The following is a 53,069-nucleotide window of genomic DNA, read 5'->3' as shown; positions in this document are numbered from 1 at the left end:
TATAAGAAAGGCCAAAAAAGAAGGGGTTGTAAGTGTATTTGTAAGGTAGTATAGTTGAAAGGTTGGTTAATTGTTATCTAAATTGGGGACCAAGAGGCTAGTTTTTGTAGGTAGAATTAGATGATTCCCTTAAAACTTGGGGTAGTAGTTCTTTTTTTTTTTTTTTCTAGAAAGTGAAAATTTCTTGAAAAAAATTATAGGAGGAATGATTTAAATTTATAGTATGAGATTTTTTGGTTTACCTACGTTTGTTTGTTTTGATGTGAAGTGGTACGGTTATACTTGTGGTTTCTAGAATATCTTAAAGTTGATGAAAGCTAGAATGCTACCAATATAAATTACTACTTCGTACTTTCGTAGTAATTATTGTGAGTAGTAGACAATTGATTTGCTATTTAAAAAACAATTATGATTTATTCAGATTGGAGTATACAACAGTAGTAGTCCTTTAGACGGTATATAAGCATTAAATGCATTTCAATAGTATACGTCTGAAATTTGATGACAACACGTATATATCAGTCGGTATTAATAATATGGAGTATTAATCTTTTCTTTATTCTACTCCGTATTTTCTTATATATCGTAGTAAGGGATGAATTATTTTCTTATATATCATGAAGACATGAATATATGCAGTGATTTGAGTATTAGTCTTTTCTTTATTTCTATTTTCTTATAAAAATTCTATGGTACTCATCCTTAAAATGACTAGTTGACTACCATTATATTAATTTTTTATTGGCTGATATTTAATTTATTTCCATGTTAAAATTAATTGTAAATGTATTTTCTTATTTTTAAAATCAACCATAGAATCATTGATTACTCTTTTTTAATTAAAGCAATGGATGTCAATTAATATTTTATTTTTAATAAAACAAGTTATTTATCAAGATGATGAAATTAGTAAAAGACACAAGTAGAGTGTGACCTCCTTTATGCTGGGAAAAGGGAAGGTTAGATGGGGTAATATTACCAAACTTTTGGTCCCTCTTTGTTTTGTGGAGAAGGTGTGGAGTGATTTAAGCAGCTGAGGACATATGAAGGACGGACTATGTAAGAATAAAGTGAACGTGTGATACAATTTTATTATTTTAATTTAAAGTGATACACTTTAAAGGTTTAGACAATAACAAGTGTATAAACGTTTATCCTTGTTTGCGGATTAGTAGACATTTTGCGTTAATGTGGCATACAAAAATTGTTCTTCTTGCTTTCAGTTATATATGAAAATGGAATTTAAACTGATATGTTCTTTTACATTCTTTATTGGTGACAAAGTTGACTTATGACAATACTTAAATAAATAGCTTGTTATTCAACTTCGTGTATCACAAGAGCAAAGCTGAAAAAAGGAGAAAAGAGCGGGAGGAGAAACAAATGTGAACTTATGGATAAAAAAATTGATTAACATAAAAAATACTTTGAGATTTTTGACACAATTTATCACCAGGCCATTACTAAGTGTTTTTTTTCTTTTGAAGGTTTAGGAAATTTGGATTTAATAGAGTTTGTTTTCTTAATTTATGAGAAACCATCGAATTAATAAAATCCATGTAAAATTGTGTACTTATGTGTATGTACGTATATTCTTGTTTGTAACTTTGCTTCCCATGTTAGAATTTTTTTGACAATAAATTTTTAAGGCCAACTCTTTTCTTTTCTTTCTTTTTTTTTTTAATTGTAAAATTATTTTTAATGTTTCATGATAATTTATTTAAATTCGTGTAGATTATCTATCCCTTTAATTTTGTAGTTGTTGTAATTGAAGCCTATGAAGGATTTGGAGTTATGTGACAAGATTGACAACATTCAATATTTATAACTCTCCTAATTTTATTTATTTGTTTGTTTAGTTTTAAAGAAAGAAACTTCCACTTACAAAAATCCAAAGAGTCTTGCTTTTTAGAAGGGAACATCTTGGAAAGTTAAGTGGGGGATATCATTCAATTTTCACAAATTTATTCTGGGTCTCAGATCAGAATTAAAAAGCTTGAATCTACAAGTATTTTATTAGATTATCCCAAAAGTTTTTAAGAAAATTTTGTAAGAGATTCTTCAACATCTGTTAAGTGTACTGTTGACTTTCATAGCTCCATATTGGACCGTATGTACCAAACTACCAACTAAGAAAAAAAATATTATATAATTGATTATAAGTATTTTTCTAAGATTACATTTTATATGCTTAGAAGGAAGGCACGAAATATTATACAACTTTAGTTACATTTCCAACTTAGAGCTTCCGATTCACTTATGGTCTTACAAAACTAATTACCATATTATTTATCACAAATTTTTATATTTACCGTGGCTAGTCATACGGTGTGACCAACCATCATCATATGAGTTACTTAGTTAGTGTAATAATCAGTGGCGGATCTTGGCCGAAAATATTATAGGGGCCAGGATTTAAATATTTTATTTCTTGTTCAAAACTATCACTAAATATAGGCTATTTAAGTTTATTATATAATTAAATATAATAATTTATGGGGGGCCTGGTCCCGAATGGCCCCGGTGGAAGGTCCCCCTCTAGTAATAATAATTACTTGATCATTGTTGAAGGGGTTACCTAGTCAGTATTTTAGAGGTTATTCGATCAGTATTACAGAAGTTACTTAATCAATGTTATAAATGTTACTTTATTCTCTTATAAGTGGTCATACAGTGTGACCACGCAACCTGAGCATATATAAAGTGTAGTTCGGAATATGTCTTTTTTGTTGATTATTGAGCAGTTGAGCTTAGATAAAAATCATCTTTATATTATCGAATGTACGAAAATGAGGAGATCGTGCACTCTAGATCCATCTTTTGATAAGAACATTTTCCATGTATGTGGATTAAGCATCTTTTTTGTTTCGGTTGCTTTCAAACCTAGTCATCGAAATTATACTTTATTTTATTCTAGATTTTAAATACTAGAATACCAAACCTTAACTCCTACCTCTTGAAACCTTGAAATTATGGTTCCTCTTGAAGTAACAAGAGTAGAACTTTCTTGTTAGGCTAGCTACTAATAAAGTATATAATTATAGAAGATAATAATAATAATGTACAATCAAAAAGAAATTAATACTTAGTGGGAAACTAGGTGAATTAAACCTACCTTAGTTATCTCATTTTGATTGATTAATTAGTGACTTTTTTTCCATATCATTAGAGATTAGTACTACGAGTAAGGACAAATATAAAATATCATCATTAGAAAGTTTAAAATTATAATTGATTACATAAATATCTTCCAAGAACCTTTTTACTTTAGTTATCATTGTTGAGACTTTAGATCTTTCTTAGCAAATTGAACTACGCCAGCAGTATACTTTTTTTTTTTCCCCTTTTAAAGAGAATTTTTATTAATGCATAATTTGGTTGGATTTTCTATTGATTTCATAGTACTTGTACATTTTGATAAATGAAGTTGTACCGTACCATTTCTTTTTTTAGAGGTCAAATTTAGAAACTTTGACTTTATAATCAGGTGTAATAAGATATTATTTGTGAGAGATAAAAGAATTAGTTTACTGTAATTATGTAAATTACACTAATGTACAATAAAAGATAATATACTACGTAGAAATTATTATGTTAGAGAACGTAAAAAAGCAGATGGTGTAATTATTTTGAAACAAAGGAAATAAAAAGCTAGCATTAGAGTGAACATGAAATGTTTACTAATCAATAAATTGAGACGAAAAGAGTATATATATGATAATCTGTAGGGCTAAACAAAGAATTGAATTTGTTTTCATAGCTGATCATCTAGGCTTTCAACGTCGTAGTTGGTCTTATCTTTTGCCAAACAAATATGGAGAATCAATTATGTTAGATACACCACTTCTACCAAAACATTTAAATACTAAATTGAGTAAAGCATTATCATGTGTTTATTTTAAATAATCGTACTCATAATTTTAAACCAATGCAGTCTAAAAGCTATAAATCAATGCGGTTTAAAAGTTATACGGAGTACTTTCTCCATTATTCTCTATGCACACTTTTTAATTAGGATTGTCCATTTCTATATACATTCTAGCTAACTTTTGGGTAAAGTTTACAGACAATTAGACAAATAAACAAAAACTATACACACATCAAGTAGCTCTAATCAAGTAGGATAAGTTTATGTTCAATCATTATTACAAGCTGTTTAATTTCAATTTGATGTAAATCTTGTACATAATTAAAGTAACCGTACTCCAAATATTATTGGCTTGGAGTGACTAGTGAGCTCACAAGTACAATACGTTATACGTTGTATCCTGTACTTACTCGAAACGAAATGAAAGCCTTTTATTTAATTGTAAGGTGTAAGAATTGTGTTATGTAATTATCACAAGTACAATACGTCGTATCTTGTATGTACACATGTACTAAAAGATAATATAATAATCGAGGGATAGAAAGCGTCGCTTACAAAATAAGTGAAGAAATCATGGAGAAGAGTACCAAAAACAGGAATCATGAGGCCAATCATAACATATAATTGCATAGAAATACTGAAGATGAACAATAATGTTGAGAAGATTTACGAAGGTCCATGTGACATAGGCAAACTAGTTATTACTAAGTTACAAAAATGTTTAGTCAGTGATAAAAGGGAGAATTCATTGGAATGGGTCCGACCTTTATTAACCCCTACTACTATAAGTCATGTGATCGAGCCATGAGACCGTGACTCATCGGACCCACGTCCTATAAGGGTTTATTCCGGCATTGCTCCCTTTCATGTGTGCCTTCATTAGTTCATTTGTTGAAAGACTACTACGGAGTACTTCTAATAGGTGGTGGGCTGGTGGCTGATGGTGTATGTTGTACGTGTTAATCAACTGTTGACACGTGTTCAATATGTATCGGACATTTCAAATGATGTGTACTATAGTAGTGTTTTCAATTAGCCGTGTAATAAAGATATTTTGAGATTTTATGTACGTGGCTTTGAATCTTTGATGATTGACGGTCAACTACCATTATTTGGTATCATATTGGGAGGAATTATAATAAGGGTATATTCGCCATTCACTTTTATCGCACTAGGGGAAAAAAAATTCATAACACGCGTTGGTATTTCATTATAATTCAGATGATATCATCATGATACCAACAACCTTATTTCAGTGATATCGATCAAGGAATACAAAAGTGTTTTGTTGGTATTGATATACTCTTTCCGTTTTAAATACTTATTCCATTTTTCTATGCGCAGAGCTTTAGGAAATATTGGAGAAAGTAATAAAATATGGAGGTAGTGAGATAGGTGGAAGGATATAAAATTGTAAAAAACAAAAGTAGCTGAGAGAATTAGAGGAGAAATAATATGAAATTAATAAAATATGATTTATGGTGAGTCCACTAAATGAGAACAATGAATAGGTGTTATACTTTGATCGGCACATGATTTTAGACAATTTAATTGACTTGTAAAATAAGAGATAATTGAGATAGTTGAAGTATTAAAAAATTGTATTACCTTAGTTTTATATTATTTGCAACTTTTGCCGAAAAAGAATGTTACATATTATTTGCAACAAATGTTTTCTTTTTATTTTAGATTTTCATTTCTCTCTATCTCTCTTTTTATCACATGCATCCATGTTTTGTCTGGGAGTTCGTGTGTCCTCCAAAGTTGAAAATAATATGAATTGGAGTTAGTAAAAGGAAGATAGTTGGTTAATAGTTTAGGAAAAATTGAAACTAATAATGAATCGACAGTAACAATTTTAAGCGTAAGGGCATGTTCTCATACGATTATTTTCAGTTCAGTTCAGCTCTAATAAGTTCAGTTCAGCTCCTAATTTCCTTCTCTTATAAAATATTCATTTCTGTTTTATTCAGTTCAGCTCTAATAAGTTCATATTACACCTACAAGCTTCAATGTTTGAGTCCTTATCCTTAAATATAGGATACACCTAATCAAAGCATCTATTGCACTTGATGTAGAGTGGCAATTAGAGTGTATGTGAGATAGTTATGAAATCATTCAATTGGTGTGGCATTACTCATGTTACTCTTGCTTCCTTTTTAACCATGACAAAAAAAAATTGTGTAACTAGTAACTAAAGTGCAATTCATCATGATGGATCTTTGACATCTTTATAACATTATGCTATGTTTCCAAATTGCCTCAAAATGCAATGCAGAGAACTTTAGCTATGGAGTATAATTCATTGGAAATTTATCAGAAAGTAACTTTTAATTTTATGCTACTCATTTTATGAGAAAGGATCTTTTAAACAAAGTGGTAAAATATGACTGACCTTTTATGTGTTTTTGGTTGTGGGATGGGACCTTATGTTAGATGTCGATATTGTTTTTTATCACCTAAACCCCCCCCCCCCCCCCCCCCCCCCCAAAAAAAAGGCTGGTAGGTGGGTAACTGGCAGGTTCGTGGATGATTGGGCGGGTATGACAATCATCCACCACCTACCACTACTCGCAATGGGTATGCGTATGACTTTTGTACCATGCCCGCCTACTTAGCGGTCAAAGTTGGACTCATACCCGTATTTTTATAGCCACATGACAGTAATAATTTAATTGAATCAATTTCCAACCTTTTTTCTTACCGGAATCAATTTTCAACCTGATCTAATATATATCATATAACTAATATATAAAGCTAAACTTTACACTTGACATTTCAACTTTTACCAATATTTCATAGGTATAAATTGAATTATAATTTTATTGAGAATTGACCCCAAGACCTCCTAGAATCGGGAGGGAAGCTCTAACCACTTGAGCTATCCCTCACTCTCATAAAATACCAATATAATTATTAGTCATTTACATGCCTACTACATAGTTTAAATAGTTACAAAAGCATATCAATTCCTAACTAATTTCGTATTAAAGATATATTTTGAAATTTGACATATAGATTAAAAATTTATTCAAAATTTAAAAAACAACCCGGGCATCGCACGGGGCAAAAAACTAGTCATATATAATAACTATATAAAGTTAAACTTTTAGCCAGGTCACGATGTTGCGACACTTGATGTTTCAACTTTTCGCCAAGTGCCGTGTCACGTTGGATAGATTTAAATAGTGTTCATAAGATTTTTTTTTTTAAAAAAGTTAATTTAGAATTCTATTTGGATAGCATTTTAGGATAAAATTTTAAGTTTATAATTTTATTTTTGATAAAATACCAATATTTTAGAGATACAAATTGAATTATATTATAATGTTATTCAAAAAAAATATTAGATTATAATTCTAAAAAATTATCATATAAATTTATTTTTTATGTCATAATATTTTTTTGGGAGCGAAGGAATTAGTTTAAAGCGTAAAACATTTATTTATAATATATACTAATCGGTTTTAAATAATATACTTCACAATTAATAGAATTTTATTACTACATAGACCTGTCAATTAGGGTCGGGTCGTGAGTCATCTCGGATTGGGTCACTATATGTTACGAGTAAAAAAATGTTCAACCCTTGCCCAAAGTTTTGGGTTCGGGTCAACCCAACGGGTTTTGAACATTTATCTTATTTAATTTATTACTTATTTATTTTTTTTGTACTGTATTAAATCAAACATTTCCACCAACATTAGTATTAATCATAACATGTATACTAGATAGCAAATCGTCACAAAAGCACATCAATAAACGTATCAATAGTATTTTTTTTAAAATTTGACAAATAGATTCCCGAGTTTTTAGAGAGCCAAGTCAGATTTAGTTTTTTCAGCGAGCCATGTAGGATTAAATACGAGATTATTAATTTATTTTAGAATTAAATAATTTTAATTACAAGTAGGCAAAATTGGCGAATCATATTTTTAACTTTAAATTAATTAAATATACAATTTTATCTTTTGATATTAGAAATTTTATCTAAATATATAACAAATTCTAGTACATAAATATATAAAAAATAATAATAATAAAAAATTCTAACAAACCGTGCATCGCACGGGTTTCATCTAGTGAATACTAAATATGTTCTAAAATGTATTTATCCATAAAACATTGTAATTATGCTTTTGCTATTCTGTTACCAAATAGAGCTATATCCTAAAGACCTAAACCTACTTTTTTTTAACCCAAAGAATAATTTCCTAACGGAGTCGACTACTCGACTATCAAGTCAATTTTAATGTATATATATACTCCGTATTTTTAAAGAGAGTCAAATTTGGTGGCTAATACGAAGTATGTTGGGTTAATAAAACCTTAAATCATGTTAGGTCTAAACCAAGAAAATGGACCTTCACTCCATGAGCTCGAGTGCCTCTGTTGCCGATTTCCGGTTGTATCGAAGTCGTGCCGAGGAAGTTTCCGACACCGCCAGCGTCAGTGGCGCCGGTGGTACGATGTATTTTCCTCCAAGTATTGAGTTTTACGAGGATTCTGTCCCCTCTGATAGTGGGTTTGTTTCGAAATGGCGGCTTAAGGATCGAGTAAGATTTCTATTTATATTCCTAGATCATCTTTCTTTTGGTTGTTGTTGTTTCAATTTATTTCAAGAGAGCCACAAGGACAATGATGTAGACGGGGTTTGATCCCATTTTGGGTGTGGAGAGAGGCGTAAGGACAATGATGTAGACGGGGTTTGATTCCAACTGTTGGGTTGCTTTGCTTTATTTGATTTTTTGGGTGCGGAAAGAGGCGTAAGGACAATGATGTAGACGGGGTTTGATACTTTGATCTCAGTGTTGAGTAGCTTTGTTTTAGTTGTAATTGCTGCTTTCATCTTGTGTGAATAGAATTATATGTGAATTGGGTAGTTGTATAATGTATGAATATATGTGAATGTTGATTTTGTTTTGATAATCGGGTAGAATTTGGGTATATTTCTTTGAGATTTTAGAAATCTGTTGTTGGATAACGAGTTCTTGAGCTTCAATTTTTCCGAATTAGTGGATTACATGATATACTCTTAGAGTCTTAGTTGTGTGTGATACTTTTAGGAAGTCCATATGTCATATTTGTGGATGATGAACCTTGCTCGTGTTGAGATTATCATCAATTAATCAAATTTGTGAAGAGTGAACCTTGCTTGTGTTGAGATTATCTTCAGTTAATCAAATTTGTCAAGAGTGAACATTACTCGTGCAGTTTCATCGAGAATGCAATGTGGTATGACTACTATGTACAATGGAGTGCATTAGATTCAGAAACTGGGAGAATCTAAAATAATATTGAAAACCACAGATTGTTGAATCTTTTAGACTCATTAAGTACTTAAATGTTTAATGTCTATAATTTGCTGTTAAGAAGACAACTATAGAAATTGATTTTTAAGCCTACAAAGAGCTTGGAAATACTCCAAAGTATTAATCATCTGGAAATTGGAAAATTCTCTGAGCTCTCCTGGAAATGCATTTTGGTATTGTTTGTTGGTAAGATAATGTGTCCAGTAGTTCATTCTTCCCTGGTCACTTGGTTAGTAGTTTCTTATGATGCTTGGTTCCATGTATCGGAATGGAAAGAGTTGCCTTTTTTGGTCAATTCGACATAGACTTGAGAGATTGGGTGAAGATTGGAGAAGAGGTGATTTGCTAGTGCTTTAGCCATTGGGAGATGTCTTCTGGAAAAGAGGCAGGATAAGGATGGCTGACCTTAACTGCTGGCTCAGGAATTTATGGACAAGGGCTTGGCTTGTTCTTATCATTCATAATGGCTTAGGTTTTATGTCAATCTTGAAGTATCAGCATAGAAATTTATGCTCATAATATGGTTTCTGACTTTCTGCTCATTTAGTTTTTAGAAATTCATCACTTTGAAATTGATCCTAGTTGCCAATCATCGGGTTGGCTGTTGAATATTTACTCAAACATTACCTTTTTATTTTATTATATTTTCATGTTTTAGGTCACAGAAATTTCTCAGAATTTGATTTTGAATCAGATATACAAGTTTATTGACTTTTGATGCGCAGTGCTGACATTCTTTATTCCTTCTATCATGACTCTGATTTTTCCTAGGATGAGATGTGGTTGTTCAATGCTTACCACTTAATAGTTTGTCAATAGATCCATCTCTTACAATACCGATATATTTTTGCAGACGTCGACGGTAATGGCAGCTCTTGTTCTATGTCTAAATATCAATTGTGACCCACCTGATGTTATTAAGATATCTCCATGTGCGAGGTTGGAGTGCTGGATAGGTACGTGTAACTTCTTTCATGTTTATTTAATTGTAACATATGTTACTTAGATTTGGTTAGACTAAGAGCAAGTTTAGCCCCAAGTCTTGAGACTTGGATGCGACATCATTTTTGGTGGTCCCCATTGAAAATGACGTCATCAAATTTTTGTTAATACTCACTAACTTACACAAATTTATCACTTTAAGAGTTAAATATTTGACATATCATATGTAGAAAAGTGTAAAAATAAAAAAAAAGGATAATAAAAATAAAAGTGAGGTGGGTGAAGTGGGTCCCAATCTCAAGTCTTAAGTTGAGTCTTGGAATTTCAAGACTCAACTTGAGACTTACTTGAGATTTTTGAAGAAAAATGGGAAAAGTCTTAAGCATATGTCTTAAGATTCTAATTGATGATGTCACCGACTTGGGGCTAAACTTGCTCTAATTACTGGATTGTGATCCCGGGCTCATTGTGAACCTGAAGAACCTTATGGCTAAATTCCCTTTATTGGTAATGACGATTCAATGGATTTGGAGATGAGATGTTCCTAATGTTTTTTGAGTTAAGTTGTCCGTTACTTTCATATATTTAGGCAAGAGAGCTATTCTTAATAATATTTTGCTGGTAAATGAACTTACTCTATATAATTTCGCTACTGAAAATTTGGGAACTCCTTTAGGGTCAAGCAAGCTTGTTTAGCATCTTTATGGGTTTTTTTTATTTTTTTATTTATTTTTTATTTTTTATAATTATTTTAATGAGAAAATAGTCTCCTTGATTATTTGATTAGTATGTAGTTGTAAATTTCTTAGCAACATTACATCATACTAAGTTTCAAATGTTACATTGAAGATGGCAATATGGCATAGTTTTGATTAAATAATTATGGGACCTAAATGATAATGGCAGAATGAATATATCTATTGAAATATCTGATGAAGATAATAAGAAGTAAAAGATTGTTTGAAAAGTTTTTAGCTGTAAGTTGCTGCCATTTCTCCATGTCATGAAACTTTGAAAAGGTCGTCTTTACTGATGTATGGTGTTTAACGAAGGGAAAAAGAGAACCTTCAAAATCCATGAATGGGTTTATGCTGAATTAAAATTATACAATACAAATTGTGCTCGTTGTCCTATGTTAGCAGAGACTAAGCAAATTAGGGGTCAATCTACTAGGAGAGGAAATCCTGTTAATTTTTATTCAATTATCATAAGCTATTTTTGTAAACAAATAATGATTTGGTTAATTTGTTAGCTAAACTAAAACTTTAAAGTAAAAGAAGTTGTTGTCATTTTTTACGAGTCTTAAGGTGTTTGTACCATGCTTATAGCCTATGTTACATGGACTCGGGTACGTGTGTCGGACACGGACACGCCGAGTGTTTGATTCGTCAATTTCCAAAATTTTAGGACACGGGGACTCTGTCCTATATTTGGACACGGGTGCGGGGACACGACACTTTCATTTTGTGCAAAAAAATATTATAAGTAAAAAAAAGTGAAATAAGTAAAAAAAGTTGAAAGTGAAGAGGTTGAGTAGTTAAAAAACTAATAAATGTCATCAGTAACTACAACTTTCTACCAAATCAAAATATTTTAAGTAAAAAAATAGGTTGAGTGGTTAAAAAATAAAATATAACTAAAATGAAGAGCATCACACGGCTGTCCACCCTTTTTCTTTATCAATACAGCTGTCCCACACTCCCACTTACCACAAAACCTCGTTCTTATCACTTTATCAGCCCTCACTCCTCAGTCTTTCACTCTCTATTTCTTTATCATGCATTCATGTGGTTGCTACACGCCGGCAACAATGGAGTCCACCACAAAACTCCGACCAACAATGGAGCAATTCTATGGTGTAATTCAGTTAAATTATAAGCATGGTTCAAAATGTGGTCTTATTTGTGATTGTGGGAATTGTTGCGATGTCATAAGAACGGATTTGATGAGTTGAACGCGGATCGTGTCACTGTTGCACGCTATTGAATTTAAAATAATTGTACAATATTGATATTAAGTAGTTAGAGTAGATTAGTAGAAGATTAGAGTCCTTAATGATGAGAGATTGGGGATTCTTTCAATGTATATTTAAATAAGAAGTAACTTTTGACTAATATACAAGATATAATGTTCAGGTGATATGGGGAACATTTAATTCGGATAAGATTGCGGGTTTTTGAAACAACCTTTGTTGATATGGACAATTTTTGCTAGGCTAATAAAATATGCTTTACAATGTGAAATGGCGAGGCTTTGTTGTTAAACCATGATTATATTTAAACTATGTAATTAAAGTATTTGTTAATTCTATAATGTTGTATTAACCCTTATGATTTAACAAATGCCTACAAAAGTCTCGTATATGTACACTTTTTCCTGGGATGCAAAGGTATAGGCGCCTTAATATTGGAGGAGAGGTAAACTGCTGTATCGAGTGTATCCCCAACTCCATTCGAAGAACCCTAGCTACTGGAAACATGACCCTTTTACCTAAAATTCTTATTTTAGACTTGTTTGTGCCTTCGCCTTGAACCTAGGCTCCAAGGACTTTTGTGCGCACCTTATACTTCCTCCGTTTCGTATTATCTGCAACAAATTTGGCTACACAATTTCCAAGAAATTTTTTCATAAAAGTAGATTAGCAAAAGGAAGGGTAGATGAGTAAGGCTAGGAGGAGAAAGTTGGATGATTTAATTAAGCCACCCATCCCAACAACCAGAACGCCTGCCTCACAAAGCCACTTAGCCACCTACTAAAACGGCCACCCCATCCAACCTAGTCACCGAAATCGCGTTACCCCACCACCACCACCACCACCACCAATATCTTGACATTCACCTCTTACCACCCCAACATTTACACCCAAAACCCACACTGGCCCCACCTTGACCCCGTAAATCGTCGTCGTCAACCTTAGCCACCTCATAAACACCCTCCCAACCACCTATAACCGAATTAACTCTTCCTGAAACCTCACCCATACCCCAAGCCTTATACCCACCCTCATCGCCACCACTGAACCTCATCCCAAAACTACCTCCACCAACAAAAACAACCGACTACCTCCACCGGATAAATCACCACCATAAACCCCTTCCCTATCCACACACACAAAAAAATAAAATAAAAAAGCCAACAACCTTAAAATATGTACGAGAAGGATAAAAAAAAAGACAATTTATTACCTTCTCATCATCAATTAGGACTTTATTTGACCATACAAACCTCAAGAGCTTTAGTGGAAATGATGAAACAAAAATAAAGGAGATAAAGGGGGAGGCAGATGCAAAGAGACGGAGATGACGAAGGGAGATGAAGAAAGAGAGGAGAAATATGTGGGTGGATAAAGGGAGAGAGAGTAGAGATCGGTGGTGGTGGTTGCCATTAAAGGTGGTGGTGTTTTCCATTGAAGGTGGTGGTTAGAGGAGAGAAAGAGAAATGATATTGAGTTGAAAGATGATTTTTGTTGAATAGGGGTGAATTGAAAAGGTTATATTAAGGGCCGGTTGGTTCGCACCGGATAAACGGAATGAAATGAACGAAGGGAATGAAAGAGAATGGAATGAAAAACCATTCCATGTAGTGTGTTGTTTGTTTCAAAAAAACAAAGGGAATCACCAGATTTACCACCACCACAACACCACCACCAGCATCACGACACAGCCCATTTTTCCTTCACTTTCCCACTTGTTCCGCCACCTCACCGCCCAACCACCACCTTTTCGGAATCTCCCGGAGCCCATCGCACAAAACCTTTGCCTAATTACTTTCACCTTTCCTTCATTCTCCTCTAGCCATTGCTGTCAATTCTAAGGTCATAAACCATAATTATCCATCATCAATACCCTCCTAACCCTAGAAAACCCCAATTAAGAAATCCAACGAATTCTCATTTTTCTTCAATTCGAACTTCGCTCGATCGAAACAGGGGCAGCGATGGTGATGAGGGGTCGGGGAAGGTTTTCGAGGGATGGGGGAGGTGCGACAATTTCCGGGGGGAGGTGCGAACAGTGGAAGTGAGTTCCGATGAGGGGCCAGGGAAGATTTTCGAGGGAGATGCGAGCTTACCAAAGGTCTGCGAGTGGCGGAGAAGGGACATCGATGGCCGGGGGAAGGGTGGTGAGGTGGATGGGTGGTGGCTGGGTGGTGGGGGTCGGGTAGAAGGGTGGTTGCTGGTATAGGCATGGTGGCTAAGGAAAGAGAATGGAAAAGGCTAGGGGCTGGGGAATCAATGTAGAGTAATTTTGGGTAAACTCAAGAATAAAAATGGGCAAGTGGAATGATTAAAAGTGAACAAACACCAACAAAAGGAATGAGACCTGCTTATTCCCTTTTCCTTTGATTATTAACCCCACCAAATGGCCCCTATTTAGTTTGGGGTGAATTGGGTGAGAACCATTAACTTTAATTAATTAATAATAAGTGTTTTATATTTATTTAATGTGTTCATTGAATTTAAGTAAGGGTATTTGGTAAATGCATTTCAAAAATTTACTAGAAAAGGAAAGTTTTATTTTGTTGTAGACAATGTCTAACATCTGTGTTTGGAAAATGTTGCAGATAATATTAAATGAAGGTAGTATTATCTTTTAACAAAAAGGAAAGTATGGGTATGTTGGTAGATATTTAACTCATGTTATTGGCCAATTACATGAATTAAACAAAAAAAATACTTCTCAATTATAATGACTCATGCCCTTATCTACAAATTTGTGATGTTAAAAGCAAAAATTATCATGGTATATACATGGCTTCTATCACTTAGCTTGAAAGATCAACTCAAGCGTAATCAAATTAAGCTAAGCAAAAATAATTATTAAGCAAGAATCCATGAAAGATTGATTAGGCATTTTTGGTGAATGAATTGTTTGTTCTTGAATCTTGATGACTATATTTTTAGTAGGTTCTTTCATATACTTCTTGATCTCTTCTTCTTTAATGTGATATTATGCTTTGTTGTTTTGAGGCTTTTGTGTTCTCTCTGTTGCTGCTGCTTTGTTGTCTGCTCTTGTTATATGTATAATAATTCTTTTTACTCATTCTAGCCTGTGCTCTGTGGTGTCAGACCCATTGGCCTTGCCACCTCAAAAAGCACTGGAAGCCATTGGAAAGGCCCTTAAGTTGCAATATGAAAGATGGCAACCCAAGGTGATTACTTACTATACCTTGCCGTAGCACACTTTTGTTTTTTGCTATTTTTTAAAATTATTTTTTGTTATCATATTCATTCCCTCTCCTGGCTGGTTTTTGGAATGATTTTGCTCGATATTAATTTTCTGGTTTCTTCACAGGCTCAGTATAAGTACAAGCTTGATCCGACTGTAGAAGAAGTGGAGAGATTTTGTAATATTTATCGTAGCTTTGTGAAGAAAAAGAGAATTTTGTTTCACTACAATGGACATGGAGTACCAAAACCAACGAGTGATGGTGTAATGTGGCTATTAAATAGGGTAAATTGCTTCTTGAGTGTCCCACTTCCCTCTTAGCTTTAACTCTTGGAGTTGACTCTTTGCTTCAATTTGCAATTATGCAGAGTTATACACAGTATATCCGCTTGCGAGTCACTGAATTGGATTCCTGGCTAAAATCACCTTCAATCTATGTGTTTGATTGTTCTGCTGCTGGAAATATAGTTAATGCTTTCATAGAGGTATAGTAGTATAGACCTTTTTATTGGTGCTTAAAATGCCCTTTTCCTGATGACCCTAAAAGTAAATTTTGGTTGATGATATTGTTAGTTTTGATTTTTGACAGCTTATCAATGCTTCTATTTCCTCTGGTGCTGCAAAGGATTGCATCTTGCTTGCAGCTTGTGAAGCTCATGAGACCCTTCCTCAGAGCGCTGAATTTCCTGCTGATCTTTTCACTTCTTGCCTCACAACACCTGTGCAGATGGCCTTGAGATGGTAATTATCTTTCTTACTTTTTATTTAAGTCAAGGTTGCCAACTACCTACCTGTTTACTCATTAGAGATATGTGATATTTAATTGATTCACTTTAAAAAAATATATATTTGGTTTTGTTAGAAAATGATTTATCTGGCAGTATTTCTTTTGCCCTCGTTAACGTTTATATTGGTGTGAAAGAATATGTCAATCTAGTAGGGTCACTCAAGCCAATTTTTCCCTTTTGTGATGCATGGACTTGTCATATGACAGTGCAGCTTCACCCGTGTGTGGACATGTAATGCTGAGGTCTGGGAGGTCTCAGTTAATCCATGTTTTCTGTTTCAAAATTCTGACTTCAGCAAGCAAATCAATACTCTCTTGCATAGCAGAGTTTACTATGGAGAACCTAGACCTAAACCTTGAAGGGCTTGAACCATTACTTTGCATGGAAATGGAACGAAACGCTGGAGAGAGGCATACCTCATTTTGGTATCCTTATCGCTGATGGATGGGTGGTTGTCTGAGAACGATTAGAGAAGTGGTTGCATTTTGGTGGATGGTCGCGGTAGCTCTGCTTCTCTGCTATGTCTATGTAATAATCAGGCAGGGTTTCAGTTTTAGATAGGAGAGAATGGCTATCAAGTACATGAGTGACTTTTACTAAGCGTTTCTTGCTTTCTGTTTTGCTTTTCTTCGCCTTGAATATCTTTAATTGTTTACTTTCTCTAAATAATATGTAGGCTGTCAATCCTGTAAGAACTATTTTCTGAATAAACTTTAAAAGAAGATTGATACTGTAAAAGGCAATGGATTAATTTTTAACAGAATTTCTTTTTATAATGTAGATTGTCCTTTTTATAAGCGCATTCTTAAAATTATGGACGGCTCTTAAACATGTTCATGTAAAATTGAATTTCGAATTTACTGTGTCTAATTCTTATATACATAACTGAGTCCTAAACCTGAATATGATCTCGAACATGATATTTTTTCATGCTAATTGAAGTTTTTTATGTTTTTTTTTTTAAATTTTATTTTTGAATTACTTTGGTTTCTGTCAGCGTGTCTGTGGCTTATGTGTGTGAGAAAAGGAACAGTGCCGGGTATAGGGCAAACTTTTGACTCTTGCTACACTGAACTGTGTAGAAGCAAGCTGTGTCAATGTCGTCAATCAATTTGGTGAAGAAAAGACTGCTTATGTAGGGCCAAATAGTAGGATGGATGAAGTTTAGAACATAACTTCGTAGTATTTAATAGGTCTCCTATGTCTAGATGATCTGGGGTCCAAAAATTTATCCCTTGTAAACTTCATATGCTTTTAATTGTAGTGTTATATGTATCTCGAATAATTGGGATTATAATGATGCCTATAGAGTTTTTCATGCTTCAATCCTAATAACAATCTTATATTCTTGCTTGTCATGTCACATTTCTGTAGTGACTCATTTATTTTGTTTGAATTTGTTTATCAGGCTCTGCAAACGATCCTTGCTTCATGAATCTCTTGATCATTCACTCATAGACAATATTCCTGGTTGTCTAAGTGATCGTAAGACACTTCTTGGTGAGCTTAATTGGATATTTACAGCAGTGACTGACACAATTGCATGGAATGTTCTCCCACGTGGTAAAAGCTGGTTATAAATTTGGATTTTTTTGGATTTTTTTTGTGATGTGTGATTGTGTTTTAGTTAAAAATTTGGGATTCTTGGATATGTTTTTCATGTGACAGATCTTTTTCAGAGGTTATTCAGACAAGATCAGTTAGTTGCCAGTCTGTTCCGTAACTTCTTACTAGCAGAGAGAATAATGCGTTCAGCCAACTGCTCTCCAATTTCGTACCCAATGTTGCCGCCAACTCATCAGCATCATATGTGGTAAGTATATAAACTTGAGCTTTCCAGCACCATTCATCTGCAAGGAACTGATGTAAGGGGAAGGGCATTTGAGGCAGTTTCATTATAAGTTATTTATGTGTAGCTTTGGAAACAAGTTAGGGAGTTTGTTGTCAAAAAAAATTGGATAATTGGATAAGATTAGGGAGGGGTAAGTCATGTTTTGAGTAGTTTGGGTTTGCTCAGTTAAGCTAAATTGGGAGAGAATCCACCTCTCAAAACAGAATTTAATGTTCATGCCATGAGAAATGTTGCTAATAATCATGTGGTGGCTTTGCCTTGGGTTAAATCTTCATCCAAGCGACAGGGGGTCGAGACCATGAGTTGAGATGTTAAGCCTTTGGTCTGGGGCTTAGAGAGTGAAGTTCAAGGATTTCATGATCTCACATACTAATATAAAAAGTTCATGTGATAGAAAAAGAGAGAAAAAGTAGAAAAGTATAATGACCTCACACGACCTTTGTTTAAAAGGCTTATATAGATGATGCATAAAATAATTTAGCTAACATAGTGAGTTAATAGGCTTGATAGGAGGTTGAGACTTCAGAGTACCACTCCACCTGTCTATACCTATGTATGTAGTGATCTTAGGGGTTCATCAAAGTCGTGGAAAATTCCTAATCATGACAAATTTCGGGTAGTTTGGCTTGACAGAGACTGGAGACCGGAGAGGTTGCTTTTCTTTGATGTAGTGAAGTAGTAGTTAACAAATTTATATCTAGGCTGATGGAGATGTAGAAGAAGTTATGTGAAAGGTTGGAAGAGATGAAAGTGAACGGATGAAGATTTACCTGAATATTTCTCACTTTTCTAAAACCTTATTAACCCTTGAACTTATGGAGAGATGCAAAGCTGTAAAGGAATGAAGAGCTGAAGAAAGATAAATTTATGGTGTTTTTTTTTTTTCCGTGTTACCTGTATTTTATATGCATTGCTCCCTCTATCCCCATAAGATTGCCCCAATTCCATTTTGGAGGTCGAACTTAAAAAACTTGATTAAAAATTCTCACTATCTGGTAAACACTTTCTACTATTAAGGGGAAGAGATCTGGTTCCCTTTTAATATTCTAAGTACTTGCTTCTGCATTTCAAAGAAGATCTTGCAATGCAGAACTTATATTGATCAATGTGGAGGATTGACTACTGTTATGTAAGGAGAGATTGTTTTATTAAAGCTATCCATGAAAAAGTTCCCTGGAGGAAGCTTATTTGTAGCGAGACTAATCCTTGGGGTGTTTATTTATGCTGTGGTTGTCTTTACAATATAAGATTATCTTACCGCTAAAAATAGATTGACTGTAGAATAATTTGCAGCTGATGTGATGTGTGGAAGACTTTTCGCCATCTGTTTGATTTGTCAATTTTTTTCGTGCTGTTTGGAGGAAGTGTTTGCAACTGTTAGAATTTTTAAGGAATGTAATAATTTTGATGCTGAAATACTGCGAGCAACGAAAATCGTCAAGAAGAAATTATATTAGTAGTTTTGTTTTACTCTCTTGTACCTGTTGCTTCTTACAGAAATCATCTATTCAATTTGGTGTTGTAGAAATAGTATTATCTTTGCTTAAGGTACTAAGAGTAATGACTCTTAGAGACATTGTGTTTAGAGTCTCTGTTAGAGCTACTGAATAGACGAGGAGTAGACTTTTTGTTATAGTTTAGTGTATTGTTTCTGTAAATACATCTCTATTTTAAAGTCTTAACTGTTGTTTGACACTATTTTTTCATCTGCTAATCAATTACATTAATCGATTACAAATATTATAGACTTATAGTCAAGTGGTATCTTGTCAAACTTCTGTACAACTTATATTATAAAATTTTTAAAGCTTTTATTATTTTTACGCCTAGAAATGTTGGTGTCAACAAACAAAGATGTATGTTGAACACAATGTAAAGTCAAATGGAGCAATGAAGGGATAAAGGAGTAAAATTGTACAAAGCAGTCTTTTCATAAAAACTGGTACCTATCAATCAATCAATCAAAGCCTCAATCCCATAACTGGGGTCGGCTACATGAACCAAAAGTGATTTTTCCGTATAGTCATCCACAAAATTGTATTACGCAGTCTTTTCATAAGAACTGGTACCTACTTGGCCTTTTATTGCTTACCTTCTGAACAATTCTGTTTGTTAAAATTGTAAAAGTCAAAATGGGATTTGGTAAGTAATTGCAACCCATGCTCGAGCAATTCTTTCTCACACCAAGTTTGTTAATGTTTTTCTTTAAAATTGACTGTAGGGATGCATGGGACATGGCTGCTGAAATTTGTCTTTCTCAACTTCCATCACTGATTCATGATCCAACTGCAGAGTTCCAGGTGTGTGCCTTTTGTGCTTGTTGTCCATTCAATATGGATCTCTCACTTTAAGCTGAGATGAACGATGTTTAGAAACATGACCCTAGTATCCTGGAGGACTCTGGGAATCTGTTTTCACATAAATTTGTCACGAGTTAATGAGTAATAATGTGATTATTTCTTTCAGCCTAGCCCTTTCTTCCCTGAGCAGCTGACAGCATTTGAAGTATGGCTTGCGCATGGATCTGAGCAAAAGAAGCCACCAGAGCAGTTGGCTATTGTTCTTCAGGTGTAGAAAATACGTAACCCTCTCCTTGGATATGATGTTATTGAGGTGTTTTCAGTTTTGACTTAATACTCTGAGGTTTACAATGCAAGTGAAGGGACAGAACTGAACGACCTTCTGAGTGAAAGCCCCCTTTTGACTTTAGGAAAAGGGATTTTAGGTTTAAATTAACTTGTCTATAAATTGAAGATACAACCTAATGTATCTGCTCTTGGTGCTCTTTCTACTGCAGTTACACTTTTGGATAAGCTTTGACTGCGTTATGAGGAATTTAGTGCAGCTATCTGCTACAAAACCATACTCCGTAATTGTTTTTTCAAAGGCAGTGTCGGGGTCTAACTGACAAGTGAAAGCATGTGTTTGTTAGGATTTAAGTGGTAGCCAGCTTATGCATTATTCTTATGATGTAGGCTTGGGTTGGTTCAAGGCCAACTATGGATGTGTGGGTGGGTGAATATTTTGGTCTTCTTAATTGATGTACTAATGAGTTCAAAGAGGTTAATCACTTTTCGACCATGAGATCACATTTTTTTTAATTTAAGATTTCATTAGAAAAAGACAAGTTGGATAGAGTTGATTACCAAGCCTGTATCTTGATTGCAATATCTGCGTTTGGTCGTGGCTTTATTGCAATTCTCCCTAAGTCCCTCCCCTTGTCACAGCTTACTAGATATGTTTGCTTGGATTCTGACCAAAAAAAAAAAAAGAAAAAAAAAAAGAAGAGGTTTCTTGGGTGTGCTAGGAGTGGAGTCTACTATTTATATATGCTCTCATTTCATACAAGTTAAAACTACTGTATCTTTTTGGTCATTACCATATTTGTAGTTTGACCATCGCATTTGGTTTGACTGCAGTGACTAATTTCATTGTTTGATGTAGGCCCTATTTAGTCAATGTCATCGTTTCCGGGCGCTGGAGCTTCTTGCGAGATTCCTTGATATGGGTCCCTGGGCTGTTGACTTGGTAGTTATTCATTACTAGCACATTTGCTTTTGAAACTCCTTTTACTTATTTATTTTTGGGACCTGTTGCTCCTCTTATGGCTTATGCTCACAGCAAGTTTGGCAATAAAGAGTTTCTGCTTCCTGTAGGCATTGTCTATTGGTAACTTCCCAACTCTGCTTAAGCTGTTGCCAACTGCAGCACCTGAACTACAACAAACTCTTGTTTTCATTTGGAGTAAGATTCTTGCTCATGATAAGGTAAAATACGAAACATAGTGTTTTATTATGTACTATTCCAGTAGTCCGCTGTCAATTTGCTTTTGTCTTCACACATTTGAAGGTGCTGTATGAAGTTATCCATTCATATCGGGTTCTTTCTAAAGATATTTTTTTGCTTGAATGTCAGTCATGTCAGGTTGATCTAGTGAAAGTTGGAGGTTATACATATTTTATTAGATTTCTTGACAGCTTGGAAGCCTTTCCTGAGCAGCGTGCTATGGCTGCATTTGTTTTAGCCGTCATTGTTGATGGGCATAAAGAGGGACAAAAGGCTTGTATTGAATCTGGTTTACTTGATGTGTGCCTTAAGCACCTTCAAGATTCAACTCCAAACAATGCCCAGTCTGAACCTTTATTTCTTCAGTGGCTTTGTCTCTGTCTGGGAAAGATGTGGGAGGGTTTTACAGAGGCTCAATTACTAGGTTTACAGGCAGGTGCTGCTGTGATATCATCCTCTCTACTGTCTAAGCCCCAATCTGAGGTTTGCCTATCGTACTTTACAGCAATAAATGTGGTTTGTTAAAAAAGTTAAATTATTATCTTTTCCCATGTATGAAAGCAAACAATGCCTACTTTTCAGGTTAGAGCCGCTGCTGTATTTGTATTGGGAACTTTTCTTGGTGTTGGATTTAACTCTTCTACAGATGGAGGGGATGAGTGTGATGATGATGAAAAGCTAAAAGCTGAAATTACTATTATCAGAAACCTTTTAAGTGTTGTTTCAGATGGAAGTCCTCTTGTCAGGGCTGAGGTTGCAGTAGGTAAGTGGTACACTTCCTATGTTCATTTTTTTAATTGCACAACTTGGAGTTAAAACATTTATATCCTTACCACCTTTTTGGAAAATTATAAAGAATTTGATACTGTGAAAGTATATATTAATAAAAAATAAAAAATACCTAATGGCTTACAATCTTTTTACGTATAATTCACAAATTTTGTCGTGGAGAGGGGGGCGGGTTGAATTGTATAAAAGTCCAAATTGTGCAACTAAAAGAACAGGGGCAATATTAAATATTGGAAATTCTCAATGATGACTATGGTTGTTAAATGGGTTGTGTCGTGTCAAATTAGTATTATAATTGTGCTGAAAACCTTGGACATTAACCTAACCCATTTTAACTAATTGTGTTGAATTCTTGAATGTTTAAGTTAAAATCACAATAACTTATCTACTATGAATTAATTTATTATGCCTGATTTGTATATCACTAGATAAAAGCTATCCCTTAGTTTGTAACTACATATTTAGTATTTGAAAATTCCATCCAAATTATGCATGCTCATGCCTATATTGTGATAAATATCAAATTTTTCTATATACTACCTCTGTTTCACATTTTTAGCAACTTTGAAGGGGGCACGAATGTAACACCCTAGAAATTCCTTTCCTTTAAATATCCATTCTACTCTTTAAAATACGATTTAGGAATAACTAAGCCATTACCGCCACCGTGAAAACGACTAAGGCAATTATCAAAGATACACAGCGGAAGACTCAAAATTAAAAACCGGTTAAACAAGTCAACTCAAAGGTCAACCAAACGAAAATAAAGTTTAAAACCAAACAAACAAAGTCAAATAAAATCAAACTACAACTTGGAACCATTAAAGACCCTTATTCAAAACCGTTCCAAAACCGAACCTTTGTGTTAGTCCACATAAAATATGTCATAAATAAATAAAGCATAAAACACCTCGTAATCTAATGAAAACTAGTAAGATTCACTCTTCTCTCATGCCCCATCATGATTATGCTTCAATACCTGAAAAGTTTATCTCTACTTGTTTCCACTACTCTCCATTAAAAATGGGTCATCGTAGGGCCAAGGTAAAGACATGGCCAAACACACAAACACACACAATCAGCAAAGCTGAGTACATAAGCGTAAATTAACCACACTAACATGCTTTCACCTATCAACACACTTACCTCATTGCACCTATTTACAAGCACACACATCAATCAACAAAACACAATGACTAGACACTAAATAATTCATTTAGCGTTGATTATGCATCGAACGGGTTTCCTCCTACTAACCTCCCCCAAATAAATTGAGGTTAACTGACACGGGAGCTAACCGTGCCAGCGACAAAACCACTCAAAGGTGGCGGAATTCCTGCGCATAATAAAAAATAAAAACGAATGTACAGCGTCCTGTACTCCATTAGAAGTTATGGTTAAATATAAAACCCCATAACTCCCCCTATTGTTCATACACAAGGTATATGCGTTCCAAGAGTTTTGGTGCGTATTCTCTTTCACTTTACGTTATTTACCTTTTATTGGACTTGGTGATGACTCTCAAAGCATCAGAAAACAATCAACAATAATTATTCAATCAACCAAACATACCAAATTAATTCTTGAACACTTAGTGACCACATATTATTTAATGTTGAACCCTTTTTAATTCTTCCTCGGTGTCAAAGACACCTTAAACGCATAATGCGCCAAAAATCCTATCCCTCGGTGTTAAAAACACCTTAAGTGCACAAAGGCACCAACATGCAATTTATTCCTTGTGTACATAGACACTTATATAGCTCCTTCCTCATGCTTAAAGCATCAATAAAAATTATTTGAACCATATTAAATTCATTTTCAATATTCCAAATATAATTAAACATGTAGTTTAATTAATCATGCCTTCTAACATGCCATAAATAAAAATGTGGTTCAAACACAACATGCCCAAAATATAATTTTTCAATCCATAACCATCACAAATAATTCATGCTTCACAATTCATTCACAAACACCGTAAATTCACAATTCCATACATAAACCTTAGCATGATACTACTTGTAATTGATTGAAATCAAACCTAGCATGATTCTACATCATCAAAATATGCTAAGTACGCGTACGTACCTCAAATAAGCTCTTAAAATAACCGAGTACTCTACAACAATTCTCGAACCAAGTCTCCTACATAAAGGGACAATAATACTATATTAATTACCCTTGTATACATAATTTCCAGCAACTTAAACTCACTTTAAATAACTTATAATAATCTGAAAATTATTTAAAAAACCCTAATTAAACTCCTTTTTAATGGATAATCACACCCTTTTATTAAAAATCACAATTATACTACTTTAAATAAAATTTCAACATTTTAAACTAATAAAAAATCCTTTAAAACTTCATCAAAATACATCTTTATACTTAAATTATCCATAGAAACATTAAATTATCTCTTACCCCTTTTAAACTCAAGGATAAAATTTAAAGCATAAAAAAAACTACGTTAAAAATCAAAAACTGCCCGAAAATCATATTTAGAGGCTGAATTTGGCTACGAGAGGGTGGTGTTCACTACCAAAGGTAACGAGTCTTTCTTAAAACGTTGTTTCCACCCGAAAAACACTAATTTTTTTTATCAAAATCGGACGAGTTCAGAACCTGATCGGGATTAAAACGGGATTAATATTAACGAACGGAAATCTAATTATTAAAACATGAATTTGCGTGTTCAAAATAAATCTAGAATTAAGTTAAACTAATCAGTAGTTATAATCACCAAAATTTCAAAACATCATTACTATAAAAGCTTTAAATCAATTATTCATAAAAACCCTAAAATCATGATTTTCAATAATTAAAAACCCTAAGTTATAAAATTTACAAAATCTGAAAATTATAAAGTTTAATCATCAAAATACAATTTGATACTAATTAAATTAATTTCAAACAATAAAATTAGAACCCATAAATCAATAATTATAATTACACAAATTAATAAAACAAAGGAGAGAGAAAATAAGACTAACCTTTTTGTGTGGGAAATTTTTGGGGATTCATGGGGTATTTATAGAGTAGAGAGTGTTGGGTTAAATTTGGGCTTATAAAAATGTGGGCTTGAGTTATGGGATATGGCTTAAGTTATGGGTTTTGGAATGAGTTATTCCAATAGGAGTATGTAGGAATAATTTACATTGCCCAATAATTAATAAACGTTTGGCCCAAAACATATTTTACTTTTATAAAACTTTATATTTAATATACTTTAACCCTTTAAAATATTTAATTAAAATACTTGAACCCTTGACAATACATTTTATTAATACTTAAATATTTTATCAAAATACATAAAGAATACGGGGTATTACAACGAACTCCTAGGAAAATTTTGTTTGTGAGTGTAAGATAGAGAGAGAAAATTAGGAATGCATGTGATGAGGAGAGAGACAGAGAGAAATGACAATCTAAAAAGGAAAGAAAACAGTAGTTGCAAATAATGTATAACATCCATTTTGGCAAAAGTTGTAAAAAATATGAAACGGGGGTAGTATTTGATTGGAGTAGGTCTGTTTCCTTGTTCAAAATTTCAACACCATTATGTCAGCTTCAATGGTGACCCTAAATTTTGTACAATATTTAGTAACTAAAAAGTTTCGGAAATCCCAATGGTTGCATCTATTGCTATTTATTCCCTGATGTGGCAATTTCAAAAAAAGAAAAATTAATTTAAGTCATAGTTGTTTGACGTTGGGTTGGTGGAAGCTTGACTAACATCCCCTAAAAAATATCACTCTTCCATCATGATTAATCACTACCCATTCCTTTTCTCTTTCAATGATCTTTCATTGCGTTTTTTTAAATTAATCATCCTCAAAATTTAGTTTTTCTCACACCAACAATAATGTATTTAGCATCATTAACCACATGAACAACCAGCAATTGTTGCACTTATAATATGCCCTTCTAAGGTTGCTTCTTGTATTGAAAATTGTATAATTTTAAGGGTAAGAGCGGTACTACCAAACATTAATTTTGACCCACGGCCCTTCCATGGCTCCTCCGCAAGATAAATAAATGAATTAATAAAATAAAATAAAAGTAGAAGAGAAGACAGGCAAATATGTGAGACTATGTTACGCGGACTCTTCATTTCACCTCACGTATCCGTGTCGGACCCTCCGACACTTCACTTTTTGTTCAAAATCATGGAATTTTTTCAATAAATAGCCGAGTCGGATGCTTGGACACCACTGAATCTAACTCTCTACATCTTTTTGGATTGTTAATGTGTTATGCCTTCTGAATTAATCGATATGTGAGGTGAAAATTTATTAACTAGATGCGGTGTAGGTCTGTATGAAGACAATGTTCTATGACATTTTGTATTAGACTACTGTTAATGAAACTAGTCTGTTACGCTAATAATTGAGGAAACATATTTTGATATATCAGGAATTATCATGTTGGTGAAAGTTGTGTCTAGCCTGTCTACCTTGCCACATGTGCATCCTTATAATATGAATATTTTGTTCCCTTTCAACTTTTAAATTGCCTTTAACTGTTTCCCTGTGCTATTTGATCAGCTCTAGCTCGGTTTGCTTTTGGCCATAACAAGCATCTCAAAGCTGTTGCTGCCATGTATTGGAAATCCCAGCCAAACACTGGGGTCAGTACTCTGGGAAGTATTATTACTTCTCAAATTGGTATGTTGAGGATTGGGGGTGACAGTACTCTAATTATTCGAGATGGGAGAGTCTCCACAAGTAATCCTCTGGCTACTACTGGAATAATGCATGGGTCTCCTCTTTTAGATGATTCATCTCAATATTCTGATTCTGGTGCATCAAATGATAGTGTCGGCAATGGAATAATGAACCATGTTAGATCTAGACCTCTTGATACTAGTGTTTATATGGATTGCATATTATCCATGTGTACATTAGCAAAGGACCCATCTCCTCGCATTGCAAGACTTGGGCGGAGAGTTCTCTCTATCATTGGCATTGAACAGGTTGCAAGACCCATCGTGCCCTCCACTAGCAATGCTCGGCCAAGTGAGCATATCACTTCTGCTGCTGTGCGGCTTTCTGGACTAGCTCGATCATCATCATGGTTTGATATGAATTCTGGTATGTTGATATGAGATCTGGTATTAATCATCTTATATGCTGAAAACCATACGCCCTGATTAATTTTAATAATGTATTCGACAATATTTGCTGCTGTTGACCGATTGTATCATTGGCTGTTTACTCTGAAGCTACAGTGTAATTTCTTCCTTAAATATTTTTTGTTGTGCTAACAAACGTACACCCTGATTAATTTTCATAATGTGTTAGCGACAATATTTGGTGCTGTTGTTGCAGTATCTTCCTTGGACAATTTCTGTATTCAGAATTTCAGATTTAGTTGGTATTTTGCTAAGATTTTTTATACTGAGCTGACTTTATGGTGGCTTTACAGGTCATTTTCCATTAACTTTCAGAACTCCACCTATTAGTATTCCTAAAGCGAGTTACTTGACAAGAATAAGAAGAGTTTATTCCTCGGAGTTTCGACCACACTTGCTCAACTCTCCAGCTTTAGGTTTGGCAGATCCACTAGGTTATGGTGGGTCTGATGCAAATACTGAGTGCAGTCTTCTTCCACGGTCAAACATATATAATTGGAGCTATGGGCACTTCTCAAAACCTCTTCTTAAACCACCAGATGATGCTGAAGAATTATTAGCTAAGAGGGAAGCAAAAGAAAGATCAACCTTGGACCTCATAGTGAAATGCCAGAATTATTGTAAGTTGGCTTTGATTTGTGTTGATTGTGATCTGAACTTCTTCTGATTGTCATTGATTGACATGTTGATCCTTTATTTTAAAAATTTGGTTTGCAGCAGTTAGCAAACTATATAATCAGATTGCAAGCTGGGATACCAAGTTTGAAAATGGTACAAAAACCACCTTATTACAACCTTTCTCTCCTGTTGTGATTGCAGCGGATGAGAAGAAACATATTAGGTATGAAAATGTTTGTTAATTTATTTACTTTCCAATGCCTTAGTTATATCTTGAGAATTTAGTCCCCCCCCCCCCCCTTTTATTAGAAGCCTATTTGTTTTTTTTCTTGGGAATTAAGAAAGTTCATTAGGAGTACAAATATACATGTGGGGTTATCCCAAAAAAGAATACAAGCTTCTTATAAAAGGACAGGACGGAGGGAGTAGTATTTGTTTATGCTTATTATTAAAATGCTTACGGTCAACATCTAGAAGGTTATAGTTTGTAGGTTTTTGCATTTAAATAGATGCTATTTTAAAGACTATTTTTTTTGTTAGGTTCTGGCCTTCTGGGTACATAGAATGTAAAGTAGTGAAATATCTGATGTTTATTCCATTGCTGAGACTTCTGAATCTGTTTCTCTTTCAATAGTTCAGCAGAAAAGGTTGTAATTTCTGATTAGTTTCCTCATATTGATATTTAGTAGTGTAGAGGTTTCTGTGAGGGGGTTGTTGTGGTTTGCTTCTTACTGTAAACCATCAAATCCACTTCTGTAGTTCTGGCTGTAGGAAAGTTTGATACCGGTTCTTTCTGGAAGATTATAGACAAAATATTGGCGATATTGAAGATCAAGGGTTGATGTAATTGTGCTATTTTTGTGCACTAAGTGCCCTTGCTGCCCATCTCTGTGTAACACAGTTCTGAATGCGTGTAATTTATACATCAATACATGTGATGCTCTCAATTTAAGTGAACAAGTTGTCACTCTCTCCGTTTTTTTTTTAGTGTTACACTTATTAATAGCGGCCATTGTTGTAAGTATTAAACTTCCATTTTCATTTTTGAAAAACTGTTACACTATATTTTTAATATTACATCTCTTTCCTCTCATGATCTCAATTCTAAACCGCTACAACTTTTTTTTTCCCTCTTACATCCCTTCTTTTCAATAAACTTTTAACTCCACTATCTTATAATTTTTTAATGCCTCAACCCCACTTATATCTTAATATATTAATGTCAATTAACTTACCTTAAACCTCTATGTTGGTCAAAGTGCAAGACGTAAAAAAAAAAAAAAAAAGAAAAAGAAAAAGGAGGGCGTATACAAATGGAACAATTTCTTTCTAGAAGTTTTTATTGTAGAGTTTGCCTCCTCTGTTTCAGATTGAGTGTATCACTTTGCCTTTTGCACTATTACACTAACTTTGACCATGTATATGATGTAATTGTTATCTTGCAAAGTGCTATTAGATTAGTCATTCAGTCACAATGCATATATTCATAATATCAACTCTTTTACTCCCTCCATTTCATAATAATCGCAACACTTTCTCTTTGCATCCATTTTTTAATAATTGCAACATTTTGTTACTTGGTAAAGACCAAATATTTATATCTCTCTACTACTCACCCTACTTGCACAATTATATTAATTCGTATTATTTCTCTCTTCTACCAACCCCACTTGCACTACTTTTTTTTTCTTCTTCTTCTTATTATTATTATATCTCTCTTCTACTAGCAAATAAATATATCTCCACCAACTATACTTTATGTTATAAAATTCCCCTTTGGTCCCCACCTTTAAAATTTCTTAAATCTTTGTGCAATGCTTAATGTTGCGATAATTATGGAATGGAGGGAGTATAATTTTTGGTAATATGCAATTAAAGATATTAATGGTCAAAATTTTGCATTGGCATGTGTGTTAGTCAAAGTAATGCACTTATTTGAAATGAAGCGAGTATTTCTTAGGTGATTGTTTTTTGGGTTTATGCTCAAATTTTGATGATTGATGAGTTGGGGTTCAATAGTCTATAATATTCGGAGGGTTTGTAGAGCATAAAGTGGGAAACTTAGCTGAACTGTCTTGCAAATGCTGCCTGTTTGCTTACATCTGGTATTTAAATGTCAAATACACCACAATACACCTCTGGACACTATGCTTTCAGCAGCCGGCTTATTTTTTAGGCTTGTTTATGGTAATTTTCTTTTCTGTTATTGGTTTGTGTCTCAGTTTGTATCTTTTGGGTTATAGTTATTGCAATTGGTTTGGTGGTCTTCACATATTGTGCAAGTGGGCTTTTGGACAAATTGGGCAAAGATAGAGAGGCTTTGCATTTAAAGTTGATGAAAAAACTTTGAATTTGTGTTACCCAATTGGTTACTTTGCCACACACTTGCTTACTGGGAGCCGACGAAGGCAATTTATACTAGTGAATTGGTAACTTTTGGCTCAATTTAACAAAAGCAGAGAAATACAAACTTGTACTGGATCTCATATTAGCAAATTGGGTGACCTTGATTTGAATATTGAAGCATTATTATCTTTTCTAGCAAAATTAGTTTAGTCAATCTCATTTGCTTGTTTCTTCTTATAGTTTGACACCAGATTAAGTGCATATCTACCCTTTTTTTTTTTTTGGGTATTGGTTCCCCTTAATTTTTTTTTGGGATGCTTTATCATCCTATCAGCTGGTTGAATACAGCTGATCTTTTATTAAGTATTATTTGCTCACCTACATGTGACTTTCCACTTTTTGTTTCTCTCAGGGTTTGGAACTACGAGGAACCTGCCCTTTTGAATACTTTTGACAATCATGAATTTCACGACTCTGGAATTTCTAAGCTCTGCCTTTTGAATGAACTTGATGATAGCTTGCTTCTTGTTGCTTCTGGTAAATGTTCCTCGTCTATGTTTCTTTACTTTTCACTGAGTCTGAAAATTCTCACACATTACAATAAAGTCACACCATATTAGCGCCAAGGGTGAATTTAACTCATGTCTTCCTCATGAAGGTGATGGAAATGTTCGAATATGGAAAGACTACATGGAAATGGGGAAACAGAAGCTTGTGACTGCCTTCTCTTCTCTGCCTGTTCATGGACCTACTATTTGTAATTTGAATGCTAATGTGGATTGGCAACAACAATCTGGATACTTAGTAAGCACTTGTTAACTAAGCCATTTGAATTTTATACAAATTGATAATTAGTCTAAACTCTAAAATATTTCCATCTACTTTTCTTTAGTTTGTGGCTGGGGATGTACCTTCAATTAAGGTCTGGGATCTTGACAAAGAACAACTTTTGCACTCCATTCCTTCATCCCCTGATAACAGTATATCAGCACTAGTATCTATTCTGATCCCTACTCTTGCAAAAAAGTAGTTACCTGTTGCATTTGTATTGATGTTTGAGTTCTAATCTTTAGTGTTTCGTTTATTCATTCAATTCTTATCTTACTCTATGATTTTTATTTTTGTTTTTTAATATATTTTTTATGAGAAAAATATACACTTTTATGGTTACACTTAACTAGTTCACTTTTTTAACCAAGAAAAATATTGGAACTGTGAGAGAGTTCTGGAAATAGTGGGATTTTGAAAGAAAAACAATGGTGAAAAAGAAAACCTTGTCGACCCAAAGAGTAAGGATATGTAAAAAAAGGTTAAGTGTAACCATTTTTGGATCATCCAAATGGAAATTGTAACCATTAAAATTGAACGGGGGAGTAATTATTTGCTGAAAAAATGAGTAAAAGAGAGAAGTCTGTCCTTAAATCAATATATTTAACTACAGATTATGCCAGTTTATCATAAATTATCCTATCAAATTAGCTCTTTAATGTCCCTGCAGCTTTAGCCCATAAATTTGCTAGATAAGCTACTTTGTCCCCAACCAAATCAGAAGATAATGAAGCTCCTGGGAATTTTAAACACAGCACAAAGCTTCCATAAAAATGCACTGTGTCCTCCTTGTCCTTAACAAACCTTGAGAACGAATTTGTAGCCAATTCATCTCCATTAAAGGGCAAACCCAAGATTCTTGATACGAAGAAATCCAAAGGTGATTGCCATTTCAAAGTGAAGGAAATAATATGAATATAAGACTTAATAGCACTTACTTTTGCCTTCCAAATCAGATATGTTATCAGAAATTTGGCAGAAATGTCAAAAGGAATAGATATAAAGAGAGTAGAAATTGCTTATTCTCATTGACTGATCCCATAAGACTACCTGTGACCATACATATAGAGTGGCCAATAGGCACTTCAGAGAGTTTTACAATAAAAAGACAAGAAAAAAAAAAAAAAAAAAAAAAATTGCATAAGAGACATATTCAGGAGCAGTGCACAATTACAACTGGAGAATCTAGATAATAAGGTAAATGCAAAAATATGTATGGCTTCCCTCATCAAGGAAATTAGAAAGTGAGGAGGCTGTGTTAAACAGAGAAAGTACATGATTTGGTCCTGAAAGAGTCTCCAATCCATACCCTTGGATCCTTTTCTGTATTCAATTGAATGTTGAAAATCTCAATCAAAGAAGGAAGCTCTTCTATCTCTTACTCAAGTGGAGGCCCTTGGAAATGTAAATTTCAAGCAGTTCCACAATAAAATCCAGACATGGGGCCATTATGCCAATTAGACATGGAATGATTAAGGGAAATAAACATTGAACGGTAGCTCTCCTCTCCAAACCTCTTCCCAAAATCAAATGAGTGAACTATTTTTTTTTTTTTGTTTTAATCTTGAACCTCACTAAAGGGGAGCTTTAAGTGAAACACGTGTGATATAAATTCCCAAAGGGTTAGTTTTTGTTCTTTGTTTAATCACAAATACATAGCTGTTTCTTCTTTATGATTAACCTACCATACTCTTTATGATTAGCTGCTGTCCATTTGTTCTTTGTTTGATCAGATTCTATTGTTTGGTTAACACTCTAAAATGGGTTTGCAGGTTGCTTCTCAAGTTCATGGTGGTCAATTTGCTGCTGGGTTCGCAGATGGCTCTGTCAGAATCTTTGACATTAGAACACCTGAAATGTGAGCTGATTTAGGGGTCTTCTTATGTCTTTTTTTTTTTCTTATGAATTGCATTGTATGTAGTCGAAGCTATATATATTGCTAGCTTTCCCTGTCATACTTGTTCTTTTCTTGGGTTTGAATTGACTTGATTAGTGCATCGGACATGTTAACAGTGTTGCAACTATGTGGAAGACTTAAATAGTATTAATTGCAGTCTTGACAGATTGGCCCTTGAAATTTAGTTTGGATAGCTGTATTATGGTTTACTATGACCAATACTGTTATTTAGTACATGTGTTAAGAACTAAAAAAAGACGATGAATGACTGAAGGGGTTGTATAGTGAAAAAAACGATTACATTAAAGTTTAGATATTCACTAGAGCCAATGAAAGGGACTGGTTGAATCTTCTCTCTTTATCGATTATTTCACTAATTTTAAAGCTTTTCCTTGTGTAACACGCTCATATCTTGTCAAATCCAATAAATGATTAAATGAACTGTAATTTTCAAAGCTAGATATAAGTTTCAAGCATGAGAATACTTAACATTTATTTCTGCTGCTCTTGATATTCTTTACTCTATATATGTTTGGTGAAATTAAGAGTCTCTTCTCCCAAACCTCTTTTCATAGCTAAAGTCTAAAGATATACGTAGTATGTAACCTTCTTTGACTTTTTTCTAAATGTTGTTTTTCTCCTTTCTAGGCTTGTTTGTGCTGCTCACCCGCATATCCAGAGAATCGAAAGAGTTGTGGGAATCGGCTTTCAACCAGGGCTAGATTTGGGCAAGGTGAGTACTTGCCAAATAATTATTTATGTAGCTGTAAAATAGAATAAATCAGATAAAAGTGATAATTAGTACTACTATTTCTAATAGGTAGTATTTGCACGTAAAGGTAAGAACTAAGAGAGATTAACAAAGTGGGAAACATGTGGCAAAGCATAAAAATTTGGCCATTTAATGGCAAGTGATTGATCAAGTAGGGTAAGGAAGGATAAAATAATTTTCAAAAAAAAAAACAATTATCGCGGAAAAAGGTATATGTAGAAGTGTAAAGAACAAAGTGTAACAGAGGTAGTAATACATACATACTGTTGTAAATCCAAGTTTTTTTGGGGAAAAATTCTGTAAATTACACAGTGCTGCCTAACCACGTGTTTTTTCACTGTTCTTTTTCCAGATTGTCAGTGCATCTCAGGCTGGTGATATTCAGTTCTTAGATATTAGAAATCACAGCGATGCATACCTCACTATTGATGCCCACAGGGGCACTCTCACAGCCTTAGCTGTTCATCGGCATGCTCCAATTGTAGCCAGTGCTTCTTCAAGGCAGCTTATTAAAATCTTCAGTTTAGAAGGTGAGCAACTAGGCACCATTCGATGCCATCCATCATTCATGGCTCAGAAGAGTGGATCGATAAGCTGTCTTACTTTCCATCCCTATCAAGTGCTACTCGCTGCTGGTGCTGCCAATTCTTTTGTTTCCTTATATGCTGATGACAATAATCCTATAAGATGAACATGTGTACAACACAAAACATGGGGACATGATTGAGATCTATGTTGAAGATACTGGTAGTGATGCTGCATTAGTCGTGCCATTATGATCTCATACAGAGTATAATGGAGTCGTGGAGGTTGGCTTTTGGAGTTTGGTTCTTCTGCTGCACATTCATAAGCCCCCGTGTAAATATCAAGCCGGATGGAGAAGAGTCCATTAATTCCAAGAAGGCTTTGGCTAGCTAATAAGCTAGCTTTATAGGCAACAACGGTGTACATATGTAAATGCCATCATTTGTTATTATGACCAATTTTTACAATTTTCTGTAAAGGGAGGGGTTTTGTAATGTTTTCCTTTCAATTTTTATTTAGGACAGTGAATATGGGATGTTGCATATATATATATATATATATATATATATATATATATATATATATATATATATATATATATATATATATATATATATATGTAGCTATCTTCAAAAAAAAAAAAATATATATATATATATATGTAGCTGATTAAGAATGCTTGTTGTATAGGGAAATAGGAGATGCTAGAAAAGTTGAAAACCCATACGTAACATTATGTATATATATAGAATTTATTTAAATTGTGAATGTAGAATTTTCTTTATCAGCATATTTGTTTCTCCGAGATGTCAATAATAAAAAAAAAAATTTAAAACTTAGGGCTTGTTTGGCATCAGTTTTGGTTTTCAGTTTTCTGTTTTTTTTAAAACCAAAAACAAAAAATAGAAAATAAGAAAAAGGTGTTTCCACTTTTTTGTTGTCAGTTTTTAAAATTATCATAATTTTAATAAGTTTATATAATTTCTGATTCATTATGAGACTCATATCATATACTTTTAGAAAACAAAAAACCAAAAAACAGAAAACCACAGCAATGCCAAACAAACCCTTACTTTCCTTATTTTCATTGAAATTTATTCCAATTGTATGTCACTTTTTTAATCTTTGCATTTGGAATTAATTTGTGAGGAAAAAATGATCTAATTGTAAAGATTAAAGTGATAGAAGTACATATTTTGATCTTAATCTTAACTAGTTAGACCGACACATTTACTGGTGTGAATATTTTGAGTAATTATATAATTATCAAAGATATAATTAAAAATTATAAAAATTTGATATCGAAAAACTATATATCAAGACTATTCTAACTCGTAACCCATGTGGCTATGTTTGTTCAAATATATAAAACGCAGATATTTGGTTAAAGTGTTGTATGCAAACTAGTTTTTGGACCCGTTCTATGCACGGGTGCGGTTAATAACTTAATATACTCCGTATTAGTTTTATTTAAAACCCTACAAATCACTTGAATGAATTCAGATCATCATCTTTTGACATTAATTACATTTTATGAATAAGTAGTAATAATTGTTGAAAAATGGCTTTAAATTGTAAAATTAAATCTCTATTTATGTGATCGTTAATCAACAATTTGTATTAAAAAAAAAAAAAACTAAATACCAAACACTTATTATAATTTTACATTTTTACATCAAATATGAAGTTATGAAAATCTTCTTTATCAATATATTTCTCTTATAGTGCGCTTTATATCTTGAAAATAAAACCATATGACATGCAACCAATATCATCGTACGAAATTTCCATAGTATTCTTATACGAAACTCTTCATTTTTTCAAGTCTTCCTTTTTTGTCGCCTCAATATTTTCATTTTCAATCATCGTCTTCATTGTTGTATTTGTATTTGTATTAGATGAGAGGGAAGATAAGGGTCAATGAATTGAATGATGAATGTATATGTGAATAAATTGAAATGAAAGATGGAAAGAGAGGAGGAAAAGGTTTAAGAAATTTAATCAGTTGATTAAAATAAGGAAAATTTGACATTTGCTACCACCTAAAACACCTAGCTTCAAATTTGCTACCGTTTTAATTTTTTTTTTTTTTTTTTTACTTTGCTACCACCCTAAACAGAGTTTGTTAGAAATTACTACCCCATTTCTTATACCGTTACAATTTCCGTCAGTGGGGTCATACCACTGTCTAGCCACCCCACTACCATCCCCACCCCTCAACTGCCACCCCCTTCCCTCCTGTCGGCGGCCGGCGCCCAAAACTACGGCTGGCGTCGGCGACCCCTCCCCCTCCCTTTCCCCCACCCACGAAGCTAACCCCCCTCCCTTTCCCCCACCACGAAGCTAACCCCCCTCCCTTTCCGTCAGTGGGGTCATACCACCGTCTAGCCACCCCACTACCACCCCCACCCCTCAACTGCCACCCCTCCCCCTCCCTCCTGTCGGCGGCCGGCGCCCAAAACTACGGCTGGCGTCGGCGACCCCTCCCTTTCCCCCACCCACGAAGCTAACCCCCCTCCCTTTCTCCCACCACGAAGCCAACCCCCACCTCCCTTTCCCCCACCCACCGAAGACAACCCCCACCGAATTCAACCCCCCTCACTGTTCCATCCACCAAATCAGCCACCAATTCGCAGCCACCAACTCAGCCACCAATTTCGCAAACCCTCAATTCGCACCCACCAATTCGCACCCACCCGCAACACCAACTCCGCCACCAATTTTGCAGCCTCCTCAATTCGCAGCCACCAACTCAGCCACCAATTTCGCAAACCCTCAATTCGCACCCACCCGCAACACCAACTCCGCCACCAATTTTGCAGCCTCCTCAATTCGCAGCCACCTCAATTCGCAACACCCCCAATCAGCCACAAGCGAAACCCTAACACCCGTTTGGGTGGTTTCGGGCTAGTGGTTTCGGGTTAGGGGTGTTGGTTTTTGGGTGTAGGAAGGGTAGGGGTTCGATTCCGGTGGGGTAACGGGGAAGGGGGCTGATTTCGGTGGGGGTTGGCTTCGTGGGTTGTGGGGTTGGATTCATGGGTGAGGAAAAGGGGCTTCGTGGGTGGGGAAAGGGAGGGGGGTGAGGTCGCCGACCGAATCTTTTGGCGCCGGCCGCCGGCAGGGGGGGAGGGGTGGCAGTGGGGTGGCTGTTTTTTTCTATTTATTTTTATTTTTTTAAATAAACTTAACGGAAATCCTAACGGATTTCGTTAAGTGATAGTGATTTATAACAAACTCGAATTCAGGTGGTAGCAACGTAAATTTTTTTTTAAGAAAACGATAGCAAATCTGAAGCGAGACGTTTTAGGTGGTAGCAAATGTCAAATGAAGATTACAAAATAAGTAGAAAGAGTTATTGAGAAATAAATGAGGAGATGAAGAGAATTTCATTGAAAACACGTACAAGACAATGGGTTAAAGAAAATTAATGATTGTAAAGAAAGGTGAAAGAGAAGGATGACATGTGCCAACTTCGATTTATGTTTTTAAATACTACTAAAGTATAAAAGTATTTTCGTATATAGATTTTTTTGAAGCATTTTTCCTATGTAGATAATATGGTTTCAAAATCAAATTGATGCACTAAATACTCCGTACCATTCATTTATCTTGAAATGAATGGTGTAATGAATACTCCATTCGTTTCATAATAATTGCAACACTTTAACTTTTGCACTATATATATGCTTATTTTGATTACTATATATATATATATATATATATATATATATATATATATATATTATGAATACATAATAAATATATATTGCCATGTAAATATTTCTAGATTAGTGTTTATGTACTTATTATATTAAAATACTTCTTATAAATATATAATTATAAATAGGCAAAAGCTAATTGGCGCCCCGGGGGCGCTAGATAAGAGCAATATTTGATGCATTGTCTTTCTCCCATTTATTACTATTGTATTAAATATTTCTTATTGTCCCAAAAAAAAAATTACTCTGAGTACTATGTGAAATGCGAATGCAAACAAAAATTAATTACTGCCATAACTCTCCTTAATTCATGGAAGATAAAAAAGACAATTATTTTACATGTGTATCACTTTTCTTCCAATCGTCAAAAACAGAAACATGAAAAATTGATATTTCATGGGTATCATATGAACCTCCATCAAATACAAATCGTCAAAAACAAAAACAGAAAATAAAAAATGTTTGATTTGAATGAACCTCCATCATATGAAGAAGAAAATCATGATCAATCGAACTTATGGCTTGAGCCATTTGTGGGTCAAACTTTTCTTAGTAAAGAAGAAGCATGGGTATTCTACCAAAATTATGCACGCCTCCATGGTTTTAGCATTCGAAAAGATTGAACCAAAAAACAAGATGGTAAAATCATCAGGCGTGACTTATAACCATATTTTTTTTGGAGTAAGTGTCAGATAATGTAAACTCCTTGATCAGAGTGATTTTCATTGATCAATATTTATAGGGTTACAATGAGAATTCACTCATGGAGTAGGTTGGCAAAAATTGGTACTGCCAGTAGTGGGAGGCGGTAGTGTATGCGATTGCCACCAATGATGGAGGCGGCTTTTGCGGTTGCTACTATCGGTGGGAGGCGCAAGACTATATAAAGATTCTAAAAAAAAAACTTTGAGAAAAGAAAAAAAAAATTATATGTGTGTGTGTGTTTGCGGAAGCATAAAAAATCTGTGTATATCATGTTAATTATTGTATATCAAGGTGAGAATTTTTGTATATGATCCCAAGATCTCACCTAAGCTGTGATACCATGTTAAAGGACCAACTCAACCAAAAGCTTAAGCTGATGGTTGAGGCCCAGGAATATGTTTTATACTCTATCACTCCCCCTCACATGAAAGCTGATGGTTGAATGTGGATGCAACACAGGCCCACTCATACCTGGTGCGAATTAATTCCACTTTGAAGGAGGGGCGGATGAGATTCGAACCCGTGACCTTTGTGTCACGCTGGCTCCGATACCATGTTAGATAATGTAAACTCCTTGATTTCCATTGATCAATATTTATAGGGTTACAATGAGAAACCTAATCATATTAGGTAACATAAGATATGTATAGATATCAAAGATAATCTAATACAAAATATATCCTAAACCTAAGATGAGAATATTCTATGGATATTCTTTATCAGTAAGAATCAATATAATGGAAAAAATAACTACATTTTACAGTAGATATGAAGCGTTTCTTCACAACAACAAAAAAATGATATGAAAGAAAAAAAAAAGTAAACTCTTAACTACAGTACGGAGTATAATACTACTCTTGTATCGTTGTATTACTCATGGGAAATATATGAGAGCATGGAGAATTGAATATCTTAAATGAAAAATAGCATTAAATGTTAATCTATTGAAAATTGATTCTGCTACATTATTTTATGGACATATAATCACATTAAATGAGTAATAATTAATAAATTGATAAGTTATATATAAATATTTATACATTAACTAACGTTTCGGGGCGTCCGTTAACGGGATCGTTATAAATATTACTATGTAATAGTCAAAATTATGCATTGACAATTGACATCATAACATGTATTTCAATCAAAGTATTGCTTGTTGATATATTGTTCAATGAATCATTATTAAGAATCTTAACACAATGATAACCACTTATTTAAGACATTAAATTCAAAATAATTCTCCCAAGTAAATTATGCATTTCCCGCTTTAACCATTTATTTATTTTATTTCCCCAATAATAATTTATTTTTTAAAATTTATTTTTTAAAAACGTTTGACGCCTCTTTACCTTCACTCACATACTCACACTCAAAGCTTCCCTCGCAAGCTTAACTCTTCTTCTTCCTCTCCCTCATTCTCTCTCCTCTTTCATCTTCACAACATTTTCTCTCTCCTCCATTTTCAGAACAATTCATCTTCGCAATCATGAGACGCAGCACAAGGAGATCAACAATGGCGGTTTCTATTCACAGTTCTCTCGATTTTGACTCTAACAGAATAAGTACCAGAAGATCTTCCTCCATTCTTCCTCAATCCGACGAAACCCGTAATCCGGTACATCAATTCTTCCTTTTTTTATAATTCTGAATATGTTATTAATTTACTCTTGCATTGCAATTCAGTAATGTAATTTGTTTTGTTGTTTCGGGTGTATCCTGTTTAGAAATTGGTTTATGTACTTTGAATTCGGATAAAGGGTAATGATGTAGACGGGATTTGAACACGGGCCCAAAGCGGCCTATGAACTTTCACCTGAGTAGTAGTTTGTCTTGAATGTTACTTAATTTTTTTTTTAAAAAAATAATTTGCTGAAATGTAGAGCTCATGTAACAATGTGATGTCAGAATGAGTAAAATCCAAAAGATTTTTTCTTTTTGGTTAAAAAACAAAGTTATTAGGTACTAAGAAAGGTTATTGAAAGGGGAAGGTGTTTAAAAAAATGTGATTTGTTGCCTTTTCCTTAAATTTAAATGGAATATGAGTATGTGAATGATGTTTCGAATTAAAATTACACCCGGGTGTATGATGAAAATCGCGTAATGTGTGAAGGGTGAGTCTGTTCTCTGTTCAATGGTTTGAAGATCAAAGGATGTATGACAAAGAAAAAAAATAAAAAGGTTTTATTCTTAAGGATTTGTGGGTTTTGTTAAGAAAAAGGAAGAACTCCTAGAAGCTTGGAACAAATAATTTGAGTGTACGGCTTTGTTAAACTAGTCTTAGTTATATTATAGGAGGAAATGTGTAGTTTTAAGTATTGAGATAGATTGAGAACTAGAGATTTTTGATGTGTTGAATTTTTTTTTTTTTTTTTTGTATGTTTTTAACAAGATGAAGCCCCTTCTTATTATTGTTGGCAGGCTGGGAACTTTACCACCAAATTTTCGATGTCCTCATTTGTAAAGAAAGTGGAACAGTTAACACATGATCAGAGAACTGCTATTGAAAAAGTTGGGTTTGGGAATTTGCTACGCGTTCCTCATCATACCCTCCGAAAAAATCTGTTAGTTGAATGGATGGAGCGTTGGGACAGTGAGAAAAGGGCATTTGTACTTCATGATAAGGAGCTTACCATTACTGATATGGATGCTGCATTGATCTTGGGGTTGCGTACTGTTGGTAATCCTGTAAGTTTGAGTGAAGAAGATCCATTATCTGAAATGGAAAGGGAGTATGGAGCTACCATAATTAATCGAAAAATCAGTATGTCTGCAATTGAGGGAAGGTTACAATCCCTTGGTGATGATGCCAGTGAAGATTTTGTAAGGAATTTCTTGCTATTTATGTTTGGGATGATTCTTTTCCCAAGTTCAAATGCTAAACTAGACTCGCGCTATCTGTCCTTTCTTAAAGACCTTGAGGGAGTGTCCAAGTATGCTTGGGGTAGGGCTGTTGTTGAGGACCTATTCAACTGGTTATCTAGAAGGAAAGAGGAACAAATAAAAAGTATTGAAGGTTGCCTTATTCTTCTCCAAGTAAGTTTTTGTCATCTTTATGCTGGATAGCCGGCTTGAATTCATATGCTTTTAGTGATGTTACCGTTAACCTTTAATAATACACATTATCATATGCTTTACAAACTACTGGAATTGTCCATGTTTCAAGTATCTGACTTGCAGTTGCATTTTACATGTCAAACACATAGACTTTCTGGTTCTAATGAGGATTTGATCTTCAACTTTCTCATGTAAGCAGATTTGGTCCTACGAACATATAGACATTGGGCGTCCAATTCTGATTAGTTGCTCGGTGGACTTCCCTCGAGCTTGCCGTTGGGAAAGTAGTAGGTGTAACAGCCCAAGGCATTGGTTCACTTCCAAGTTCAATGAGGTTGAAGAGAATCAGGTGAGGAAATTCTATTGGCTTTATGCCATTGCTAGTTGTTATATATCTACTATTTAGAAGTTTCAATCTTCCATGAACTAGTATTTTACTTCCAACGGCACATTGGTGTTAAGACTGTTAACATTGTACCTTCAGGTAATATTGAAGCTGCAACCAACAGCAACTGAGATGAATAATGATTACATACGAGAGCTACTTACTGAAGAAGCTGCGGGAGGAGAAAAGATTCTCTCAACTAGGACAAACATCACAACATCTAAGACAAAAGAAGTCCCATCAAAGGTTAGACATGATGAAACTAGCCTGCAACTTAGAGTGGAATTTGATTGGCATGCAAAGACACATTTTTCAGGGATATCATCTGCTTATGTGTATGAATAAAGAAAACATACTACTATGTATAATGTTACTGATCAATACTGGCAGGGTGGGATTAAACTTATTTCAATTTATGATACATTTTGGGCTGAAATTTGATTCTTTTGTCAATTTACCTGCAGTGTTTAAGCCAGAAGACTTTGTTAAATGAGAAACCAGAGGGAGGGGTTGCAAGAGGCAAGCATGATCAACGAGCTGATTTTCCAGAGTGTTCTGGAATATCAGAAATAACATCAGAAGAATGCGAGAGAGAAGAGGTTCTGTCAACTAGAACAAGAGCCACAACATCTGCGCCTATTGGGCTCCCACCTAAGCATGATCAGCGAGCTGATATTCCAGAGAATTCTGGAATATCAGGAATATCATCAGAAGGATTTGAGAGAGAAGAGGTTATGTCAACTAGAACAAGAGCCACAACATCTTCGGCAGTTGGTCTCCCACCTAAGGTTGTTAAGCATGCACAAATATCCATGTGCATGATTATGAGAATTGTAGAGAAAATCTGAATTTTAGCAGCTGGTGGACAATTGTGATGTTAGGTTTTTAGCTCTACTGAAATGACTTTTGTTGCTAAATTGTAATCTTTTATTTGTTTGCTAAACAGAGTTTAAGCCGACATGCTATATTGGATAAGAAGCCTGACGAAGGTACAGAAAGAAGCAAGCATGATAATCAAGACTTACCACAGGATTCTAGGCAGTCAATGGATGTGTCAGTGATGACTGAAGATTATGCGGAATGTTCCTCATCGTATGGTTTGCAAGAGGACCAGAGTGCAGAGACATCCCTTAATGTTAATGTCATTACTGTTAAGTTGTCGATTTATATATTGGTACTATGATCTTATTTGTCATCTTTTGAAGGAGTAGGTTATAGATTGGAAATATGATTTTAACAAAGTAAATTTAAAGCAAATTAATGTGGTACTTTTCAAACTTCTGACTGATAATTTCAATAATATACAGGAAGAGTATGTTTTGGAGAATGAGAAACTCAAGAGAGAAAATGCTGTTATGAGGAAGATATTAGAAGACCTAAGAAAGGAAAATGCTGAGCTAAAAGAAGATAACCAACGCTTGAGGGCTCCTCCTGCACTTGCTGATAATATAGAAAGGCTTATTGATGAATACTTTGATGGAGTTTAGGCTGCTTCGGAAGTTGTTTGTTTTCGGTAAGATCATGAAGTCATGCACTAATAATATCCTTGTGTGTCTAATGTTGAGTCCCAGGCTTGCTTCTTCTTTTTTTTTTTTTAAATGCCATCGCCAGCTATTCTTCCTCAGTTAGTTAATAGTAGTTCATTATGCTGTGAATCAGATAGATTAGGCACTGAATCAAATTAAAGCACACAATTAAGGCAACTGATAGTAGTATTGATCAAATCAGGATAATCCAATCAACACAATTCCCTACTCCAAGAGGTAGGAAGTCTCCCAAAGAATCCTCAAGTCTCTCCCAAAGTATTTCCTCACTATCTTTCTGAATACCTTATTACAGACTAAACCACTTCTAATAGTGCATTAGTGCTACTACCGATTCTTCTAGCAAAAAGCATAACTAATTATGCAATCTCCTCCCCTCACACACAACAAACTCCTGAAATCTTCTCCATTTATCATAAGCAACTTCCTTATTTTCCTTCTCCTTGCATATGTGAATACAACAAGAGGGTTTAGGTTATTCTCAGCATATTATAATACGATTATGAATAAACAAATATTTATGGGCACAAGATAAGATGTGCATTGATATATGAACTGCTATGGAGTTAAATGGTAAAGTTATAGTGTAGTCAGTTTTTTGTCATCTGCTTAGCAATGTGAACCATTTCCCCTCATTGTCTTATTAATGTGTTTTGGCAGATGAATTCAATTCCTATGCCATAGAAGCAGCATCAGCTGATTGTTTATCATTGGATAAACGTGCATACATTCAACATCTGATTTCTGCTCTCTGGTATAAGTAATTATGTGTACTGGTATGATTGCATTATATACTGACTATAGTCCCATGCTGTAAGTACTAGTTTATAGAGTGTGATCCAATTTTCGAGTTAAACAATTAGAGACTGTTGTAGTCCTTATAGGAATATTCCTTTATCTTCACATCTATAGGAAAATAAACTCGATGTATGAAAGTCTAGAAAAACTCTGTTACACAGCCTTGTCTGTATAAGCTGCAGTTGCAGTAGCATTGCTAGTGTATATAATTTGAAGAAAATTTTCTAATATTCATGTGTGTATTTATATTTGTGTCACCATTTGGAGTCTTTATGGACAATAATTGGGGCCAATTTTGAGATTGTATTTACACTCTTTGCCTCTTTGTTAGTTGAAGAGGACTATGATATGCTTATTTGGTCTTGATAACATGATGCGTAGTTTAGAGTTGAAGAAATCCGTTTTTTAAGGCTAAAATCTCATTACATTATTTGTAAAGTGGAACAATTACATCAGCCAGGGATTTAGAAGGTTTATTTGTGTGAAGTTGTCAATTTATCATTTTGATTCCATCAAACTGCAATTTATTGTTAGAATAAGTTTTCTAGGACATCAAACTCCAGTACAGAGAAATATAAACTTCACTACAATGAAACAAGGAGACTCTTAGGTAGAGTCTCATCCACGAACTTTATTAGTGAAACTTTTTCCATCTTCCCTGTAGCTCTAACCCGTTCTGCATTAACATAAGAGAACAAAATAAATTAGATGTCTTGTACAGCTAATCAAGCAAAGAATTTTAAGAAATCTTCGAGTTTAAGAGACATGAAACATACACTTTGGTGCAGTCAGTGTTGGGGCTGAAGGTGTAAGACATGGTAACCCCACACTGTGCAGGAAGCTTAGCTGCAAGGTCATTGTTGAGTCCTTTGATGCTAGCTGCAGTTGATTTCATACACTCACAGAGGGCCCTATGCTCACCTGTTTGTTCGGCTGTGGCCTTGAGTGACCTTACCCCAGCGCAGCAGCTTTCTGATGGAGTTGCCTGGGTAGGACCACTGCCCTTCAGGTATGGCATGCAGGGTGACAGAGTGTCACTAACTCCACTGCATGATAAAGCTGCCTCTATTGCACGGGAGGTGGCTCCCAATACCATACAGATGGCCACAATGACGCGGGCTAGTTTGAGAAGTGAGATAGCTGCCATTTTTTCTGGTTAGTGTACAAAATTTTGCTGTTGGAACTGGTTTAAAAAATTGCTGCTAGAAATGTATGTGTATATATACATCAGCATGATAATATAAAATTGGCTTAGTTTGATGTGGTTGGGGACTTGAGGGTTGATCAAATTTAATGCTGAGAAGTATGTTTTGTGTGTGTATATCCATATTGGTGTCCTTGTCTGTCGAATAAAACTTTCTGGATGAACTTGAATATAGGAAACTTGTAGTCAACATCTTGAAGTCGGCATTCTTAGCTGATTTCTACGGAAAAATACTGAGAAGATACATCAAAAAAATTTGAAATGCAAGCTTGGTGTCAAAATCCCCTAGCTTTAATGGAAATATTACAAAATTTCTAATATTGATGTTGTCACCATGTCTATTTGTTTGCCAATTTTGGATGTAACCTCTTATTTCAATTAAGTAGAAATTTGTAAAAGTAAAAATTGTAGATTTATGATTCCAAGTGTTGAAACTTGAAACATTGACAGAGCTATAAAGATAAATACAAGCATATACTCCCTGTGTTTTTTCTAGTTTACTCACTTCATACTTTTTCGTTATTAGCATTGTAATACGTGTGATTTTATAAAATTCGTCTTGATTTTTACTTTCATTACATTTTTTGTTCTAATAGTTTTATGTTAAGTGTAAAAATGAGAATTATGTAAACTAAAAACCAAAAGGAAAAAAAAAAAAAAATCTTGAAAAGGAAAAGAGGAGTATCTTGTAATTAAGATTGTAAACCCTGATGAGTAAAGGAAATTCAACATTCGTAGTACATATCAAAGCTTTATATTTTGTCTGAGGGTCTTGGCCATTTTTTGGGGGTCAATGAGTCGATAAAGAGTTAGAAGATTATAGCCATTCTTAACGAGTATACCAAAGCACAGGTAATTGCAGGCAGTTGTGATGCATGATAAAAAAAACCTTTATGGTGCAGAGGAAGTTCGTTCTTGAATAAAGATTTGGGTCTAGTGGTCTATTCTTGGTAAATCAGAGAGTACTATATCAAGTAGTGTATTGATAATTATTTAAGGAAATGATCATATAATTCAGCCATTATTAGTCATTAATGAGTATACAAGTAGTGTATTGATAAAATGATAATTATTTAAGGAATACGATCATATAATTAAGCCATTATTATATAGAGAGATGGAAATGAGATGGCGCATGGTTTTGTGTTACTCCGTAATGTTTTGCAAGGAAGGCCGAAGCTCTAATTTGAGTAAATAATTTACCTGCCATGATGGTATATCTCGGATGTAGGTAACACTCGTACACCTCATAGAAATAGTTTTAAATCACATTGTTGGAGTGAACTAGTGAAGAGGTTCATGCAGATGTTAATTGTATGGTTGCACCTTGCACCGTTTCAACTGGTGCATCATAATATGTATCGGAGGCTGCAGATCTGCAGTGTATCTGAGACTGGAGGAAAGTTTCTGTGAGGGCTTAAGGGGTATATGCTGTGAACTTTGAAGGGTAACTGTCATAATAACAATGTGATCATGGTTCTCTGATGTCTTTATTTTGACATTATTGTTCTTAGGCATACTAGTCTGCAGCCAAGTTTTGCAGCCTCTACAGCAGTGCATCAATATAATCTCCGAATTTGATGTGCAACAGAAGTTAAAATTGCGATACAGTCTTTGTCCATCCCACAAGCTTATTGAACCCCATCTTAGGAGCTAAGTCAAGTCCCCTTAATTGTACTATTAACAGGTATTAGATTGAATTTCCCATATTAAACTTAAAATTGAATTATTATCTTTAAAATATAAAATGCTTCATATATCATATAGTGATACATATAAGCAAAACTTGATAAAAATAACGTCTCATGTAGATAAGATCAGAAGGATTTCACAACATTACAGCTTATTGAAAATACATATAAGCAAGACATGCATCATTCATACATGAATGCATATCTAGAGCTACAAAACTAGAGTAACACTATGATGAGACATCGATCGAAGATCTCGAAAAGATGTAACTACATATGATCTGAAGACTGCTTTATTTTTCATTTCCCTGCTTAATTCATTCCTGGTTATTCTTCCACAAGGCTTCACTGTATGCTGCAAAACACGAAAACAAATGCATATTCATTAAATTACTCACTTTCTTCAGTTCTAAAATCATAAAGACGTACTGAATTATGATTATTGATTACTCCATTCGTTAGGAAATATTAATATGCCTTTGATCCGGGGTCAATTTTAAGAAATTGATTGATAACTTAATTGAATATCAATCTATAGTAGAGTATGTTTAAAATCTCGTTGTATATACTACCTCCGTTACATATTATTTGCAACGATTAGATATTTTTTCTCTCTACTTTATGTCAAATCGTTGCAAATAATATGTAACAGAGGTAGTTAAAAAATGTCCATCCTATGACACAACTACACAAGTAATATCTACTTCGTATTACCTAGTAGAGTGTTTATTTATTTTGTTGATGATCTTATATAGTGATATGTGCAAGTTAATTAATATTTGAAATTCGTGTCAAAAAAAATTTCATATTTGAAATTGAACTAGTATTTTGAAATCGTTATGATTTTAAACATAGCTTATTTTACTTGTTAAATTTATTTATAGATAAAAACAAGTTGGGAGTAAAATTAAATTGCAAAAAAAATAAAAATAAAATTGTAATACGAAGTATATTACCTGTTGCAGTTGATTTTAGGGTTAAAGGAGTAGCTGACGGGAACCCTACACAGAGAAGCAAGTCTAGAAGCAAGGTTATAGTTTAGACCTTTAGTCTTAGATGCTGTAGATTTCATACAATTACAAGCCATCCTACGGTCAGCCGTGGTTTGAGCCGCGGCCTTAAGACCTGCAATTCCGGCACAACACTTAGGTGACGGTACACCCCCAGCCGTGCCCCTCAAGAACGTCATGCATTGTCCTAGGTACTTGGTCACAGCACCACATGTTGTCAAGGCCGCCTCGACTCTATTCGGCATGACAAGGGCTTGCACCACCATGCTAACCATCACGAAACATACCAACTTCTTTAGCATTACACTAGCCATTTTCACAACTCTTTTTTTTTTTTTTTTTTTTTTTTTTTTTTTTTTTTTTTTTCTTGTTGATTGATTTGTATTTTTTTTTTTTTCTATGAAGTTGTGTAGTATGAGTGTAACTACGTGCATGGTTTTATAGAGTTGATCTAGGTAGTTGGACGTTGTTAAACTATAATTTAATGCTAAGGGATTATTTTTGCTAAATTTTGGGCATTTACGTGTCAATTTTTGCAGATTTTGTTGTAATTAACGTTGTATACATAACTAATTCTGAATCTATTGCTAACGTATTATGAATGGAAGTTTTGTTTGGATGTTGATAAATTCGGGAGTTGTGAGTTTGTGACCACTGATCTTAGGAGACGTATAGGTCATGTATGGACCGCCATGTTAATATCTACGTCCGAGTAGTCAATAAGAGCGTATGCCAAAGTATTGATTCATATCCTTTTATTTTTTTGGTTTTTTTTTTTTACTTAATCCGATTACCTTTTAAGTGTTTCACTATAGAAATACATAGTTTTAGGCAACTTAATCGATTTGAATATGAAATTTTAAAACTTTATAAGAAAAATAGTGGAGTTAATATGTTATTGAAAATTCAGGGATGTGAGAGGGAAAGAAATAAAAGTAGTTTTGAGTATGAGTGAACATCATGTGAAGTGAGAGAATTAATTAATATTTAAATGAAATTGTTTTCTAATAGAAAGTGTGACATTATCCGTTCAAAAAAAAAGAAAGAAAGTGTGACATTAAAAAAAGGCCGCAAAAGAAAAGTATACACAAATTCATGATTAAGGCCGAAAAAGAGTATTTTATTCTAAGACGGATAAAAGTTACCCTAAAAGTACATGTTTTTAAGTTATCTTTAATTTGTATACTTCGTATTACATATTAGAATACAATCTAATTCATTATAAATTAAAAGTTACTCTTTTAGAACTAAAGTTACCGTAAAAATTGTTAAAATAACCTTTAAATGGACCGACTTGCAATAAAATTAAAGTAAGTCCGCGTAATATTAGGCCCCGTTTTCTTCACCTTATTTTTGCTGAAATGAAATTATTTTTACTGAAACAAAATTATATTTGCTGAATTTAAATTATCTTTACTGAACTTAAATTAATTTTACTAAACTGAAATTATTTTTACTGAACTAAAATCATTTTTACTTAATATTATTTTTTGTAAGGTGAAGAGAACAGGGTTTTATCGGAAACACTATAAAAAAAATGAAAGGAGTATGAATCAAACTACGTACATTGGTAGTTTTTTTGGCACCGTGGCGCTCTCTCTTCAGTCCTCCATTGAAGCGTACTGCCGTACAGCCACTGAAGCGCCTTCTGAGCTTTCTCTATCCCATTGAACCAGATTCTGAGGTATGTTGTTTTTTTACAATCTAGGGTTTAGTTTCATACCATTATTTCTAATCTAATTATTAGTATAGTCAATTCAGGGTTTGGGTTTTTAAAAAAAATATTAGGGCTCATATTAGGAGGATTCTTGAACTATCGTTCATTATACTAAAGCTATATGAAATATTAATATATAACGTGCAAATTTGTCGCTGCAATTTTGATGTGTGCAATAATTAAGTTGATATTTTTAAGCTAGAACAATTTAATGTGATTTTTTTATATTAATTTGATAATTATTGGTTCAAATTTGGTTGTTTATGAGTTGCATTTTTCGACCCTAATTGAGCCTACTGCCTACCAGCTTAGGGCGAGGAAGATTTTTAAGGCTTTTTATTCGAGGCTCATTTAGCTTCAAGCTCGAGTCGAGCTTGCCTAAACCCTAAGCCTTGATCTCTTAATTGTTTGCGTTTTTTTTTTCTTCTTTTGCTTTGTTGAACGTGATTATGTGATAGTGCATTTAATATTACATAGATAACTAAGGGTCTGTTCTGATACGATTATTTTCAGTTTAGTTCAACTCTAATAATTTCAGTTGAATTCAGCTCCTATTCTAAGGATGTGAGGCATATGTGCAGGTCATATTGGTGCGTAGAGCTTAGAAAAATCGACCAACATGTCGATGTCTAAGGCTAAGGGTTCGAAGATGCGCCAGAATATTAATCATCGCATGCGGGTCACTACGCAAGATGGGCGTCAACTCGTCGGGAAACTCATGGCCTTTGATCGTCACATGAATGTTGTCCTCGGCGATTGTGAGGAGTTTTGGAAGCTGCCTCCGACAAAAGCTAGCAAACCCAATCCTAGCAAAGAGAGAGAAGAACGTCGTACCCTTGGCCTTGTCATCCTTAGAGGTGAAGAGTTGATTTCCATGACTGTTGAAGGTCCTCTCCCTCCTCAAGAGTTAAGTGCCTAGCTAGTGCATGATATATTGATATGTATCTCCTTGAAATCCACTTCTTAGGTTGAGTAACAAAGAGTTAAACCAATATATGTTAGATGTGGCCCAAAATTTCATATGGACCAAGTTTTGAAGAAGCCTAACACAATTCTTCTTGCTTCTATAATATGTCAAATATTCTACAATTATGTTGATTATTCTAGAAAATTGTCAACTTTCTAGAAGTAATATTATCATGCAAGCAAATCTAGAGAATTCTTCATACATTTTGGGGCATCCATTTCCACCGACTTAACCAACTATAAATAGTTAGAGTTTGGCTCATATTGAGACATCCAACCAATATACATTCAACCTCCATTACACAAATTTACCCACTCACAAAATTACTCATCCATTTACACTAGTCTCCCTAGTTAATCTCCTCGTTGTAATTTATTCCACTATTTTCTTTTCTTTTATTTTGAGAGTTTAATTGTAAGAGTTGTATCTCAATACCCTATTATTGGGGTAACTTTGTACTCTCATTTTATTATAGTGGAATTTTCTGGTGCTCGTCATCGTGGGTTTTTTTTACCTCTATTTAGAGATTTTTTCCCACGTTAAAAATCGTGTCTCCTTTTATTGTTTATCTTACATTTTACCTTTAATTTCTCGTTCTATTTTACATTTCCGCTGTGTGCTCATACCCTAACAATATACATTTTGATGCTTTATTTCGTTGTTTTGTTAATAAAACCCAAAACAAAACAACAATTACTATTAATTTTTTGCTCCACTTAGGCATGGGATGAGTTAGCAGGTTTGATCAACGATCGTTTTGATAAAAAAAAACTTTATCCGAAACAAGAATGTGTGAGTTAGTACTAATTTGGCTTGAAATCCACTTACGAATAATTTTTTGAGTAACAATACTCATCATATGGTTTTCTAGATTCTTCCGGAGATTATGAGATCCTAAATTTCCAATTAGAAATTAAACCAAACATAATAACCAGCATTTTAAAGATGTGATTCATTTATTGAAAGCAATTAAAAAGTTTTTCGATGAATTAGTAGTTGGTTTATTTTCTTTTTCTTACCTACTAAAGGAAAGGAAACTAGATGGAAAAAGGAAGGAGGAAGAAAAGGAAAGGAAAATAGATGGAAAAACATTTAATTATAATGTTAAAATAAAATCATACATGTAAAGAGAGGACACATGAATTATTAGGCAAAATAAAACAAGCAATTTTTTTTTTTGGTGTTTAGAGAGCCACAAGGGCGGGTGATGAGAATCGATCCTAAGATCACCTGGGACCGGGAGGGGAGCTCTAACCACTTGAGCTATCCCTCACTCTCATTTGTACATACCTAATGATTAGGTTATTATGTGGTATTTGTAGAAATTATGATTCAACAAACATATTAAATTTTCTAATTTAGTTTCATGAAAGGAAGTAAGTTAAAAAAAGAAAAAAGGGATTTTGAGAGAAATACTCTGGAATATCTAATCCTTTTCCAATAGCATACTCCCTCTGTTTCAAAATGAATACACAAGTTGACAGACACGTATGCCAATGCTAAAATTTAACTAAAAATATAATTGATTATCTATAAATAATAGAAGATTGGTATTCTAAAATAATACATTGAGACGATTCTAATTAACAAATACCCACATATTTTTTTTTTGTTTTTGTTTAGATCACTAACATTGGTTAATGTAAA

The 53,069-nt window shown here is 34.1% G+C and overlaps 4 protein-coding genes across 6 annotated transcripts in view; 2 read left to right on the top strand and 2 right to left on the bottom strand.

The window, feature by feature from the left end:
- The window catches only part of LOC110690680 (RING-H2 finger protein ATL74-like), a 1,537-nt gene extending 1,163 nt beyond the window's left edge, over nt 1-374 (bottom strand). Inside the window, exon 1 of the mRNA XM_021867539.1 lies at nt 1-374. This exon is cut by the window's left edge and continues 1,163 nt beyond it. The gene's annotated coding sequence lies outside the window, so the exon portion shown is untranslated.
- Nucleotides 375-8,172: 7,798 nt separating this feature from the next.
- Nucleotides 8,173-35,164, top strand: LOC110690679 (regulatory-associated protein of TOR 1-like). 3 transcript variants are annotated; one of them, XM_021867537.1, is made up of 23 exons: nt 8,173-8,424; nt 10,034-10,136; nt 15,188-15,270; nt 15,414-15,572; nt 15,656-15,772; nt 15,877-16,028; nt 17,484-17,638; nt 17,744-17,888; nt 20,149-20,227; nt 20,394-20,495; nt 21,372-21,455; nt 21,584-21,694; nt 21,843-22,196; nt 22,296-22,476; nt 27,053-27,598; nt 27,933-28,259; nt 28,360-28,480; nt 31,016-31,140; nt 31,262-31,407; nt 31,496-31,597; nt 33,204-33,289; nt 33,977-34,061; nt 34,453-35,164. In XM_021867537.1, exons 1-23 carry the CDS (start codon nt 8,227-8,229, stop codon nt 34,789-34,791), a joined length of 3,900 nt encoding a protein of 1,299 aa, XP_021723229.1. In that variant the 5' UTR covers nt 8,173-8,226; the 3' UTR covers nt 34,792-35,164. The 3 variants fall into 3 exon arrangements, with proteins under 3 accessions (XP_021723229.1, XP_021723227.1, XP_021723230.1); XM_021867535.1 differs by having other exon boundaries at nt 8,174-8,424; nt 28,357-28,480; XM_021867538.1 differs by having other exon boundaries at nt 8,285-8,424; nt 15,168-15,270; nt 28,357-28,480.
- Nucleotides 35,165-40,356: 5,192 nt separating this feature from the next.
- Nucleotides 40,357-45,084, top strand: LOC110690678 (protein MAINTENANCE OF MERISTEMS-like). The gene is made up of 8 exons (XM_021867534.1): nt 40,357-40,667; nt 41,471-42,085; nt 42,306-42,455; nt 42,591-42,737; nt 42,956-43,279; nt 43,438-43,641; nt 43,799-44,004; nt 44,696-45,084. The coding sequence occupies exons 1-7, from the start codon at nt 40,539-40,541 to the stop codon at nt 43,976-43,978; spliced, it is 1,749 nt and encodes a 582-aa protein (XP_021723226.1). The 5' UTR covers nt 40,357-40,538; the 3' UTR covers nt 43,979-44,004; nt 44,696-45,084.
- A 129-nt stretch (nt 45,085-45,213) lies between these two features.
- Nucleotides 45,214-46,017, bottom strand: LOC110690816 (non-specific lipid-transfer protein-like). Its single transcript, XM_021867701.1, has 2 exons — nt 45,610-46,017; nt 45,214-45,509 (listed from the first exon to the last, which is right to left on the bottom strand). The coding sequence occupies exons 1-2, from the start codon at nt 45,978-45,980 to the stop codon at nt 45,500-45,502; spliced, it is 381 nt and encodes a 126-aa protein (XP_021723393.1). The 5' UTR covers nt 45,981-46,017; the 3' UTR covers nt 45,214-45,499.
- Between the last annotated feature and the right edge of the window lie 7,052 nt (nt 46,018-53,069).

This window comes from Chenopodium quinoa, unplaced genomic scaffold (genome assembly GCF_001683475.1).
Source record: "Chenopodium quinoa cultivar QQ74 unplaced genomic scaffold, ASM168347v1, whole genome shotgun sequence".
NCBI classification, from domain to species: domain Eukaryota; kingdom Viridiplantae; phylum Streptophyta; class Magnoliopsida; order Caryophyllales; family Amaranthaceae; genus Chenopodium; species Chenopodium quinoa.
Note: the sequence above shows the minus strand (reverse complement) of the source record. Positions and strands in the feature narration are given on the sequence as shown.

Bases quoted from the DNA above. Each gene is read 5' to 3' on its own strand.
- LOC110690816 (XM_021867701.1), bottom strand. From the start codon at position 45,980: ATGGCAGCTATCTCACTTCTCAAACTAGCCCGCGTCATTGTGGCCATC.
- LOC110690678 (XM_021867534.1), top strand. From the start codon at position 40,539: ATGAGACGCAGCACAAGGAGATCAACAATGGCGGTTTCTATTCACAGT. The intron at 42,456-42,590 runs GTGAGGAAATTC...TTGTACCTTCAG, and splicing joins ATGAGGTTGAAGAGAATCAG to GTAATATTGAAGCTGCAACC. The intron at 43,642-43,798 runs GTTAAGTTGTCG...AATAATATACAG, and splicing joins TTAATGTTAATGTCATTACT to GAAGAGTATGTTTTGGAGAA.
- LOC110690679 (XM_021867535.1), top strand. From the start codon at position 8,227: ATGGACCTTCACTCCATGAGCTCGAGTGCCTCTGTTGCCGATTTCCGG. The intron at 15,773-15,876 runs GTATAGTAGTAT...GATTTTTGACAG, and splicing joins TAGTTAATGCTTTCATAGAG to CTTATCAATGCTTCTATTTC. The intron at 21,456-21,583 runs GTAGTTATTCAT...TGCTTCCTGTAG, and splicing joins GTCCCTGGGCTGTTGACTTG to GCATTGTCTATTGGTAACTT.